At 35.4% G+C, this 59,155-nt stretch overlaps 3 protein-coding genes across 6 annotated transcripts in view; 1 reads left to right on the top strand and 2 right to left on the bottom strand.

Moving 5' to 3' along the window:
• The first annotated feature begins 22,284 nt into the window (after window positions 1–22,284).
• Window positions 22,285–29,514, top strand: LOC132034355 (mitochondrial thiamine diphosphate carrier 2-like). The gene is made up of 8 exons (XM_059424679.1): window positions 22,285–22,532; window positions 22,987–23,128; window positions 23,991–24,107; window positions 24,826–24,937; window positions 25,204–25,331; window positions 26,193–26,345; window positions 27,727–27,867; window positions 28,991–29,514. Exons 2-8 carry the CDS (start codon window positions 23,012–23,014, stop codon window positions 29,207–29,209), a joined length of 987 nt encoding a protein of 328 aa, XP_059280662.1. The 5' UTR covers window positions 22,285–22,532; window positions 22,987–23,011; the 3' UTR covers window positions 29,210–29,514.
• Window positions 29,515–29,960: 446 nt separating this feature from the next.
• LOC132034354 (uncharacterized) lies at window positions 29,961–34,126 on the bottom strand. Of its 2 annotated transcripts, none has more exons than XM_059424678.1 (3): window positions 33,812–34,126; window positions 31,412–31,540; window positions 29,961–30,454 (listed from the first exon to the last, which is right to left on the bottom strand). In XM_059424678.1, exons 1-3 carry the CDS (start codon window positions 33,951–33,953, stop codon window positions 30,180–30,182), a joined length of 546 nt encoding a protein of 181 aa, XP_059280661.1. In that variant the 5' UTR covers window positions 33,954–34,126; the 3' UTR covers window positions 29,961–30,179. The 2 variants fall into 2 exon arrangements, with proteins under 2 accessions (XP_059280661.1, XP_059280660.1); XM_059424677.1 differs by having other exon boundaries at window positions 29,961–30,461; window positions 31,416–31,540; window positions 33,812–34,121.
• Window positions 34,127–53,902: 19,776 nt separating this feature from the next.
• Window positions 53,903–59,155, bottom strand: part of LOC132034353 (uncharacterized) — a 5,612-nt gene continuing 359 nt past the window's right edge. Inside the window, exons 2-4 of one of the 3 annotated variants that reach the window (XM_059424675.1) lie at window positions 58,156–58,340; window positions 56,950–57,796; window positions 53,903–56,088 (exon numbers count right to left, since the gene is read on the bottom strand). In XM_059424675.1, the coding sequence (XP_059280658.1) occupies window positions 54,334–56,088; window positions 56,950–57,771 (2,577 nt within the window). In that variant the 5' untranslated portion in view covers window positions 57,772–57,796; window positions 58,156–58,340 and the 3' untranslated portion in view covers window positions 53,903–54,333. The remainder of the gene's footprint in view (window positions 56,089–56,949; window positions 57,797–58,155; window positions 58,341–59,155) is intronic. The other 2 variants (XM_059424674.1, XM_059424676.1) reach the window with 2 other exon arrangements.

The following is a 59,155-nucleotide window of genomic DNA, read 5'->3' as shown; positions in this document are numbered from 1 at the left end:
TGATTTCTGTTGGGTTATACAGACCCTTATACGGACCGTATAAAGTTATACGGACCGTATAAGTGGTCGTATAACGCCACTTTCCTGAAATTATTTTCGTCGTTTCGTTTGATCTTCAATCCTTATGGAACCTTCTTAACAATTGTTTAACACTTCATTACCAACTTAAGGGGCATTATAAATTTTCCTCAAGATATCATTAGATCCACGTTAGCTCGGTACTTGTAAACCTCTTTCAAAACACGACTTATACTTGACATTCTTCAACGACTTTCTTCTCTTGCCTCAAATGTCTTTGGAATCTTAATGAGAACCGTTAAGTAACCTTCTTACTTGTAAGGACATCGCATACATATCACTCTGTGTTAGTCTATCCCTCACATGATGACATGAAATTTTTCCGAGATGTGACATCTGCTTAACCATAGCCTACTTATACAGCTATCCCAATCAATCAGCTAAGGGTATATATGAACACCTTCCTTTCAACAATTCCAAACCATTTCCATAATGTATGAATGTATGAATGCAGAAATGGGTGTAAATATGGTAAATCAATGCACTAAAATAACGATGAAGGTACAAGAAGTCATAATGCCATAAGTCATATCAAGACTTAGATAAATCGACTCAACTATAAGCATGATCAATCAATGAAATCAAGTGCAAATAAAAGTGCAAGTCACAATGCTATAAGCCCTTCCAGAACTTTAGATAAGTCATCTCAACTATGGAATGAATCATTCAAACCATCTCAGTCAACATAAAGAGTCTATATCCCTCTTGACTTCCAAATATAACAAGTACACCTTACTACTAACTCTTGTATCATCAAGGTGCTCAATTTTCTTATATATCATCATCAAGAACAAGTCATAATTTAATATCAATATACATATGGAATGAGAATGCATGCCGAGTATAATAACACCATCAACCGTAATTCATGCGTCAAGTTTTCATCTGCGTAATATGAGAAGTTTATATCACAATTCAAGTCTAAACTCATTATCCTTCCTTTCTCCGATGGTATGTGTCACAATAAAAGAAAATTAGGTACAACACATATCACAACACAACCATTCAGGTAGTAAGTCTAATCACAATAACAAGGCAGCAAGCCACCTTCAACAACAATCAAGCTAATAGAATTCCATCCCGAATCGCCACAGTATGAATACAACTATACCTTCACAATGCGTAAATAACGGCGACAAGCCCACATAATCAGAAGTCATACCAACCTAGGTAATATCCAACCAAACACCATATCTGAAGACCTAATCATGCTTTCTCCCGTCAATTCTACACAACATATATGTTTCACTAATCAAATTCTAACTAAAGAAAGCTGTAACCTACCTTGAATGCAAAACAAGAGCCACAAACTTCTCCGCACGAGGCTTCTATTTCTGAAGTGCCTCAGAACGGTCAAAGTCTAGGAATATGATACTAAGTAAGCGATAAACCTTCTATTCAAACAAGAGCAACAATTTGGGGAAGAAGACCCAATTAGTTCTATCCTTTCCAGTTGGTTAATTAATCCTTAGGACCATAATCATTCTAATTCTAGTTTCGATCATCATATTGAACCAGTTAATGGGTTCTCTAATCGATTTAACCCTCCGTTTTTAGGCCAACGATTCCATTTTTATGAGAACCCTAGGTTACAATTCAACAATTTCACCATTTAATATCAAATTATCATCCCTAGGAAGTGATTCTATAAACTCCTAGATGAAATATTATCAATAACCCATTCATTATTCTAGGGTTTTATAAACTTAGGTATTCTAACCTTTCAATTCTTCATTAACAAACTTTTAATGATGCTAGAAGTTATCATGATTGAAGAACAAATAAAATTAATGGTGGAAAGTTAGCTTGATGAAGCAGTCATGACCTAGCCTTAGAAAATTCGCCTCAAGGGTTCTTGGGAACTGTTCTTGGAGTTATGTGAGGAGTGGGGTCGAAATAAGGTATATAAGTAGGTTTTCTGATTTAATGAGGACCGCTGCAGCGAGAACTACTTTCGCTACAGCGGACCCTTGGAAGTTCAACCTTTCACTGCAGCGAGACACCTTCTCGCTACTGCGGCTTCGTTGTAGCGGGAATCCTTCTGCTGTAGCGACGCCCCTTAGGCAGTGAGTACGAAAATTTTACTAACTTTTCACCCAACTTCTCACAATCAAATTGAGGTCCTAGTAACACAAGTTAATTATGTAAACAATGTAAAAATATGCTACGGACTCATCCGTGGCCTCGAAAATCCCAACGGAGGTCAGAATTATTAAGTTAACCCCCAAATGAACACACAACAAGTTCAAACAAAACAAATAATTAACCGAATCAAGTTTTAAACCTTTAATTTATACTTTTTGAGTCATTTTTGCAGTGAATTTTAGATACTGATTACTTGGCTAATAATTTTGTTGAATTTGAAACGCTCTCTCTTCAACGGTAAAAAGTTTTCACCGTTAACTCCCATCTTCACCGACTGCCCTCCCGGCAGTGCTGTACAGCGAAGGTAAGCCCCGCCCCTCCTCTTACCATCTCTCCCTCTCTCTCTTTCGCCCTCTCTTTCTCTCCATGTCCTTATCTTCTATTATTGCTGGTTGGAGTACAATGTCTTTGGCGCCTGTCTCCGTTAATTTCTGCTCCTGTGTCTTTCGCTCTGCGTGTGTGTGAGCGCTTGCGATTGTGGCCAGTCACAGGTCTGGCGGAACCAATACTTTCTGGCGAAGATTCAGTCATGCGCCGAGTCTATTTTTGGATGCGTCCCGGTATCCCCAATATCCCTCCGACAGTGTTTAAGTTCTATCTTTCTACCCCGTTCATTTCCTATAGTTGATTTCTACTCTTGCAGTTGTTTTTAGAAATTAGCTATGTAGTCTCGTAGTACATCGCTATCCGTACTATTTACCGGCTCTCTGCTTGCTTTCTTGACTAACTTCATACTATTTCTTGCTTCTCAATTAGGTATTATTATAGTGTTGAAATTGTTTATTCCATCCTTCTTGCTTGTATTTGTTTTACATATTTTTATCCATTTTTGTTGTTGACCTGGTATTTGGAGTTTTTTAATTCTTATTTTTGTCTGTAAGTTGGTTTTTTGTCTGCGTTCTTTTGATTTGATTATTTTCATAACATGTGTTAATGGCTTCGGGGTGCGATGATAGTTTAAAGTCGTGTCCTCAATTAGGGGTGGGGGTGAGCGTGAGAGGTAGGGGTGAAAAGGGTGCCAATGGTACTTCCAGGTTGAGAGTTGGGTCTTGGAACATAGGGACTTTGACAGGGAAGTCAATCGAGTTAGTGAAGATTCTTAAGAAGCGGAAGATCAATATAGCTTGTGTCTAAGAGACTAAATGGGTAGGAACCAAGGTAAGGATGTCGACGGATTTAAGTTGTGGTTCTCGGGGAAATCGAGGAGTAGAAATGGAGTAGGCATTTTAGTAGACAGTGACCTAAGGGACTAAGTGGTGGAAGTTAGGAGGGTGAATGATAGAGTGATGGCCATTAAGATAGTTTTAGGGGAGATAACTCTTAACGTAATTAGTGCCTATGCGTCGCAAGCTGGTTTGGATGAGGAGAACAAAAAGCATTTTTGGGAGGACTTGGACGAGGTTGTAAGAGGTATCCGTTGTACCGATAAACTTTTGATAGAAGGAGATTTAAATGGTCACATAGGGTCTTTATCAAACGGTTATGATGATGTACATGGCGGCTTCGGATTTGGGGATAGGAATGAAGGAGGAGTCGCACTTTTAGACTTCGCTAATGCTTTTGAGTTGGTCATAGCTAACTCAAGTTTTCAAAAGAGAGAGGAGCATTTGGTGGCCTTCCATAGTGCGATGGCTAAGACTCAGATAGATTACTTGCTTCTTAGGAAGGGTGATAGAGTTTTGTGTAAGGACTGCAAGGTTATCCTGAGCGAGAATCTTTCAACCCAACTTAGGCTTATGGTTATGGATTTGGAGGTCAAAAGGAAGAAGAAGGGGAGAGTTAGATATGACCAGTCGAGGATTAGATGGGGCGGTATAACTGGGGCCAAATCCCAGGAGATTGGGATGAAGTTAATTGGTATAGGGGCTTGGTGGAGTAGTGGAGATGCCGATAGTATATAGGCTAGAATAGCTGGCTACATCAGGGAAGGAACTAGAGAGGTGTTAGGGGTCTCGAGGGTTTGCACTATTAGGCATAAAGGGGATTGGTGGTGGAATAAGGAGGTCCAAGGAAAATTTAAAGCCAAGAAGACTGCATATACGACATTTGTGGAAATCATAGATAAGGAGGAGAAGAAGACGAGTCGAGAGACGTATAAGGCGGTGAGAAAAGAAGCGAAGCTAGTAGTCACGACAACTAAAACGGCAGCTTTTGAGCACCAGTATGCAGAGCTCGGGTGCAAAGGAGCGAATAGAAAGTTTTATAGGCTTGCCAAGGCGAGAGAGAGGAGGGCCCATGACCTGGACCAAGTGAAGTGCATTAAGGATGAGAATGGCAAAGTTTTGGTGGCAGAGGCACATATTAGACGGAGATGGCAAGAGTACTTCCATAAGCTTTTGAATGACGGAGGGGACAGGGATATCATGGTAGAGGAGTTAGAGCAGTCTGAGATGCATAGATATTTCGGGTATTGTAGGTGCATAAAGGCTGCAGAGGTTCAGGGGGTTATTCATAAGATGAGAAGTGGTAGAGCGACAGGACCAAACGAGATTCTGGTGGACTTTTGGAAGACCGCAGGAGAGGCAGGTATGAAATGGCTGACTGGATTATTTAATGTCATATTTAGGACGGCTAAAATGCCGGAGGAGTGGAGGTGGAGTACTATGGTGCCGTTGTACAAGAACAAAGGTAATATTTAGAGTTGCAATAACTACAGGGGTATCGAGGTTTTAAGCCACACTATGAAAGTTTGGGAGACGGTGGTCGAATTACGGATGAGGAAGAGTGCGTCTTTCTCTGAGAATCAATTTGGATTCATCTCTGGGCATTCGACTACGAAAGTCATCCATCTTGTAAAGAGATTGTTGAAGCAATATACGGACGAAGAGGGGCTCGCACATAGTGTTTATCGATCTAGAAAAGGCATATGATAAAGTTCCTAGGGAGGTTCTGTAGAGATGCTTGGAGTCTAGAGGTGTACCTATGGCCTATATTAGGGTTATCCAGGACATGTACTCTGGAGCCAAAACTCGGGTTAGGACAGTGGAAGGTGACTCGGAGCAGTTCCCAGTCAAGATGGGGTTGCATCAAGGATCAGCCCTTAGCCCATTCCTATTTGCCTTCGTGATGGACAAATTGACTCAGCATATTCAAGGGGAGGTGCTGTGGTGTATGTTATTCGCAGATGACATAGTCTTGATTGACGAGATGCATAGTGGAGTTAATGCTAGGCTGGAAGTGTGGAGAGAGGCCTTAGAGTCAAAAGGATTCAAGTTAAGCTAAATGAAGACAGAGTATCTGGAGTGTAAGTTTAGCAATGTGATGTCTGAAGCAGAGGTAGAAGTGAATATTGAGGCACTAGTCATTCCTAAGAGGGATAGCTTCAAGTATCATGGGTCCAAAATCCAAGGAGATGGGAAGATTGATGTTGACATAGCACGCCGTATTGGGGCTGGGTGGGAAAAATAGAGGCTCGCTTCCGCGGTACTGTGTGATAAGAAAGTGTCGCCAAGGCTTAAAGGTAAGTTTTATAGAGTTGTGGTGCGACCGGCACTTTTATATAGGGAAGAGTGTTGGCCAGTCAAGAATGCCCACGTTCAGAAGATAAATGTGGCGGAGATGAGGATGCTTAGATGGACGTGTGGGCATACTAGAAGGGATATGATTAAAAATGAAGTTATATGGGATAAGGTGGGAGTGGCCCCTGTGGCGGACAAGATGAGGGAAACAAGGCTGAGATGGTTCGGTCATGTGTAGAGGAGGTGCGAAGATACACCAGTGAGGAGGTGTGAGAGGTTGGCTATAGCAGGAGTTAGGAAAGGTCGAGGTAGGCCGAAGAAGAATTGGGGGGAGGTGATTAGACAAGACATGACAGCACTCCAGCTGATTGAGGACATGACCTTAGATAGGAAGGTGTGGAAGTCGAGGATTAAGGTAAATGGTTAGTAGACACTAGAGTGTTATCTTTCTTTTAGTCGTATGTTTTAGGGTAGTCATGTAGTTTTTTTTTCGCTAATGTGTATTGATATATGTTACTGCATTTTTTACTTTTTCTATTTTTGCCGTTCTTTTTTCTTTCCTTAAGTGTTTGCATCGGTTACATTTCTTTTGAGCCGAGGGTCTATCAGAAACAACCTCTCTATTCTAAAGATAGAGATAAGGTCTGCGTATAACTAACCCTCCACAGACCCCACTTGAGGGATTACACTGGGTATGTTGTTGTTGTTGAGTCATTATTAGCTTGTACCTAGCCTCGGGAAGATACTAGTGAGGGTAAAAGGGTAAAAGTCTCCATAATGATCGAGCGGGTCATTACACCTGGAGGCATCACAATAAATTACATAGCCCCTGACCCTGATGGTAGAGTCAAAATAGAAGCTGAAGTCAATCTCACTTTAAACTCTTAAAAGCTCTTTTCAAAGGCTTCAGACCATTGAAATTTAGCAACCTTCGAAAGTCAATTTCGTCAATGGTGCAACTATAGATAAGACCACAAACTTCCAGTAGTGACTTTCCAAACCTAAGAATGCCACAGATTTAAGCCAGAAGTCACACTTGGAAAGTTTCGCATAAAGTTTATTCTCCTAAAGTGTTTGCAAGGTTATTCTCAAATGACCTGCATGCTCCTCACGACTCTTCGAGTATACCAGGATATCATCAATAAAGACAATAATGAAATGATCAAGAAAAAGTTTGAACGCATGATTCATTAAGTCCATAAATGCAGCAGGTGTACTAGCAGGCCAAAGGACACCCGCAAAAATTCAAAATTTCCATAACGAGTACGAAAAGCCATTTTTAGGATACCCTGTTCCATTATTTTCGGCTGATAGTACCTAGACCTCAAGTCAATCTTAGAAAAGAACTTAGCACTTTGAATCTGAACAAACAGGTCATCTATCCTAGAAAACAAATACTTATTTTTAATGGTCACCATATTCAATTAATGGTAATCAACACATATCCTAAAAGAACCATCCTTCTTTCTGACAAATAGGATCGGATCACCCCAAGGTGAGGTACTTTGTCCAATAAAACCTTTATCCAAAAAATCCTTCAGTTGGTCCTCAATTCTCGTACCTCTACTGGAGCCCGATGATAAAGTGGAATAGAGATTAGTAGATTATCGGAAATAATATCGATCCTAAAATCAATAACCCTGCAGGTGGAACACCTCGAAGTTCTTGGGGAAATACTTCGGGGAATTCATTAACTATATAAACAGTCTAAAATTTAGGTACTATGGCTTGAATGTCGTTGACAGCAACTAGATGGTAAATTCACCCATTCGAGATCATTTTACGAGCCCTAAGATAAGAAATAAACCTACGTCGAGGCTTAGCATTTCACTTTTCCACACAATAACTGGTTCGTTAGAGAAGTCAAATCAGACTAACTTATATCAGCAATCTATATTTCCATAACAGGAAGATAGCCAGTCTCCCCATAATCACATCAAAATCTGCCATCTCTAATTCAAACAAGTTTGTGGTAGTCTCACCATCTTTAACTATGATTACACAATTTCTATAAACATTGGAAGCAATAACGCGGACACCAGCAGGGATATTCACAGAAAAGGGTTCTAAAAATTGTTTGGGCTCCACCCTAAAATCATGAGCAAAATATGGTGTCACATAAGAAAGATTCTAACCCGGATCGATCAACGAATACGCATCAAGAGACAAATACTTAGAATACCTATGACCATAGCCTCCGAGAATTCATCCCCCTCACTACGAGTTAAACCGTAAAGCCGAGCCTCACCCTCATTTGCGGTGTCAGCAACCGCTTTACTCTTCTATTACTATGAGCATTAGGGTACTTTTAGCATTACCCACAGGTGGGTTCTTTGTTGCAACAAGAACTGATGATATATTTCTCTGTCCAAAAGAGTTAGCCAAGTCACTTATACTCTTCCTACACTCCCTCTGGATATGACCCCTTATACCACAGTAATGGCAAACACGATCTTCCCATCCAGACGACTGTCGATCTCCACTTTGAAAATACTTATTTTGATTGTAGTTTTTCTGTCCCTATCCGCCTTGGGAACACTCACATTAGACTGAGCAATAGATTGCACAGGTGCAAAATACCGTTTCTGTCGCTCTCCATCATATGCACCACTGAAACCACCCGCAGATCGGGCCTTCTTACTCTATCTTCCTTCTAACCTCTCTTCGTCTCTCCAATTCTTTTTTTTTTCAGCGAACCAAACTAAGGATGAAAATGTAGAAGTAAAATACTTATCAGCAGCATATGTAAATTTAATATGTGGCACTAAAGCACACACAAGCATGCTCAACTTATGCTTCTCAATCGGAATCATGTAAATCGTATAACTTGCCAAACAAGTAAATTTTAGACTATACTCACGAACATATGTTAGACTATACTCACGAACATACATGGTGTCTTACTCGATTTTCTCAAACTTAGCATGTGAGAAAACCTCTTAATCATACGTAAACCTCTTTATATGCATGTCTCATTGAATTTCGTACTTAAGTCCGAGCCGTAGCATTGGTGCAGTGGCCGGCCTCCCATAACTCGAACCAAGCATGAGCAACATCTTTAAGTTGATATGCCACAAACTCCAGAGCTTTAGAACCATAGGCATACATATATCCCTAAAAGCCTTTAAAGTTTCATCCATAAAGTATTAAGGATCATCTTATACACGCGAACCATAGACCTCTGGTAGATTTAGCCCCAAAAAGTGTTTAAGTCTCTCTCCACCTACAAGTGTCGAATCTGCACCCCCACGCTGATGTTGGAATGCCACAATGGTGGTAAGAATCTAGATCGCATTCTACATCGATCCAATATCAGCCACGTCTGCAGTAAAAGCAGCTGGAATATGTGGAAGTGGTAGTGTTTCTTGGTTTCCATTACCATTTTCAACCCTAGCACTGACCTCACTAGTGACACAGTTAGTGATCCTAACGGCTCGACAAAATTATGAAGAACCAGTGTAACGGCCCGTTCGACCGTTATGCGTGTTTTGACCATTTTACCCTCGTAGACCTAGATCCCAAGATTATTGGGTGATTCTAGTGAAGATTGGAAAAATTAGAACCCTTAAGTGAAAACGTTTGACCAATAGTTGACTTTTGGGTAAAAGGACCTTTTTCAAAATTTTGGTCGATTCTGTGAGGTCCGAAGGGTCGTTTATGACGTGGTGAGGTATTTAGTTCAGTTCCCGAGGCTTCCGGGTGTTTTAGGTACTTGGTTGAAAACTTTTTTTTTGGACATTTGGCAGTTGACCGAGTCAAGGTGACCTCCATTACGAATTCTGAGGTCACGGATGGGTTCGTAACATGTTTTTACTTGTGTTTACATGTTTGGTTTGTATCTGAAAGGTCTCGGATGGATGTTGGGATTTTGGGTTGAAACTTGGTAAAACTAGATTTTATTCTGGTGTTCCGTTTCTGCGAAAGTGTCATCGCCCCTGTGAAACCGTCCAAGGATTCTGCTCGGCGGAGCGCATGCCGACTCATTTAATCGATGTTCGCCCGGCAACGAGTATCCGCCGAGGGCTGAAGCGAGTCTTCCTCCGCTCCAGCGATGATCGCTGAATCAAAAACCTTATTTCATTCCCAACTTCGAATCATTTACCCCATTCACTAAAAATCCTAATCCTAAAGAGTGTTTGGCCGATTTCTGAAGGAGTTGTTGGTGGAATCACTATGGGGTAAGTCTTCTACTTTATCGTAGAAATTAAGCTTGCTTAATTAGTATCCATGGTGGTTAAAGAACTCCATGGGGAAGATGGGTTATGAAACCTAGGTTATTGATCTTAACTCCCTTTCAATACATTTGAGTATTGTTGGTTTAATTACTATTTTCTACTATATAATCATTGGGATTAATAGATTCTAGGGTTGAATCTTCCTTTGCTTCAAGAAATGAAATCAAGAAATTAGGGTTCTTTCAAATTTGGGGATTTTGGTGTAATTAGTGAAATTGGAGGACTAGTTGTGGTTAGAATTCCATGAAAATAAGGATAATGACTAATAAAACTTTGGGAATTGTAATTTCACACTTAATTTTCAGTTTTGCCCTTGAGACTCGTTAGGGGCATTTTGGGGATTTGGGTAACCTTCGCCCCAATTCTTTTCCGAATAATTGAATATTCTATGGTCGTTTACTTACTTAGAGTTTGGTAATTGTTAGACTACGATCGTTCTGAGGCGCTTCAAAAAGGGAAAGCCCAGGTGGAATAGACTAGTTCTTCAATTGAGGTAGGTTACGACTTATTTTAGTTAGAATTTGATTAGTGAATCGCATTTATGCATAGAATTTATGGAGAAAGCATGTTAGGTCTTCAAACATGATGTTGGGATAGATATACAATTAGGTTGGTATGATTTACGATTATGTGAGCTCATCGCCATTATTTTACGCATTGTTGACATGTGGTGTATTTGTGTATCTGATTTGGGAGTGGGATGTGATAGATTCATTATGGTGATTGAAACTCGATGTCGATTCCATTTCCATATTGTTGTGACTTATGCAACTCTTGATGTGGCTTATGGTATTTGTGACCTCCATAGCATTTTCATTGGCATTGATTGCATTTGATTTACCATTCTTGCATTCATACATGTTGGAAATGATGTGGGAGTGATTTGATGAAAGAAATGTGAAAATGATTTGATGAAAGAAATGTGAAATCAATTTGATGAATTATGGGATCGGGTTGCGCAACGCAACGGATATATATATATATATATATATATATATATATATATATATATATATATATATATATATATATATGGGATTGAGTTGTACGCCCTAACAAGATAGCATGGACGCTACGGGTCCCGGTATCGGGGACCTGTCGAGATGTCGATATTCTGTCCAAAGCATGTGTGTACATAGTGAGTACTGGCCATTGCATTGCATGATGTCCATCTCATTGCATTGCGTATATCATCATCTATTCTCCATTGTTGTGGTTGTGTTGGATATGTTTTAAGAGCTATCGAGACTTGATAGACTTGTGCTTTAGGAGCTTCACCTTAAGCTATGATCTGATTGTGTGATATTCTGTAACCTTGAGTGGTTATTATGTGCATATCTGTTTAGCTTGTTTATTCTATGCCTTACATGCGTAAACTAATCTTAGTCGGCCTATAATGCTTACCGGTACGTGTGTGTACTGATGCTACTCTTGGTGCACTTTTTTTTAGTGCAGAGTTTGAAGCAGGACCTCCATCGAGACCCCGTTTCTAGCCTTGAGGCTATCTTGCTGAGATTCTGAGGGTGAGCCACCTGTCAGCCTGCAGCCCTGGATTCTTATCTTTTATTGTCTACTATTCTATCCACTAGACAATGTTTCTTTATATTTCAGATTGATGTATTATTCCTAGACTTGATTTTGGATTAGCTGCTCTTGTGCTAGTGACTTGACATCCTTGGGTTTGTATTTGACTTATCATTCCACACATTCCGTATTTATGATATGATTAAGACTTATTAATGTTTGTTCATATAATATATGTCCATTCTTAAATAGATTAAGTAATTTGATTAAGGGGATGGTTCGCCCACCGGGGGGGTTAGTGTGGGTGCCATCATGACCACGTAGTTGGGTCGTGATAAGTTGGTATCAGAGCCCTAGGTTCACCAATCTCACCAGTACAAGAACATGTCTAGTAGAGTCTTGCAGATCGGTACGGAGACATCTGTACTTATCTTCGAAAGGCTACGAGACACTAGCAAAACTCCATTCTTTCTTTCCTTTCGTGCTACGTGATTCTAATTGGTATCTAGTTAATTCAAATTGGTATATGATTTCTCCTTCTATTCTTTCACATATAGTGAGGACTTGTGCTAGAGCGACAATTGATGAGGCACCAGTGTCGGCCCGCTGGGGCCGCGACATGTGGTAGGGCCCAGGCTAGAGGTCGTGGACGTGGCAGAGGTAAAGGGGCAAGACTAGGGCAAGGCAAGGGGCAAATGGGGCGGGGTCGGTCGCCCCGCTAGATTCGTATTTCTCGAGCCACCAGCGAGTCATAATGAGAAGGAGGAATTGGGACCGCACTCCGGTCACTCGATATTATTGCTACTCAAGCTTTGTCCGTCGCTTTGCTTCGTGTGTTCGAACGCCGCTTGGGTTGACTCGGGGCGGCCGGTGTGTTACCTGGGCCACACCGAGACGGTCGTAGGGCGAGATTAGCCGAGTAGGTAGATTCCGTAGAGGTTTCATGCTCCGTGGCACACCGCTGCGGCGTGGGTTCGTGTATGGACGAGATTTCGGGACCCAACCTTTTCCCTAGGCCCGTGGCAGGCCCGGTGATGACCGGTGAGAAGCATGACTTGTTTTGGAGGTTCACCATGATAAAGCCTCCTGTCTTCTACGGCACCCAACAGGAGAATGCCTAGGAGTTTATCATCGACTGTCATGAGAGGCTCACATAAAGGGGCGGTAGAGAGCCACGGGGTTGATTCTCATCGCTTATAATATCCTACACTAGTCTAAACCCTTTAAATAACATCAGTAAAAACCAAAAATCATACCTTTATTTCCCAAAGTCTCCAACAATCTTGTATTTCAATTTTTAAGAATCTATAAGTTTGAAGGATGAACTAGTGTTAATAGATGTTATATTGGTGAAACAATAAATATGGTTTGAATAGGAACTCACCTTGGATGATGGACGAAACTTGAGGAAGTTGGGTTCTTAAGAGCTCTCCTTTCTAGAGCATTTTTTTTATTTGGTGTGTGAGGTATGACATAGGACTTTTAAAACGTCATTCTCCGTAGCGCGTAAACAAGGTTGGAAGCTGGCCCAACCACATAGAGAATGCATACCGGAAAAGTGAATATTACTCCGGATGCGAGGTCGAGTACTTGAAGCTTGGTCGAGCAGACGAGGTAGTGTACAACAAAATGGGCATAACTCCTAAAACAGAGCTTCGACTGAGTTGGCACATATATGGTTGAAAAGGTATTTCAAAGGGATACAACTTTCATGTTTTAAGTTTTCTCAAACTCCCAACGAATTTTCACGTAAACTAGCCAGAAGTCAGGATTATCGTAAACTTAGTCGATTCTATCGAATCCTATACACCTCACTATTTGTTTTGATCTTAAAACAACTATTTCTACTGAAAGTCATCCCGATAGGACTCCATATGGCTAAAATATCACATTAATACTCATTTAACACATTCATACCAAACCCAAATCTACACAGTGTTACAGATAGTCTTTCCGTCAATTGCTGCAAGGCCTTCTAGCAAACAATTCAGGAGGTAAACTTGGTAGTGACATCTTATAAAAATCAGATGTTTCTTTTGTAGGGTTAAAACCTTTAGCCCATAGAAAAATTCAAAACTGGTACTCCTCGTCATGATGATGCAAGTAGTTAATAGATTTTGTACCTGCTAACACAAAATCTTCATATTGCTCCAGCCTTAATAATATGTGTCAATGGGCCAGCCACCCTATCAAACAGTGACCTTTAACTTCAAACTTATTTGGTAGCAACTTGCAAAGTTTAGGCATCTCCGGTTGTACATATTAGAACTTCATCACTAAAGCTTGTTGTAATCCCTCCTCTACCATAAATTGATTTATTTCATCAGTTGTAAATTTAAGAGTTGGTTCACTATGACTGATTCGAGTAGTTTCAATTGAGTTTTTGCTAGATTTTGGATTGTTTGATTTAAATTAAGTTGTAGGGCATATAAGGCTTGTTTTCTAGGGGTAGGTTTTGCCTCTTCTACAACCATAGGTTGGGGAGAGATCGTTGCTGCCATGGCATCTTCATATTTCCACCATGGTTGTCAAGAGGGGGGAGAGAGCGTTAGGGTTTTAAACAACTTCAATTAAGTTTCTTTGACCTTAATTTCTTTCTTACTAATTAAGTATGATTAGGTATTGGTTTTAGGTACTTCATAGGAAAAAATAAGTATGATTTTATGTAACTCCATTAAGATCATGTCCTGTTATAGGCTTAACCAAAATCAAAATTAAGCTTAGCTGCAAGTACCGAATAATGAACATTCCCTCTAGGATTCAAGTTGTTAACATTTTTAAAAACTGAAACTTTAATGTCTATTTCAGTTTCCTGCATCCAAATTCCAAATATCCGCCTAACGAACAAAACATTTTGCGTGCCAATACTAAAGAGTAAAATAACATAGATAAAGGATAGAATTCATAATACAAATATGTCCATATTGATAATCCAAAACTGAGAACAATCCAATAAAACTGTCTCCTACACAAGCAATTACAACCATTGGAAAAATAGAAAAGTAAAGCTAATGTATATGGTAGTACTGAATGGACTTCTTTAGCTGCGTATTGTGTTATTTCTCATGTTGACATCGTTTTTGCAAGTCAAGTTTATCCTATACTTTCTACCAGCCTCATCACTTTGTTAGGCAGCTCTTGTATGGTAACATAAACAATTTTAATTTGCTCCTTAAACTCTATTCTTCCTTAGCCCATTTTTTTTCTTCTATAAGCATGTGAGTTAGAGTCATACTCCATGGCTTGTTCATGATGCCAGTGGCATAAAACCTTTTGTAAACTATTATTAGTACTATGATTCACTTCTTTCAAGTCATTGAACACAGTTGCTTCCATCTTCACAATTGAATTTCCTGGAGCTTGAAAAGTTTACCTATTTGATGTAGGCACTTGCTTAGTTTGATCTCCAAGGATAGTTTGATCTCTTGCATGTATTGAGTAATGAATTGGTACCATATTCTTGTGTTCTCCTCCAGTGGAATTTGATTTCGATCTATCATTATGACGGGTTGTGTGGCCGGCGTTGGTGGAGCTGTACGGGGAACATGATTTTCTTGTAGGCGCGTTTTGATTCTTTCTCATTAGGAGACACAATATTGTTCTTTACATTATGACGCTTAGCATAACCAATGAAATGGAAGTTTCAAGACCAATACTTTATTTGCATAACTTGAAGGTGTACCTCGAGTCTAGCATGAATAACTGTGCGCTCAAAGCCATCCCTGATTATCATGAGCTGGTACAACAAAATTAGCTTCCAAGACGCTTATTACACCGCGACCATCGTTCCCAACAGCATTCCACACCCTTCAGAAAGGTTAATGAGCATGTTCTTATGATAAATATCGAAACCTTGAATATCAATGTGATGTTTTGTATCTTTCCAAAAACCAATAGTTACTGTTGTTGCTCCCAAATGCACATACACGCGTACGTGGTCGTACAAGTAATATAGTGATTTTAGAAATCTGATGTTGCACCGACAGAGACTTATAATTAGTTATCAACTAAATTATACTAACTATCGATCAAAGGATTAAACTCGCAAGTCATGTTTCTAAACTAATTAAAGTAAACAGAAACAAATAGTGAACTTCAACCAAGACAGAACGGTTTTTATGTTATCAATGAGATGAATGTTTCAGGGTTGTTGTTAGTTCACCAATCATATTGAGTTGTCAAACTATTTCTTCTTAATCAAAATTATCAATGATTGCTATTTAACCAGATTATTAACTCTCGTAGTATTCTACCGAATTACTATTCACCTATTCAAAATAGTTTGCTGCCTATATTTCTATGGAATTGATATGTTAAGAACGCAATTCGTTGCCGGTATTTAATTGAATGCGATGCCTAGGTATAATCTTGTTCTCCCCACAAATTGTAGCCCTAGTCTAGGGATAATCAGGTCATACTCTATTTACTTCTTCTCTAATCTAACAACAACTTTTCCAAGCTTGTATATTAGACAGTCGATAGAACTTAACTCATAATAAACAATCAAGTAATTATGCACAGAATCAATAACTCGTATTAAGATAGAAAGAATCGTCAAACATCAATATTTATGGTTTACCACAACCATAGAACGCAAAGTTAGCTCCACGTAGACATGGAAGAAAAACCACAATTCATGCAAAGAAACATAAAAAGTAGTAGTAAGGAGAAGAATAGGTAAAACAAAATAACTTCGGCCTCCTAGGCGGCTCCACCTCTCTCTAGGTTCAAAGTTCTAAACTCACGGTCACAAGTTGTCCGAAATGATGTAAAAATCGTGTCTTATGGAATATTTGTAGATGTAGGAAAAAGCCCAAATAAAATAACTGAGTCCAAACGAGTTGGGAATAATTTAAAGTTCAAAACTTGTTTCAGTGCTTGGCACTAACTAAGGCAAACAAATGTCTCATCGTCGTTTTCGCCGAATATGTCACGACCTAATTATAGGTCACGAGCTGTGCACCCTGGCTAACCTACCGAGCGCCTCTCATCATACTTTCATAATCATACCTAGATGAGATACATGGCTAACTCATAATTACCATGCATCAATAACACCATTTCCATCGGACTAAGGCACCATTTTATATAAACATTATCAACTATGCCCATATATACACAAGCCGACAAGGCTATCAAAATGATATACAAAATATGAGCCGACAAAGCTGAGAGATATCTAGCTATACACATCTGTCTACGAGCCTCTACGAAGAGTATGTACTATCATAAAGACTGGACAGGACAGGACCCCACCATGCCCATATATGTACACAAAAGAATAGTACCAACTACTGCAACTCCGGATCAAATGGAGCTCTTCTAGGCAATCTGGCGAGAAGCAGCCTAAGGGTCTAGTCTGTCTCCCTATCTACCTGCGGACATGAACACAACGTCCATAAATAAAATGACATCAGTACGAACAATGTACTGAGTATGTAAGGCATGAATAATAACATGATAGAAGTATGAATAATAACATAAGATGAATGAATCATTTATACCTCATAATACTTCTTAAGACGTTCATCATGCTTACTCCACCTTTCTCTAAAGAAAACATTCCATACATGTACATATAATGATACCATACCCAACCATATAGGTTCGGTGTCATCCATACCCGGCCATAACAAGGCTCAGTGTTGTCTGCACCCAACTGCAGTGGTGTGCGCACAATAGATATCATACCCGGCCATATAAGCTTAGTGTCACAACATAGCTACATACATTTATGACATACATAAGTATCCGAGAGAAACATTACAACACTATCGGGGTGACATAAAGTCGGTAAACCCCCGATTTCTATTATGGAATCACCATCATCATCATCATTATCATCATCACTATGAAGAGCTTTTACCAAAACTATCTCAAGAATATTGAAAGCCATGAACTTCTAGCATTTCTAGGAATAGAACATTGTGAATATCTTAGATGGCATCTCTAGAATTGAACTCATCATCGTAATCGTTATCATTATCAACACAAGGAACATTGTCACAATATCATAAGAAGCTTAAGAAGTATGAACTTCTAGCATTTATAGGAATAGGAATATTGTGGATATCACATATATGTTCACAATAAGGAAACCATTCCTTTAGAAAGAAGGGTTATCCTTACATACCTTTTCGTCTTCTTAACTATTTAACGTTCTCCTCCAAAGTCCGCAAAATCTACATTCAAGAGGATTCGCGCTAAGGTTAACTCTTGAAAACACTTCTAAGTTCAAACTAGTGCAATTAACGAACTAATGAAATTTGGGCAGCATTTTTCCTATTTTGTCAACTTCCACCATATCACAAAACAACTCCCAAACTACAATAATAGCATTCATAATACCATATTCAAGAAGTTACGTTCAATTCGATTTCAAATTTATCCAAAGTCCCCTTTACAAGCTCATCTCATGGTCATCTTCTTCACTTCAACATTTATGACTTCTCCACTTTAATTCTTTTCCTTTCCAAGGGTCGTTAAACCTTTATATCAACTCAATCATGTAAATAATAGGAATATCATACCTTCTAATAAAAGAAATTCACCTTCCCCAACTCTTTTCAAGACCAAGTTTATCACAACTTTGAAGAGAAGCCAGAACAATCACCTTCCATGGATTCTCTTTGGGTTTTGATGTTGATTTTCTCTCTTGATGATATGGAAAGGTTTGGAGTGTTATGGAACCTTCAAGAACTCCCAAGAACTATCTAGAAGTGTGGGGAAATAAATATGGGAGGTTGGAATGAAAATGAGGTCTCTTGGGATTTAAAAAGGTGGCAAATCGCCCTCCCCGCCCCACTTTGCGGTGAGTATGCGGCCGCATACTCCCTCCACAACATAGGGGTGGTGCTGGGCAGAGATCTCACCCAAAATGGGGAGTTCGCGTCCAATATGCGGTCCAGCATACTGAGTTTGCGGCCGCATATTGCTCATTTTTTTCCGGTTTCGTGAAAATGCGTTCTTTTCGATTCGTTTGACTTCCAATCCTTATGGAACCTTCTTGGCACTTGTGTAATACTTCAATAACCATATAAGAGACCTTATAGCTCCCCTCAAGGCATTGCTAAATAATGCATAACTCAAATGATACGAAATCTTCCCAAAACATGACTCAAATTTCAATTCCTTTGACAAGCTCACTTCCGTCGCTACATATGACTCTGAAACCTTAAGGCACATACTTGGAATTATTAGTTAACATCCTTAACCTTATAAGAGCTTCATATGCACTTTAGGCTTGCGTTAGTCTACTCATAATGCGAACGACACGAAATTTCCAAGATGTAACAGAATACATAGCAATTATACACATATTGCTCTCCAAGTACGTTTTTATTCTTTTTCTCTCCTTTTGTTCTTTGTTTGTTTCTTTCTTGGGTATCTTCATAATGGGAGACAAAACCAAGGAGTGTATCCCATGTCTCTCCTGTTATTTTTCTCTTTCTTTTTCTTCCCTTTTTTATTTAATTTTGCTTCAAAATTCTTCATCTTCACACCGCTTTATTCTTACACATTAAAATATAATAATACGCACAGATCAATCAGTAGTACTCAAAAGACGATTAAAAGTACTAGAATTTGAGGCAACAATAACTAAATATATTGATCGAACATCACCAGCCATAGAAGATTCATAACCAATGAATTGTGGTTTGTATGTAATCTCCTCAGATAGCATCATATCATTTACCAAACATATTTCCCCATCAAAATTAGTCGAAATCCAGGAGCAAGCCTCAGATACAAAATCAAAGCATAACTCCTTAAAGAATGTTGATAAGTTAGAAAATCGACTGACGTCCGGATGTTATTTTTTCTCGAAAATTGATGGACGTCTTTTGGTTTTTAAAGCGCAAAACTGCAGTTGAAGAGTATAAATAGAAATAATGGAAGTATATGATCAAAGAGCATGAGTGGTTTAGTGGTAGGATTGTTCAATGCCGTGGTATATACTTGGGTTTAGTTCCTAGTTGCTACATTTCATTTTGGTGACTTTTTTTTTTTTTAATAATTTCTAAAAATCGAGGGATTCAGTCGATTTTTTATACGAGATTTTCAATAAAAATAGATATTTGTATATTTATATAACCGACGGACATCCCACGGTTTTAACCGAGACAATACTTAGATTTTCTTCTACCTAGCCATTATTTCTCAATATTGTGAAGTCTGTCGGTTTTTTCTTGATTTTGCCCTATAACCGACGGACATCCGTCGGTTTTGACCCTCAATTTTCGATATGTTTTTAGTAGTGCTTCTAATTGAACTCGTACTTGATACATATATCAAACAAATGACATACAAAATTTGTCATTCTATCTATATACCGTTTAATCATTTATACATGATTAATCAACATATGCTGTTAAATATACAAATGCATGAGATATAACTTTATCTGGCTTAAAACTCCGATTGGCTTAATCTTATACTCCTCGATATATAGATCCACACATCATTGGTAAAGAATGTTCACAATAATATTTTAATTAACACAAGTAAGAAAACCCTTATTAGAACAAATTGAGAAATCTAAATGCATCGTGATATAATTTTTTGACTTTCACCGCTCATGAAACTTTTTATCTCATTTTCCACAGTTTTTAAAGGCCAACGAGAAACGTGACAAATTTCATTTGAATTCTCTTATTCCATTAGACTGATGTTGTTGCCATTATGATTAGTAAAAAGGAGACAGTAATGGGCCTAATGGCATATGCCTAAAGGACCATTTTATTTACTTTTTTAGGAGTTGCAGTATAGATATTTGCAACTTAATCTGATTCAAATTTGAGTTGCAGTATAGATATTTGCAACTTAATCTGATTCAAATTTTCTTTTCTCAGCCTACTTAATTTGCTGAAAAAGAATCTTGCACCATTTGGTATTTGTTTCATTGGTTGGCATTAGTTCTTGCAAAAACTAGCTTTTTTTTTTTTTGGTCTGTAGGATTGTGCTTTCTTTATTGTTTATTTAAAGGGTCTCCATTTGGCTGTTTCTCAACTTCAAAACTATCACTGGAAGTACAAAAATTATCTTGTTTTCATGATTTCCATCAGTGGATGAACCGTTAGAGGTCAAAGGAAAAACAATATTAAATATCAATAATTTTTCTGAACAAAATGTTACTCTTTACTTGTTCATTTTTTACTTTGCACACTCGTTAAGAAATAATAAATGAAGAACATAATTTATCAATGTACCCATATTAATTGGTGTATATTTTTATTGGATTTGAAAAATGATTTGAAGTGAGTATTTAATACTATGGGTAAAATAGGAAAAAAGAAATTGTCTTCTCTTAATATGTTAAAAGTGACAAGTAAAAATGAAAATCTATTTTTAGAATACTGGATAAGTAAAAGTGAACGAGGAAATGATGTATTGCAAAAACTTTTTAATGCAAAAACAATTTTTAAAAGGTAGTCCAAAAGCGTAGATATTTTCCCTCATTAATTGGTCGCCATTCTCCCAAAAAAGTTTTAAAAATGACAACAAGCCACAACAAAAAGAAGAGGAAAAGGGAGAATAGCTATTTCAATCCTTGGATTATTATTTTATTTTCATTTTTGTCCTAGTAATATTTGATTAAACTCATTAAAACTTCATTTAATCCGATTATTTAATTTTAGTCCCTAAAACAACCATTGTCAAAAATTAATGGAGACATAATGCAAAAATTGAAGAAAAAAAATCAAACACAAGGGTGCCATCATTTTATTTTCATTTTTGTCCTAGTAATATTTGATTAAACTCATTAAAACTTCATTTAATCCTATTATTTGATTTTAGTCCCTAAAACAGCCGCTGTAAAAAATTAATGGAGACATAATGCAAAAATTGAAGGAAAAAAAATCAAACACAAGGGTGCCATCAAAGTTGTCAAAGAAACATATTCTCCAAAACATTGAGATGCGGTGTTAATGACGCTTAAAAGTGTTCTCAAAACCATGTTCAATTCTCATCAAGCCACCTGAACCAAGAAAAATAATACTGTAGTCTCCTATATAGTATCATTAAAGATGATCGATATAGCTATATTAATTAGCTACAATGTTATCACAATATATCATTACTAGCATGATAAAATAAGCAATGTATCTTTTCTGTGTATCAGGACTTTACCTTATCATCACTAATATTATGAAATGATTTTCTAATTAAATGTTTCTTATACCATTTACGGTAAGCTTCAATGGAAGGCCATAGAGCATAGTAAACATTGGGAGTTATAGGAAAGGAGGAGTTGCTTCTTTGGAAGCTTTCATGGCTAGTTGGCTACCATGTTGAATTTCTTTAAATATTTAACCTCGTTGATTTTAAGGGCTAATATTGCACGTTTAAATTAATTAAAATTAAAGGTGTGTTTAATATAAAAGAGTTTTTTGTTTTACCAAAAATGTTTTTGAAATATTCTTTTTTAAAACTTATTTTCTTCTACTTTGTAAGTAAACAACGAAAATATTATTCCTAAAACATTTATATAGGAGTATAATTTAGACGAAAGGTATGGTGAAGGTTATATAAGGATGTCAATGGTAGAGATGGAGGCGATGAGGTAGGGATAAGGGATGTAGTGTGTCTGGTGAGGAAGAAACAATCGGTGTAAAATGACACTTATAAAACTTATTTTTCTTATATCAGAAAAATTATTATTTTTTTTTTTTAAGATTTTTTTTTTTTTTACATTGACCAGTCAAGCATAAAAAATTAATTTCCCCCATGTTAGACTCCTAAATTGACTGAATCAAATAATACAAGGACCTAAATAGGAATAATAAAAGTTAAAAAAGAGAGAATATTTTCTTTCTCATCTCCCTCCTTTTTCCTTTGCTTTCCTTTTATTCATCAAAACAGCACCGCCATTAATTCCAACTTTTAGCCTCCTTTTGCCCCCACCAACCCGGGAAAACTTCTTCTTTCTTCTTCATTCCTAGAAGTTTCCCGGGTCGACCCGTATTCCTATTTGCACCCCTCTTTCAATTTTGCTGGTATATATAATAAATATATATATTTAGTGGTTGCATTAATATCCCTTTTTTGAATTTGAGTTATTGAAATCTTCAATGATGACTCTTCTCTTCAGGTATTATTATTATTCCGTTATATAAATGGTTACCTCTTTTCACATATATCACCTATGTCTTTATTAATTTCATTAAGACCCACTTGGTTCCATTACTAAATATTTTGTCTTTTTAAGGTAAATAAAATAGGTGTTTGGTTAATTTAGACATTTTTGTAATTTCTTTAACCCTATTCCATGTTCTTTTTCTATGTACATGTCAGTATATTCTTGTTTTGGGTTATATTTTCTTTGAAAGTTTTATATTTTTATATACATGTGGATGTTATGGAATATGTAAATGACCCATATTGCTATTTGTGAACCTGTCTTTAGTTTTGGTGGCTTTTGGGTTTCTGATAAGTTAAATTGGGGATTTTTGTAGAGTTTGAAACTTTTGGGGTTTCAGTAGAGCTAAAATGAGGAGTTTTCTTGAAGTTTGAACACAAGGGTGTGGTTTCTTTTTGGTTTGCAGATAGTTGTTGTGGTCATTGGGGGAGATGGAAGAACCGGGGCAGCTTAAAAGAGCTTTTATAGATGCTACTGCTGGTGCGATTTCTGGTGGTATATCCAGGACTGTAACATCACCTCTCGATGTTATTAAAATCAGATTCCAGGTATATACATTCTTCTATCTGTTTAATGCGTCGAACTCCAACTAGTTTGGGATCGATTTGCTGTAGTAGTAGTAGTTGTTGTTGTTATTGTGTGCTTGGCATTTATATAAATACTGGTAATAGCATAATATTGCCTGAAAACATAATCAGCTTTATGATCAAAATGACCAATAGTTATAAAAGGATGAGTCGTCTTTCAAACATTGTTATGAATTGGATATTTCTGACTGCTTTCGTTATTAGTCATTGTTGTACAGTAAAATTGGTTCAGCCCATTAGAACTAGTCCTGTAGGCCGTAGATTAACCTTTTCAGGTTCTTTCAAAAGTGTTATCCTTGTTATCTCGGTGATGCTTTGACTTCTCTATGAAAGGCAGCCAGGAGCAACAGCTTGAGATTTTCAAATTTGCAAACTTTAGTTTCATTACTTCAGAAATGTGTTATTGCAGAGATAAACTACTTTTCTCAGCCTTGGCCTGATCATTTGTTGAACCTCTGTTTCTTGCTGTCGGATGATTTGCGTTCATGTGCAATAGAGAACCCTCAAACATTCCACTAATTAAGCTCAGGGCTTACACTTTTACAAGTAGAGGCCATAAGCAGCAAAAACCCTTAATTAGTTTATAAAACTCTCGTCCAGTTTCAAAATCATATTCTTCCACAAATTCCCCTCTGTAAAAGAATAGTTGGTATTTAGTCTCTATGGTGCTGAATCCAGCTTTCTCATGCTCCTTTGGCAGTTTTTCTTTGCTTCTTCATTTTCATCAGACCTCTTTATTGTGTTAACATTAAAGTTGCCTTGCTCTTCTCTGTATATCAAGTATGATAGCTAATGTTTTTTATATATACTAATCTTTTTACAGGTTCAACTGGAACCCACTACTCAGTGGGCCTTGCTTGGGAGAACTGTATATGGCAATTCAAAATATACAGGGATGCTGCAAGCCAGTAAAGATATACTCAGAGAAGAAGGTTTACCGGTATAGTTCCTATCATAGTAATCGATCTCCATAGGAGACAATATGAGCAGAGGACCGGACTGCCTAAATTTTGCTGAAAAGAACTATTGAGGACTTTTAGGAGCCTAATAATTATTTGATGCATGTGTTAATCAGAGTTTTTGACACTTGGATATTTTTTTAATTATGCTTCGTCAGATTATTTATTTTGCGCTCAAATAAATTTGAAAATTTACTCCCTTTTGTTGCTTGAAAAGTATTTACTTATATACTTGATTTACTATACATGTTGCTCTCGTCATTTTTCTACTCAGTGGATGAAAACTTTTTCGGTGTTATCAAACCCTGGTACGAGTAATGGTGCAATGTGTGTGTGTGTGGGGGGGGGGGGGTGTCTAATATTTTGAGTTCAAGCTTGTGGCTCCTTCCTTCCTAAGAAATTCTATCTCATTAATTGATGCACTTTATAGCAAACTCGCACTAAATTACCCAAAAAAGGCCGCTGGTGGGTTACTGTATCTGTTGCGACCATGTTCTATATTTATGGCGTTAATCCATGTGTTGTGTCCAACAGTTATGCTCTTCTTGTCTTCACATATTTAAGTTTACTTATTTGTATATGGGGAGCAGGGGCAAGAAACATTTCTACTTATTAGTGTTAATGATTTTGATGATGGTATCTTCTGAAATTATGCACAGTTTAATCATATTTATTCTGTTTTCCTTGCTCACATGACAGGGATTTTGGCGGGGTAATGTTCCTGCTTTACTGATGGTTATGCCATATACTGCAATACAATTTGCAGTGTTGCACAAATTGAAAACTTTTGCTAGTGGCTCTTCAAAGTCAGGTCTGTATCGGTGTCTGACCTGCTCGGGTAGATTAGTTAGATTTTATTCATAGTTCTCCCCTTTACTCCTCTGTCACAAGTTGTACAGCTTTTGAACCATGTGTGCTTTAGAATCTGACTATATATCAAGTTATATCTAGTCTAAGATCAGTTCGGACATTTGATTTACATATTTAGCTGTTCAAAGATGCCTTTAAGTAAGCTATTTTGTGCTTCCCTCAAGTAAGCATCAATGTCTGATGGCTTGATTCTTTTCTATGATGCAGAGGATCATGTTAACTTGAGCCCTTATCTTTCTTACATCAGTGGAGCATTAGCAGGCTGTGCTGCTACCGTTGGTTCTTACCCGTTTGATCTTTTGAGAACCATTTTAGCTTCTCAAGGAGAGCCAAAGGTACATGTCACTTATCTATGATATGTGTGATGTTGTACAACCTTTGTTGCATGTGATGCAAACTGTGCTCAGACATGTGGAACCAGGTCTCTTGCAATGCAAATCATGTTTGTATTGGGTAAATTTGACAAACTTGTATCTATAGAAAGGGATAAGATTGACAAATTCACCTTCACCGTTAGTTACATGCATTGATTGGTCTCTGTCATGTCAAAGAAACAACCGAATAAAAATCTAGTCTTGGGTAGACAGTGTCGATTGTAGTCCTCGGTTGTCAAGGCATGCATGTGGGAGAAAATTCACAAACTTGCCGTCCATCTGAATGCTTTTGACACTGTTATTGGACGCTTGAATATACAGAATCCATTATGCAATAACTACTTTACTTGATGTAAAAGAATGCAGTGTCATTGCCTTCATTTTTTCCCATACACTTGTTGTAGTGATTACAGTTTAACATGATGTTCATCCTACTTGAAATTAGTATTGATTGTAGTGATTACAGTTTAACATGATGTTCATCCTACTTGAAATTAGTATTGAGTTTGCACTTTAGCCATTTGGTTGGGGAAATTGCTTATTCATTCATCATTTGATTTAACTTGATGGGTTTACAAGAAATTGGATGGCTAGATCATAGATGATAAAGTTGTCATCACAAATTCATGTTAGTGTTTTTTTTCTTTTTTTCTTTTTCCGAATGAAAAAGTCAAGTGAGATATAAGCATACCAACTCCAATTCTGTTGTATTACAATTTATAAGCATACCAACTCCAATTCTGTTGTGTTACAATTTGTATACTGTTTCTGCAGTCATGTTAACTAGGTTTCACGGGACTTATGTGGTATGCTAACTAACAGGTTTATCCAAACATGAGGGCTGCATTTGTTGATATATTCAGAACTCGTGGCATTCGAGGAGTGTATTCTGGATTGACACCTACTCTTGTTGAGATTGTTCCTTATGCTGGTTTGCAATTTGGAACTTATGATACATTCAAACGCTGGATGATGGTAAACCCTTACTCTTTCAGTCTCTCACTTGCCATGTTTGATTCTGTTGACTAGGGGTGTCAAATGGACGGGTTGGGCCGAATTTTGGTTGGGTCAAAATGGGTTGAGTTAATACCCAAAAAGTACTTGGGCTGAAATGGGTTGGGCTGAAATGGACTAAAAAGCGGGTCATAATCCAACCCGCCCAATTCTTACTAAGTTTAATTTCTTTGTTTGTTCTTTTATAATTTTTTTGGTACCTAAGAAAAACTATTTTCTTTCTTTATTATGGTTAATTATATAACTTATAAAATTACAAAATTTATCTGTTGGAAAATATTTTGACAAGATTTCTCATGGGTCAATTTGGGCTGCGTATCAGCCCAACCTTTTATGGGCTGAAATGAGTTGTGGGCTGAAATAGACTAAGTTAATAATTGAGTGGGTCAATGATCAACCCAAACTTGGGGGGTTGGGCGGGTCATGTTTTCATGGGCTGATTTTGCCACCGCTATTGTTGACAGTAGTTTGGACCATCGAGGATAATTTACTGAAGTGGTTGTATACTGCTCTGTTGGATTTTTTTCTTGGGAGAATCGTTCTAGATGAGACCACTTTAAAGGAAACCGTTCTAAATTCATAGAAGACATTTATGTGCATGAGCTTTAAATTATGAGACGTTTTTACCTGTGAAACTAAATACACAGAAAAAGGTTCTCCATATGTCCTTAAAAAAATCCAGATTTGATGTCCATAGGTTAAGCTAGGCTTATATCAAAGCTACTTAATGCTAGACTTCAAAAAAAGTTATGATGAACCAGAAGAGACAATTAAGTTCATGGAAAGTATTATGATATAGAAAGTTTATGATTTTCTAAACGTGCATAAATTTATCTATAGTTTCATTTTACCGAAATCCAGTTACTTTGAAGAGTCAACTACCCAAGTTTTGGGTCATATGAAGTGGTATATGCATTTTGTAGGCACCAATTGGGCATGACATCAATGTTAGATGAATCCAATTCCGGACTATGGAAGTCCTATCCCTGAATCATTTTAGTTCAGGAAATCTGAGGATTAAAGTGACTGATTTTATTTAGCCATGTGTTCTTGGATTATTTAGCTTGATAAGAACTTTAACCACCTTAGCAGTTTGTGCATTTTACACTGGTTGAAAAATCTGACATTCTAAATTCGCAGCACTATTCTGGAGATTGCTGAGACATGTATTTATGTGTCAAAAGCTTACACAGAGTTTAGTGTAACAGTTCAAGTTTCATTTGATTATTAACTTCTTATTTTTGTACAGTGGGAATATGCTTTTGCTACCATCTTTGCTAAAGTTAAATGTAGCAAGTGTTCTCAATTTGGTCTCTCACAATATGGATTTATATTTTTATAGGCCTGGAATCTTAGATCTTATAATGCTATCCATGGTGATGAACATCTGTCAAGCTTCCAACTTTTTATCTGCGGTTTAGCTGCTGGGACATGTGCGAAAGCCGTCTGTCATCCTCTCGATGTTGTAAAGAAGAGGTTCCAGGTAGAGTTCACTTGCAGTTGAATCCGGATACGAAAAATAAATTAAGTTTACTACTCGCTCCCGTCCCATTTTATGTGATGGTGTTTGACCGGGCACAAAGTTTAAGAAATAAAGGAAGACCTTTGAAACTTGTGGTCTAAAACAAACCATAGAAATTTGTGTGGCTCTAGAAATCATTTCATTAAGGGTAAAAAAGTAAATTTAAAGTTGAATTATTACTAAATATAGAAAGGTGTCATTTTTTTGGGACCGACTAAAAAGGAAAGAGTGATCATATAAATTGGGACGGAGGGAGTAATATTTTAAGAACAGCCTGTACAGGTCTGCTTTTATCCCTAAGCGGGCTTCTAAGTGCTCTTTGGTTTAAAACAAATACAGGAAATGCATAAAAAGACGAACAATAGTTATTTTGTTCTCCAGGTCCAGTGTTTGATTTCCAGAAAAAAAAAAAAGCAATGGGTGGTTGAAAAAAAGAGGGTATTTTTTGGAACCATTTTCTATCCTCTTAATTGTTCTTTTTATTTAAAGATTTTCAGCTATTCCCAAATATGTGGGGCAAACAACATCTTTTATTGGTTCAATTGTCTTTTTGTTGTCATTAACTTGTTTTTGAGAGTTATTGTTTCAAATGCACATTGTTCCCCAAAACCCAATGAAATTTAAGTCCAAACGTCTGTCTGAACAGTGATTTTGAATCGGAAACCAGTAAAAGGTCCAGTTTCTCCAAATTCCTCCTTCGAGTGCCTGAAAATTAGAATTCTATCTATAGACGCCTGGATTTGGAACCTCCAGACTTCATATGCAATACGAGCCTCCTCCGTTTTTCTTCTTGTATCAATTTTCCGGTTTGTATTAGTTTTCAAAATGACCTGCGATCTCGCTATTTCTACACTCACATGCCTTTTCATAAATATGATTAAAAGAATATTTATCATCATTACACGATGCTTGTGCGGTGCAAGATGCGTGCAACTATAGTGACTTTATCTGTGATCAACTTTTTTTTTTTTTTTTTTTGGAATGTCTCGTGGCATTGTTAAAAGGAAAGAGATAATGAAATCATATGCAAGTGAATGTCCATTGGTTGTGACTACAGTTAATGCTGCAACCATATACCTTGCAGATTGAAGGACTACAAAGACATCCAAGGTATGGAGCTCGACTGGAGCCTCGTGCCTATAGGAATATGTATGATGGCCTCCGGAGGATCTTGATCGAGGAGGGTTGGGCCGGACTTTACAAAGGGATTGTCCCCTCAATTGTTAAAGCTGCACCTGCAGGTGCTGTAACATTTGTTGCTTACGAGTATACATCAGACTGGTTAGAGTCCACATTGACTTGAAACTGCAGAGCAGTCTTTCTTACTTCCTCCTCCTTGGCGGTGGCAACTGGAGAGGGCTGATAATTTTGAGCTTTTGTTTATTTTTTGTCATTCTTTTTCTCCCTGTATTTTAAGAAGCCCCAAATGAAGTAAAGAATGGGGCAGTGTTTGTATTGTGTTCAAATTGACCGGCTAGTTTCAGGCCATAAGTTTACACATCTTGTAAGAAAGGGAGTATTATAGGTTTCATTCGGTTGGATGGCTCTCTTTTTGTCTGTACAAGACGCTGAGCTCCCTTTATGGTGATCAGACTTTTTCATGCCTTTTGACTGATAGGTTTCATGGAAGCTCTTGGTGCTATTTTAGCCTTGTTTTTTTTTCCTTGTTCTTTTTCTCTTTTGGGTCCCTTCCCATTAGATGTGTTTTAACTGATCTGCTCGATAAGGCAAAGGTAAAATGGTTGGAGCTGATCATTGAGAGTCTTCCTAAGATTAATTTCTTAATTAGACTAGGCTAGTTAGTAGTGGCTTAAATAATTTCGACTAGCGCCTTGTCAACTATCCAAATGCATGAGTGTTCAGCTATAAAGCACAAGTCTATCGACTTCTGCAAAGCTCCAGATATATCGATTTCGTTATTTTCATGTAGGAGCAGGAAAAAAAAGAGTTTTAGTTAGATGTTGCAAAGTCAAGGAATAACATCATCTAGTTGTCTGTAGAATTAAGCTTCTCAAAACAGAAACAAAAAAAAAAAAAAAAAAAAAAAATTCCTCTTCAGGTGCAACAAATATCATCAGTATCACTCATTTTCTAAAAGTTACCATGGCTACTGTATTCATTTTTTCTCCAGGACCATGATGGTAGGTCATTATTACAACAGACGAACTTACAGCTGCAAAATTGTGATAAAATTGATGCAAAACCACCTCAGGGTAAGTGTAAACTCACTCATTCTTTGAACTATCCATGGCTATAAAATATGATAGAAACACTTAAGCGTTCCTCTTTTTACTAGTGTCTTCCGGAGGTAATGATACGAACTGCAGAATTCTCTGAACCTGAGCAGCATCAACTCGAAACCGCTCAGCAATTCCGTTGATATCCATAGGACCTTTGTGATCATCGGATCTGCCTTGATGCAGGAGTATAATTTCTCTTATCTGTGCCACATTCAGTGTCCCTGTAGGAGCAGGCCTTTCCTCATATCTGCTGGACTCTGGTGTTATATTCCTTAGCTTAGGTAAGGGTCTATCATACTTCTCCACCACTGATGCCTGTCAAAGTAGCCAGGAATTAACAACTTATTATCCTGATACGTGTTCTTGTAGCTATCACTACGGTCGAATCTATGTCAACTGAAACATTTAGTCAGGCAGGATCTCTATTCCATTTGCGCCAAGAGTGAACGCCATTGTTGAGACTAAACCTACTATGAAGGAAAGAATATCCGACAAGAATTGTTTAACTACAAATTATGACATTATTTTCTCAGGAAGATTGACCCCCATCTGAAGATTCAGAAATAGGAGCATGAAGTGCACAGCCATGGTGATCATACATCAATGTACCTACCTCAAGCAACTTTAAGACTTTTTAGATCAGGCTCAAACAACTTAAGACTTAAAAAAAGACTTCTATAGGTTTGCAAAATCTCAATAGATTAGTGTAGATTGAATTCTCGATGTCTGGAATAGATCATCTGATTATATTCATTGCCTCACCCTTATTGCCAAAAAAAGTAACAGGTATTAACTGAAAGCATAGATTAGTTAGTGCTAATTAAAACTCCAGACTTGCACAGTTCAAACTACTCCTTACTTGCACATAAAGATGTGAGATGAGGATAGGAAACTCAAAAAAGACAGAAAGAGATTTCATGTGAGCTATTAAAACGTCTCAATAAGAAAAGCATTTCTTCTAATACTTCGTCCTGGATTTCTGTGCTACACTACCAAATGGCACAAGAAAATTTAGAATATACTTCCTATAAGGGTAGGACAAGATTGGCCCCTCTAAAAGTCTAAATCACTCTCATCCCTTCCTTTTATAGAAGGTGGCACTTGAGAAATTACACACATGAACCAAAAGCTTTATGCAACTATTACAATAGTGATTGACAAAAGTAATCGCCTAATTTAAGAAATAACCATTGTGTATCTCAAAAGTGACAAGAGTCAATAGGGCACACGTTCAAACTGAAAGTTAATATGCAAACAAATGAAACTCACCTCACCCATCTCTAGTTTTCCACCAGGCTTAGCTTGAATTCTACCAACCATTTGACTAAGCATTGCATCGAACTTGGGATCTCTCTCTTCGAAGGTGTTTTTAACAGCAACCTTTGGGCTGCTCTCTTAAGAAGCAGAAGCAAATAGTCATTTATCAAATAAGTAATTTATGAAATCCTACAAACACTCTTGCAATGGAAACTAATGAAGCTAGTTTATTTCCTGGGCAGATAGAAAAATAAACAAGTGAAAGATATTAACCATTCTTCAAGCACAAAAGGCACCTAAACAGATGACATCACTGTTCAATTCAAGACTCGTAATTTGTTGTGCGATATGATTAGAATTCACTCTATATCAAATTTATAGACCCGTTTCACTGATCGAGACTCAAATTGACTTAATTAGATACAATTTCATTTGTTCCCAATTCACAAGTACAAACACATACATATTACAATGCTAGATACAAATGGACAGGATTAAGGGTCTTTCTTTTATCAGCGGATTAAAGATCTGTTTCTCACTGACAGTTATCTTCGAACAGAAGAAAATTACCCAGAAAAATCCCAAATGTGGCCTTAAGTTGTTCACACAACTTGCATTGAGAGATTACTCAGAAGCATAAAAAAAAAAATATATATAAACATAGTCCAATTACTCATACAGCAACTCGGTACAATATACATGTGCTCCTGAGCACACATGCATACCCAAAATACTATTCACCATTCTAGCTATACACCAGTTCTACCTATCCTAACCTAATGCGCAGGATTATTTAATTAAGCAATCAAGCTCTAATTATCACTGCCCTATGTGAGCCTTGCATGTCCCAAGCCGGTAAATGAGGAGGGTCGCAATAAGTTTGCCGTCAAATTATGGCCTATTAGTTAATAAAGTGGGTGCAAACCTTGACGACCAAGGTTCAAATCCCAATGGACAAAAAAACCTAGGTGAATTATTTTCATTTTAGTACGTCTTAGTGGACAAAGTTACCAGGTACCTGTGCTGGTGAGAGATAGCAGGTACCTGAGGAATAGCTGAGGGGCGTGCAAGCTAACCCTAGACACTAGGTGTTAAAGAAAATGTTTGTGGTCCAATTATGAAACATCAAAAATCCATATAAATGACCCCAACTATTTTGGTATAGATGTGTAGTTGATCGATTTGATTGATATTTGATAATGATGCACTAGTTATGTTCTTGAGGAAATTACAACTGAATCGACAAGTGAGCATAAGAATATGATAAGAATATTGGCTTCCTTAATGAAAAAACATTTCCTCCTGCTACTTCCTTATTCTTTCAGTATCTTATTTTCACCTTCAAAATGGTGGTCAATTCATGCAATAAACAACTCAGTTTTTGCAGATCCCTTCAAACGGAAACTAAAAAAGAGGGACAACCACACATTTCCTTTTTATGGTAGTGTTTCATGAACTTGCAGTAGGTTGAAGGCAAGCGTAAAGCTACTAAACTTACGATTTAGAAATGATACCGGTGCAAATGGAACAAAAATGATAGTGAGGACTTATAGAGCTAACCAGGGGCGAAGGGAGGAAGGGCCAAGGGGGTTCATCCAAACCCCCTTCGGCGGAAAATTACATTGTTTATTTTTTTTATGGTAAAGGAAAATTACCTTGTTTATATATGATTAAAATTATTTTTTATGTATATATAGTAGGCCTTCAATCCCCTTTGGCTTTTTCGTATGTTTACTTTTTTATATTTGAACGCCCTTAGTGAAAATCCTGGCTCTGCCACTGGTCAGCTAACCCGAACTAACCCGAACTAACGTACTTGTACTTGAGGTTATGGTAGTGAAATTCATTAACAAGGTTACACTGTACTGTTTTCCCCCAATCAGAGTCATGTTTTCCCTTCAATTTCATTTCCTAACTCAATCATTTGCCACATATACTCCCTTCATCTAAAAAAGAATCACCTACTTTTTGGAGAGTGAAAACATTTTTTTTTTCTTTCACTATAATTAAAATGATATTTTTTTGAAACTGTGCTATCCGGGCCAGTTCGCGTACAGCTAGACTAATTCCACCAGCACTGGTACCGATTAACTCTGTCCACCGCCTCAGATTGGGCAGAACTTACCTAATGTTTTTGCGTCTGTTGAACTTTGAACCTGAGACCTCAACCCATTTCATTGACCACTGGGTCACACCATTTTTTAAAATCTCTTTTTCTACAAAAAGTTTGAAATTTATCCTGTAGTAGTTTTTAAAAATGTAAATTTTATTTCAACACTGCCAATCTTTTTCTACAAAGAATTAAAATTACCTGCAGCATGAATAAGACCCAAGTTCTAAAATTACAAAGAATAAAAATAGAAGTAAATGAATAGATAATCTAGAATTAGAGAATGAAAAGGGCATACCGGGAACTGGACCAACATTTTCGACAGGGGTTTTATTCACCACCGGTGGTTTCCGGTCAATGGGTTTCTTCAGTTGCGACGACGACGTACCAACACTAGAACTTCCGATCCTTCCAGTTGCTCGACGAAATGCCTGACCCATTTGATCCCCTTTATACACACAAAAATGTTATTATTATTATGTATGTATGTAGGACTGTATGTATGTTGAACCCAAAATAATAAAATGACAAATTCGTATTAAGTTTCGTTTTATGCTCTTTTATTGATTGGAGAGGTTATTAATTAGAGAAATAGCCCCACTGAGAAAGAGACAGAAAGTAAGGTGAGAGTATTTATAGTTGGGATTTGGGATTGCGTTGAATACAACATCCACGTAAGAGGGGTTTACAGTGACCACGTCTCTATTGTGTGGCGAGTCTAGTTAAGAACTTGAAACTGTTACCATTCGAACCTTCCATCTGTATATACACGAAAATATTTATTTATTTATATTCCATGCTTATTTCATTGACCTAGAAAAGACTTACGATAAAGTGTCAAGAGAGGTTCTATGGAGATGCTTGGAGGATAAAGGTGTACCTGTGGCGTACGTTAGAGCGATCAAGGATATGTATGATGGAGCCAAGACCAAGGTAAGGACAGTAGAAGGAGACTCGGAGCACTTTTTAGTTCTGATGGGTTTGCATAAGGGATCAGCTCTTAGCCCGTTTTTATTTGCCTTGGTGATGGATGGATTGCCGCGACAAATTCAAGGTGAGGTGTCATGGTGTATGTTGTTCGCGGATGACATAGTCTTGATTGACGAAACTCGCAGCGGAGTTAACGCTAAGTTGGAGGGTTGGAGACAGACGCTGGAGTCTAAAGGATTCAAGTTGAGTAGGACCAAGACAGAGTACTTGGAGTGTAGGTTAGTGGCGTATCACATGAGGCTGACGTGGAAGTGAGGCTTGGTGCCCAGGTCATCCAAAAGAAAAGATGTTTCAAGTATCTTAGGTATTATACAAGGAAATGGGGATATCAACGATGATGTCACACATCGTATTGGTGCAAGGTGGATGAAATGGAGGCTCGCTTTCGGAGTGTTGCGTGACAAGAAAGTGCCACCAAAACTTAAAGGCAAGTTCTACAAAGTGGTGGTTAGACCGACTTTGTTGTACGGGGCGGATTGTTGGCCAATCAAGAACTCTCACGTTCAGAAGATGAAAGTCCCAGACATGAGAATGTTGCAGTGGATGTGTGGGCATGCTAGGAGAGATAGGATAGAAATGAAGATATCCGGGACAAGGTGGGAGTGGCATCGGTTGAGGACAAAATGCGGGAAGCAAGGCTGAGATAGTTTGGGCATGTGAAGAGGAGAGACACATATGCCCCAGTGCGGAGGTGTGAAAGGTTGGCTATGGACGGTTTCAGGAGAGGTAGAGGTAGGCCAAAGAAGTATTGGGGAGAGGTGATTAGACAGGACATGGCGCAGTTTCAGCTTACCGAGGACATGATCTTAGATAGGAGGTTATGGAGGACTCAGATTAGGATAGAAGGTTAGTAGGTAGTCTCGCTTATTCTTTCGTACTAGTAGTCGTAGTCTTGCTCTATCGTTTATTACCCTTTGATTTCTGCTTATATTTATTGGGTCTTGTCTTTCTAAACTATTTTATCATGACTTTCTTGCTTTTGTTATTTCTCATTTTCATAATGCTTTGATATGCTTGTCCTTATCTGACTTTTTTTGTCTTGTTTTCTGTTGAGCCGAAAGTCTTTCAGAAACAGCCTCCCTACCTTCTAAGGTGCGGGTAAGGTCTGCGTACACTTTACCCTCCTCAAATCCCGCATTGTGGGAATCCACTGGATATGTTGTTATTGTTATCCATGCTTATATTGGATTATTATTACACTAATTATACAGGGCAATTCGCATGGTTGCCCCTATTTTGGGTGGTCTTTAATTTTTGCCCATCAAATTGATGGTATTTAATTTTTACCCTTCGCCTAAAAAAGTGATCGAAAATATTTCGAGGTTTTGAATTCGAATCTCAGCTCAGTAACAAAAAGAAACGCAAGGTAAAAGTTTCATAAAATTATGCCCTAAGGCATAATTTCAACTACAGAAGTTATGCCTTAAGGCAGAACTTTCGCGAAACCTTGCCTTGCAATTTTTTTTTTTAACTGGGCTAGCATTTGAACCCAAAACCTCGGATATTTTCGACAACTTTTTTGGGCGAAGGGAAAAAATTAAAGACCAGTAATTTGAGAGAGGGGGGGAATTAAAGACCAACACCTTTGAAGGGTAATCCGCGCAAAAAAAAAAAAGATTATACAAGAGCAAATTTATGCTTAAATTTTGGGTCACGTGAATCCGTGTTCTTTCCATAAAAATAGATATTTCTAAAATTGATCTAATATTACTTGATGGCACCAATGCTATAAAAAGAATTAATGATGCACTTGGTTAAAAACTTAGTTATCTACTAAAAAGAATAAGGATCAATATCCACTTAATGTATTTTTTTTCTTTTTTCCTTTAATAATGCACTCATGTTCTAGAAATTCTAAATTCGACTAATGCAACGCAATCAACTGATAAATAACAAATAATAAGTTACCCAAGTGATAAAAGTATAGGTAAAAGGGACACTAATGTTACATTAAATAAAAAAAATAGAAAGGATTGGTTATGAACATTAGATGTGATTGAATTTCTATAGTTCAATAAAAAATTTAGACACATGTTTACTCTAAATTATACTCCTTTTGTCCCAATTTATGTGATACTCTTTCTTTTTATTCAATCAAAAATAGAATGATACTTTTTTATATTTAGTAAAAATATAACTTTAAACTTCTCATATTAAATTTAAAGCCACACGAAGTTTTAAAAATCTTTATTTCATTTTTAGAGACTATGCTTAGTTAAACACCTTCACATAATTTGGGACAGAATATTAATTATATCATAATTAAGTGATAAGTTTAAGTTAGAATATATATATCAATCAATTCATAATACATGAATGATAAAATTTTATGTAGAAAACACATGTTATGTATATATTAATTTGGTGCCATACATAAGTTAAATATTTTCTTTCTTTGTATGGTTGGAATTTTCTTTATTTGTGTAAGGCACATAATAAAAAATGTCACTTTTCATTATGATTTATAACTACCTTGTTATAAAATAATAAAGCAAGCGAGAACAATATTGTAGACAAAGAGAGAAGAGAGGAGATATCTTTATTTCTCTTGTTCGGGATTCCTTTACAATGAAGGAGAACCTCTATATTTATAGGGAAAAAGTGACTTGATCCTAAAGTCTCTAACCCTAATATTTCTCCTAAAGATAGACGTCCATCATAATAAATATTTATAACACTCCCCCTTGGATGTCTATTTGATAGATAATGTACCTCGTTAAAACCTTACTAGAAAAAATCCAGTGGGAAAAAATCTAGTGAAGGAAAAAGAATACACATTTCTAATAATACGCTATTTGGTTGCCTCACTAAAAACCTTACAAGGAAAAACCCAGTGGGACAAAAACCTTGAAAGGGAAAAAGAGTACAACGCATATTAACTCCTCCTGATGAGAACTTCAATCCAAAAACTTGAATCTTCACATCTTCACTCGAAAGTTGCAGTTGCTCACCACATTGGTGGATATATATATATATGAATCCAAATCTGCCGAATCACTCATGTTATGATCTTCTACATCCTGGGTATAAATCAGCCATATCATCACTCTAACAATTTGTTGCACATTGATATGACCATTCTTTTGGAGCTCGTTTGTGAAGAACAACTTTGGTAAAATGAGCTTTGTCCTTTCATGAATCCACTCTTTAGTTGGACTATGTATATTCTTTGCATCTTCAGTCTTTGAATAGAGTTACATCGGCATATAATATTGTTGAAATCACTCCAAGTGCGTTCCTGACTTGCTTAATAAACATATCTTTATATGATTTGACTGTCATGTAAAACAACATCGTATGACCATAATCCCTCATAATCATAGCAAAATATATATAAATGCATTAATTGCATAAAGATATGGCACTTCAGGACCAAAAAATTCTGCAAGTTTCTCATTTCAACTTCTTTTAGCAGATAATCTATTTCTTTTGAAAACTCTTCAAGAGTTTTAATAATTCTCAAGTCATCAACTTGCACTAACAATATGACATATTTTGATTTCCACAAAGACGTAGGGATAAATAGACCCTTAGTCATTAAACATTCATTAAGGTGATTAAATCACATTCACCTTACTTGATTTAATCCATATAAGAATAATGAACAAAACTTCTAGAACTTGTATATGCTTCAGGCATTCAAAATTCTTCAGGAATTTTCATATAATTTTGTCAAGTAATTCATATAGGCTGTGACCACATCTATTTCTATTTAAATGATGTGACATCTTCTAGTGTCAGGACAGCAGGTCCAATAAGCTTTACACTTACCAAGATGCATCACTTCATTTGATAATAATTTCTGCGTTAGCATGCTTTAATAGACGTAGGATTTAGATCCTCACAATCTTTTACAATATTGCGCTATATTGTACCAAAGATATCGTCGACGATATATTATCTTGTATCGGTTTGCAATAGGACATAACTGATTGAGATCTCATCACTTCCATTATTTTTAGGTACCTAACCTCTCATGAGGTTTCATGAAGTGTTATGTCGTAGGCTCTTCAAGAGCACATTTCCTCCTTATAATGATCATTGATCATTTGCTCCTCTTTCTTTTCAATGATTATTGCATTTGGAACCGATTAGTCTACCACGCTTCATGCATGTTGTAGACTCTGTCCTTCAGGAACATGAACTTAATAGGAGCATTTTGCAGCTGAAATTTGAAACTAGTTTTGGGTCAGCAAATGCTTCTAGCATTTAACTTGAATTACTTTTTGAATGAGGATTATACTAATGATAATTCACAATATATTTCCAAGCTACTTATTCTCTCCCCCTTAGGTTTGAAAAACTAACATATATCTCATCTTCTTTGGGGAAATCCATCTTTGTGCATCATAGTAGACTAATTAATCATATACCCCACAAAAAAACTGTTAAATGAAAATATTTGGTTTCTAACCCCGAACCAATTGTGAGCGGAGAATTTATCATAATTTATTGGTCTGGAGCATACAAGTGATGTTGTATACAATATATCATATCTCAGACCAGCATATGAAGCTTTGTTCTCATAAGCAATGGTTTAGCTATTTATCGGAGGCATTTGATGCCAAAACCAGCTTGATATAAACCAACATTATCAAGATGGATTGTCTTGATTACACAATCTGAAAATTGTGCTCTCAACTCAATTATTTTGAGCAAGTAATTTGCATATGTCAAACTGCGGACTGACAATAAACGCACGTGTGACCGTCTTATCAATGCATCTATTTAAGACATCACATAACAGGTGAACAGGCCCATATTCACCTTTTATGCTTTTTCAGAATTTGGGGAATTCAATCCCAACATTAACCAATATAATCAAATTATCATGAGAACAAGCAACACAAATAAATTCTTGAATCTTCTAGTTCTTCAATATGAATACTCAATCTGCACATCATATTTGAAACAAGATGGCCAAATTGCTCATGCCAATCGATAAAATTATTTATAATAGTAAACTTCAAGTTTACTATGCCATGTACTATTTATTTTAGTAAACTTCTGATTTACTATAACATGAATTCTTTTTTGTATCAATAAGCTTCTAGTTTATCGTGACATGTGATTTCATAATGCTTATATTTGTGTAGTACAATTTGGAGAATAACGAGGGTAACCATTTACATACATATTTCTTACCCACCAGGATTTTGAAAATATTTAATCCTCCCATCATTTATAGCTTTAATATGATAGCCATTTATCTTAGTAAACTTCGGGTTAACTACAACTTGTGTTTCGATCATAACAATTTTGTATATTACAATCTAGAACAAATTACATAATACTATATAAGCTCTTCAAGAGCTTGTAATTTATTCTCCATAATCAAATATTGTTTGGAACTACTAGTGCCATAATCTTCTAGATAAATAGTTAGCTCTATTGGAACCCTTAATTGATTTTGTACTATCAAATATTACCCTGACATCATTTCTATGGTAAATATCTCCTTCAGGGAGAATAACCATTAACATTTGAATATTTTGTGTCAAGGAGGCAACCATATAATTATTTCTTTCTTCAGGAAATTTTTGTATGAATTGTTATTTCCTTCTGGAAAATCAGCAAGTAAATACATTAATATGGTTATAGTAGAAAGTATTCTACAAAATTGTATCCCTTTTGCCTTAGAATGATAAATAATAAAAGTATCTAAGATGATTTGACGTACGACAGGTACGTGCAACAATGACCTTCATACCACAAAATAACATTTATATCCTTGGTTATTTTATCTCTTCAGGATTTGTGTTGTGGTATTTTTTCATTCACTTCGGGAAATAAAACTTGGTCATTTAGAAGAGCTTTATCCTAATTTTCAATATCTCATTATTTCTCAACCACAAGAAAACACCGCTTCAATATATTTCTCAAACCTATTTTTGCTTGTCAAAAGTCATACCAATACTTCTAGACCACCAAAATACATATAGAACCATTCCTTAGTGTTACATCTCAACACTTTAAGAAAATTACAACAAATTAAATATAAACATTTCCTTCATTATTTTGCCACCTTAAATAACTAAAACCGAAGCTTTCAGAAAAATAAGGAAAACCTTTGCATGCATTACAAAGTCACAACAGATTTTGAGGAGAAAATTTCATTATTTTACTACTTTAGAAGTAAATTTCAAAGTTAAACCTTTTAGAGAGTAAAGTTCAAAGCCTTACTATTGCGGGAGTAAATCTCAAAGATTTACCACTTTGGGATTATATACACAAATGGATTAAGTTTCAACAACACATGAAATATAACCACATCAACTCCAATTATCTCTTTGAAGTTCATCACTCACATAAATCACATAAATATGGTGGGAGGAAATAATTTAAAATTTCATATCAACACCAAGCAAAAATTCTATGTAATCAAATCTTCAAATCACTTCTTCGTCTAAGAGTCGAGAGGTGATAATGTTAAATAATAGGAATATGTTTCAATGTAAATTTTTTTATTTCTTTTTAATCAAATAAAAGATTAAACAAGTTTACATGTTCACCCAAAAAATGTTCAACACTTCAGAGAGTATTACTATTTACCACACAATTAGGAGACATTCTAAGTTAGAAGTACTTAAAACCATTAAAAAAAATTCTCTTCAGTAACTATATTTTTTTTCCCGAAACTAGACAATACAATAATATTGTTTGAAGTAAATGATGGCAAGAAGAGAACCAAATATTAATTTTGAAACGAATAAATTAATAATTGTCTTATTTAATTTGCTTCATGATATTCATTATATTGATGCATAGATCTCTGTGATATACCCTTTGGAATGTCTCTACAAAAAAAGATAGAACCCAAATGTTAAACTGTTTACCGGATTTTAATTTTGCCAAACTCAGATTCATGACTGGACAAACATTATATATATAAATCACGAAGCAGTACTAGATCCAATACTTTAGCATGCCCTGTATCTAAGAATATATAAGGCAAAAGTCATAGACAGCCCCCCAAATTTTGCCACATTTTCCTTCGCACCTAAATCGAGGATTTGTCTATTACGGTACCTAAACCATTCAAATTTGATCCCATTGGGTACCTTTTTCACAATAATCGGCAAAATTAGGAGAGTGTATTACACTCTCCATGACGCGACAACTTTGTCAAATGAAAACATGACACGTGGTGGTGGGGGGGGGGGGGGGTCCATAATTATAATTAAAAAAATAAATTATACAACCCCCTCCAAACTTCATCGCTTCGCCCCCCACCCCAATCGGCCGTCCCCCCCCCCCCCCCCCCAACCACCAACCACCGTCCCCACCCCACCAATAATTTATTCCCCTTTTCTTCTCTTATTTAGGTCTATCAATGTCTTTAAATAAGTTAACCAATGAAAGGTGAGATAAAAAAAGTCATAGTAATGGTAAATCCCCATTTTTTCCGGTGAATAAGATGGTAATGTTACTTTTAAGATCTAAAAAGGATAAAGAAAATGGTTGTAAGAAATAACATTCAATTCACAAATTAATTTTATATAAATAATTAAAAGAAATGAAATGTTATAATGAAGAAGAAGAAGAACATAAAAAAAAAAAAAAAAAAAAGGAAGAAGAAGAATAAGAAAAGATGAGAACGTACAGTGGAGTGGCGAAAGGGAAGGGTGTACAGTGGAGTGGGCAAAAGAGAAGGGGTGGGGTGGGGTCAGGGGACAGACGCGCGGGGGGTGAGTTATTTTTTATTTATTTATCTATTAAATTTATTTAAAAGAAGTAAAAATTTAATCAAGAAAAAAAATTTAAGGAAAAAAAGGGCTGTCCACGCGTCCAACAAAAATTAGACCTAATTGCTGCGTCATGTAGGCGCCACGTAGGCAAAAGGTACCCAATAGGATTGAATTTGGACTGGTTTAGATATCCAATAGGTACAACTCTCGGTTTAGATACCCCAAAAGAAAATGTGACAAAGTTTAGGGGGCTATCTATAACTTTATATAAACAAATAAGTATGACAGTATCTTAATCATACTAATAATAGTATCTTAATCATACTAATAATAGTATATTGTTTTTCAGAGAGGACGGGATATTTATGATTTATCAACCATTAGCATATGTCAGTTATGCTAAGAAAATTAAGTGAAGAGAACTTACTTCACATCAAAACTTTTCCATGTCAGAGCTTCGTTAAGAGAAAGACTAAACCCGATTAAGTTAGATTTACTACTTCAGGAGTAAATTTCAAGATTTTCTTACTTTCAGTAAATTTCAAAATTTTACTACTTCAGGAGTAGAACATAAAATATTCAGAATATTTCTTTTCAATTGTTTTACCTCTTCTGGAGGTGAGTCGTGATAATTTCACAACCAAGTGCAAGTCCGTATTTATAAACTTTACTAAATATTGTCATATTCACTTTAGGGGACTGATTTCTTCAGGGATGGAACATAATCATCTGAACGTGCCTTAACCACATCAAATAATGATCGCTTATAAGGTATAACCTCTTCTAAGATATCGCTACTTCAGGAGCAAATCGAGGCATGAATATAATATAGAGATTTTTCTCTAACATATCTTCAATTATAACCACAAACTATAAGGCTATGTAAAGTCATCACTTCCGGTGATCATGGATATAAATAAAATTAGTGATAATTACACTTGAGTAATATCAATGCCACTGCTGGTGGTCCTTATAAAGACAAGTACCAAAATAACTACTGGATACTAATACATAAACATAGCATATAACCTTAATTAGTCAAATAAAATTGTTAAACCAAAAACAGAGAGCAAAAGGCTCAAATCTCTTTACCTGACATCGCAACCACAATATATCGTTGGCCAATATTTACTAAACCCAGACTTCTTGAAAAATAGTAAACATACCTTAGTCGCACACTTGAATTGTTCACCTCCCTAAAGAAGTTTTACCTTTCCCACTTGATTTTCGGTAAGCCACGGGTGGCACCATCAAGCTTTTGAAGACAGTATAGTATTAATGTGGACTCAACTCCAGAAAAATATCAGAGACTCGTGCTGATAATGTATTATAAAATAATAAAACAATCAAGAACAATATTGTAGACAAAGAGAGAAGATAGGAGATATCTTTATTTCTCTTGTTCAGAATTCGTTTACAATGAAGGAGAACCTCTATATTTATAGGGAAAAAGTGACTTGATCCCAAAGTCACTAACCCTAATATTTCTCGTAAAGATAGACATCCATCATAATAAATAATATTTATAACATACCTCATGAAAAAGTGACTTGATCTCAAAGTCACTAACCCTAATATTTCTCGTAAAGATAGACATCCATCATAATAAATAATATTTATAACATACCTCATGTTATACATCGATAAGGATTTACACTGAAGGTCTACCAAATTAAAGATAAATACAAGATGATTTATTAACCATAAGGATAAATAAATGACCTCATTACCATATATTATAAATGACAATATAATGGGTTTTGTAGTCCATGGTTAGTTCTCAACTCTCTTGTTGGGAAGCTTGCTAACCAAATGCTTTGCACTTTCAATTTTGTCCTTGTACTTGATACATATTACATCATATGCCAAAGTGTGTTTTAAATAAATCAAGAAATTTACAAATCTATTTTGATAATACATAGTCCCACAAATTAACTTGTTGCATGTGGATATGTACTTTTTCTATCCCACACTTTTACCCCTACTTTATTTATTTGTTACTTAGATTGTCACATTCACCTAGGTAAATATAACAAATTTTGAAATCCTTTAAAATGCTTCAAAAGTTGTCTAAAATGGTGATATCATATCTAACAAAAATAATTGTGACAAACATGAGAAAATACAATAATTTTAAGGCATTGCACAAAGAGATGCTCCCTAGATTCATCGTTGTTGAAAAAGTACTAGATAGTATTTTTCGTTTTGGGTAAATTTTAAAATTACTATTAAATTTCCCATGCTCTTGTTTATTAATGATCTTTAATTTGTATTTTGAAAATATAAATTTATGTATGATAATTTAACACAATTTTACAAAATTATTAGTTATGTCGTCGAATTCAGACATGATTAGTTTATTTAAATTTAGTCGATCCTTACTTACTTGAGATTGATAGCTTAAGGTTATTATGACATGAATTTACACAATAATATTCTACTAACACTAAAAAGAAAATGCATTTTTTTGAAAGGAAAAGAAAAATTAAATTAAGAAAAACATTTTTTCTTTGATATTATTGATATATTTTTTATGAGTTAATTAGAAATAGCATCTATTAAAATAAGTTAAGAGTCAATTTTTTTTAATTTTTAATTTTATCTTTATTTTCAGTTAAGTTCGCTAAGTCTCTCAATGAAAGAATAAATATAGTGTATATAAATATATTTAGAACTAGGCTTTAATCATCGTATTTTACTAGCATAAGCCGACGAGATTACGAACAGCTAATTAATATATACCAAAACATATATTTTTATCTTAAGCTAAAAATTATATGTTAACAAATTCATAAAATACTAAAATGTCTTTTCAATGTACAATTATAGTTAGTTTGAAATTGTTTTACATACTTCAAATTATGTTAATTTACAAAACATTAAGTTACATGTGCCTCTTTAATAGTTGTTTCCTACGATACTTGCTTCGTCATAAATAATTCTTTCAGTAAGTTATCCAATTGTGCGATCAACTTAAATAATTAATAGTACATAATTAAGAAGCAACCATATAAAGGAGTTGTGCCAGAAAAGAACGCAACACAAATTATTTTTTTCTAATTAAATTTTTTATGAATACTCTTTACCTTGACCTGGAGCTCAGGCTCAGCACGAGCTTTCAGGAACTAGTTAGTATAAGAAAGAGTATGACTAAAAATTTGGTATAGTAAAAGAGCATTTGGACCATTTCCCCAAATATAAATTGTTCTTTTTTCTTTTTCTTTTTTCCAGTTTTCTCACCTCTTTCCCACTTGAATTCTGGTGTAATAGTGATAGTAATAAATTATACTCTCTCACTTTTGATGTGTTTGTCTGGTTTTGACTTGGCTGAAAATTTAAAAAGTAAAGAAGACTTGCAAATCTTGTGGTTGTTAATTAAATATATGTAGAATGTGGCAAAATGTCCTTTAATCTTATTGTCTTAAACATGCCATGTGAAACGTTGAAATTAAAGAGTTGTCAAAAAACGAAAGAGACATTTATTTTGAAACAGGCTAAAAAGGAAAGTAAAACAAACAAATTGAAACAAAGCGAGTAAGTATTTCCTTCTCAAATAAGTGGAAAAGAAAAATAACAAAAGGAATTTATTGCGTGAAGTAAATCTCTCAATGCCAATTAGAGAGCATCGAAACAGGCTGTTAAAGTATAAATACCTTGTTCATAACGGCAGATGTATATTTCTTAAATTTGTCAATGTGTGAATAACATTCATCAATCGCTCAAAGAGAAGAAGAAAGTTGATAATGTTACAAACTCTCTCACCGCAATGACTATAAAAAGGTTTACACAAGCAGCCAATAGCCTTCACATATATAACAAAATAGTTGAAAGTGTAAAAAGATAGGAATAGTATAATATACATATATAGTCTGAAACTTAGAAATACGAGATCTATGACAAATTATAACAGTGAGATTCTTTAAAACCATAGTTTTTTTTGTTATCAAAACATGTTATATATAATTAGCGAGTAAAAAAGCCCTTTTTCCTTGGGAAAAATCAATTGGACTATAGGGTATTAAAAATGGTGCATGTTATTGTATTACAAAACAAGAACCAGTGTTTTAAATAATGATGTGCAGATTTGAAATGGAAAAAACTAAAATTTCTATATTTAAATAAAAGTTAGGCACGAGTCCTCTAAATTATACTCCTGATTTTTTTTTTTATTCAGTTCAAAAAAGAATGACATCTTTCTATATTTAGAAAAAATTTAAATTAAACTTCTCATTTTACATTTATAATCACACAAATATCTACTTATGACTTATTTTGGACTACAAATTTCAATAGTCTTCCTTTCATTTTTAGACTATGAGCCAGTCAATACCTTTACATAAATTGAGAGGGAGTATTAATTATACCATAATTAAGTGATAAATCTAAGTTAAAATATATGTCAATAAATTCATTATACATAAGCGATAAATTTTATGAAAAGGCAAGCAAGAAATTATTTCTCGTCTAGAAATATCCAAATTTTGATGTTCGCTTGTGCAGGCCCCTTTCAATTCCTTTGAGTCGGTCTAGCGACCGTAGTCTCCAGGCGGAGTGTTTCACGTGTTAGTTGGGCCCTTGATCAGAGTAAACTAAGGGTGAACACTCATCGTTTACGGCATGAGAAAACACATGTTACGTATTTATTGTCTGGTGTCACTATCATATACGAGTAAATAATTTCTTGGTATAGTTGGAAATTTCATGTTTCTTTATTTGTTTTTTCTAGCCTCATATGTGTTCATAAAACACTTTCTGTTAGTTATATATTTGGCATAACACATAAACGGGCCCTCAAATTTTGCGTTAGCTGGCAAGTATGTCCTCCAGCTTTGGGTGTGCACAAGTAGGCACCTCAACTTGTATAAAGTTGAACAAGTAAACACTAATGCTGATGTGGCACTGACATGGCACCGATGTGGCACATTAAATTTTAGGTGTCTAGATGATCATTTTGTAAGTTGGAGTGTTCAACTAACAAAGTAAAGGCAAGTTGAGGTGCCTACTTGTGCACACGCAAAGTTGGAGGTCATACTTGTCAGCTGAGGTCAAGTTTGACGGTCTAATTATATATTATGCCTATATTTTTAGTGTAAATTCAGACATCTGTTCCTACCTATCAAAATTTTAAGGGAAAAGGTGCAAATATATCCCTTAACTTTGTAATTTAGAGTAGATATACCCTCGTTAAAAAAATGGTGCATATACACTTGCCGTTGCACAAATACTGCAAATATACCCTTTTCGCTGAGAGATTTTTTTTTTTTTTGAAAAATCATTTAGCTTGTTTTTTAATTACAAAAATGTCACGTGGCTTTAAAGTAGACTTATTTTGTTAAAACCACGTGATAATTTTTTTTTCCTGGTAGGTCGGGTCTGGTCCATTAAAAAAAAATGGGTAGACTTATTTTTTTTAAAGCCAAGGAGATATTTTTTTAAACGAACGAGACAACCCACCAGGGAAAAATATTTTGCCTCGTGGCTTTCAAAAAATAAGTCTACTAAAACAAATGGGTAAACTTATTTTTTAAAGCCACATGACATTTTCTTAATTAAAAGATAAGCTAAATGATTTTTCAAAAAAATTCTAACAGCGAAAAGGGCATATTTACACTATTTGTAATGACAAAGGTATATTTGCACCATTTGTGTAACAGCAGGGGTATATATCCACTAATTTTTTTAACGAGAGGTATATCTGTTCTAGATTTAAAGTTGAGGGATATATTTACACCTTTGCCCAAATTTTAATCTAAAGTATAAGAGAGAATTTTTGAATATTTTGAAGTCAGAGAAAGAATGGTTTGTCTTCTCAAATATTAAAAGTGTTATTGGAGCAAGGGATTTGTGTAACGAAGGGATTGAGAAATTATATCATGGTTGTATTGTTGATCAGATTAGACCAAGACCTTTTTATCCTTCTGTTTTTGGTCAATGCCTTGCCAGACTATGACGACCAGCATATTCATACGACAATTTTTTTTAAACAATAAATCTAAAGAAAGTATAGCATATAAAAATATACATGATAAAATTTAAATGTGTTGTAATATGACATGACTAGTAAATTTGTTCGTGCGAGAAGATATGAATTTACATTTACAATTCAAATCGTGAAATGAAATCTAAAGAAACTAAAACCATAAAGAAAAAAGACAACCAACATATTATTGGGTATATTCTCTCAAATGTCTTCAAAATTCACCAACTTTTTTTCGTTTGCCAAGTGAAGTACATAACTATGCATCCACGTACAGCTAATTTTAATTTTTTTGCTTCTATTTCAAATACTTTCTTTTCTCCGTCTTATATTAACGTGCAACTAACTAGTTTTATAAGAGTATCAATAATCGAATGAAAGAACTCCTGAATCCAAAAGAAAAGAAACTACCAAAATATCTTTGAAGGTAAGGGGTGTAGACATTACACTTCTAATGAAACTTGTTAGGTTTAAGAAAATAATTGGCTTAATACCTAGATGGCCTCTTAAACTTGACATGTTTTGTAAGATAGACATACAAACTTACATAATGGCCACATAGGCACCTTTACTTATTTCAACTGTGTCTTTTAAACATACCAATCCTACGTGGCATATTGTGTGTTGTTTTGTCCATTATACGCGTCTTTTTAAAGTTGCTGAATCAGCTATTCTAACACTAAAAAGTGTTTCAAAACCCAAATTTACCCTCATCTCCCGCAATTTGATCTTCGCCATTGTTAAAAAAACCCCAACACAAAACTCTTTCCTCCATCCATAAATAGTACAATCGAGGATTGACTTTTAAAACCAAGCCCAGCTTTTATAAAAATATTCCAGATGTTTTTTTATATCCTTTGATCTTCATATTCCTTTGACAACAAATGAAGCAAATAAACGCCAAAGTATTATTCAGAAGCTTTGAAGCTATGATATAATAAACAGATCCAATTTTAAAATGTCAAAGTTAAGGTGAAGTATTCGAAGGATTTTAATTTTTTTTTCTTTCTAACTAGTAATCTTAAAATTTCGCATGGCTTTCCTACTAAATGATCACAAAATGCGGGGACAATTAACTGCAAAAAAAAATTCCATTGGAGAAGAAGACTAAAATCTATTAATTGATTGTTATAGGACATGTGAATTAGCAGAAGCAAGTAATGGAGAATGAGGGTAAAATTTAGTTCTTGTGGAGCGAAGAAGAAGATCAAAAAGGGATTCGAATTTAGAGTGGGTTGGTAGGGGATGCTTCTTTTGGTTTTTTTTCCTTATGACACGTGTCTCGATCTCATTCGCTCTTTGACACATCATCAGCAAGTAATGCTCACGCACTTGATTTTGCTGACGTGATTGTTCAAAAGACACACTTGAGATAAGTTAAGGTGCTTATCTGGTCACTATGTAAGTTTATATGTCTATTTTATAAAACAGGCCAAGTTTAAGAGGCCATCTAAGTATTAAGCCAAAATAATTTAATAGAATTCACGATACTTCAATGTAAGAAGTATAATTTAATAGGATTTATACTGAAGCTCTACTAAATAAAGATAAATATATGACGATTTATTAACGATAAGGATAAATAAATGACCTCATAGTATGAGAAAGAATATGACTTGCATATTTGGTATAGTAAAACAGCATTTTGACCCTTTCCCCAAATATAAATTGTTATTTCTTTTTTCAATTTTTTCACCTCTTTCCCACTTGAATTCTGGTGTAATAGCGATAGTAATAAATTACACTCTCTCACTTTTAATGTGCTTGTCTGGTTTTAACTTGGCGCGGAGTTTAAAAAAGTAAAGAGACTTTAAATCATGTGGTTGTTAACTAAAGATATTTAGAATGTGGCAAAATATCCTTTTATCTTGTGGTCTTAAACATGCCATGTGTAATGTTGAAATTAAAGAGTTGCCAAAAAACGAATGAGACATTTTGTTTGAAACAAACTACAAAGGAAAGTAAGAAAAACAAATTGAAACAGAGTGAACAAGTATTTCCTTTTCAAATAAGTGGAAAAGAAAAAATAACACAAGGAATTTATTGCGTGAAGTAAATTCTCACAATGCCAATTAGAGAGTATCAAAACAAACCGTTAAAGTATACATACCTCGTTCAAAACAATAGATGTATATTTCGTAAATAATTGTCAACGTGTGAATGACATTCGTCAATTGTCCCATGGGAAGAAAAAAGTTGATAATGTTACAAACTCTCTCACCTTCATGACTATAAAAAAGTTTACACAAGCACGCAATAGGATGATTCTACCTTCACATATATAACAAAATTTATAGCTGAATATATATATATATATATATATAACTTAAAAATACGAGATTTATTACAAATTATAACAATGAGGTTCTTTAAAACCATAATCTTTTGTTATCAAACCATGTTATATCTAATTAGCGAGTAAAGAAGCCCTTTTATCTTGAGAAAAATCAATTGGAGTATCGGGTATTAAACATGGTGCGTGTTATTGTATTAAAAAACAAGAATCAGTGTTTTAAATAATGATGTGCAGATTTGAAATGGAAAAATTAAAATTTCTAAATTTTAATAAAAGTTAGGCACGAGTCATATACTCGATGTTTACTCTAAATTATACTCCTTCGCTCTCAATTTATTTAGTTAAAAGCATAATGATACCTTTCTATATTTAGTAAGAATTTAAATTTAAACTTCTCATTTTACATTTATAGTCACATAAATATTTATGACTTATTTTGGACACAAATTTTAGGGAAAATTTCAGAAATATACAAGTTGGTCACTGACATTGCAAAAAATAGCTCAAAACTTACATTACAAAAAATAGCCCAAAATATACAAATATACACAAACATATACAGACATATACATACACTTATACCAACATATACAAACGTATAAGAAGGCAAAGAGAGAGAGAGAGAGAAAGCGAAAGAGAGTGAGAGAGAAAAGTTTGGGTCATTTTTTGTAAGAATTAAAAAAATGGGTCAATTTGGGTAGTAATGTTGCCCCAGTTAACATACAGTGTAATTTTCTCCAAATTTGTAAAAGTCTTCCTTTCATTTTTAGTCTCTGTGTCCAGTCAAACACCTTTACATAAATTGTGATGGAGTATTAATTATACCATAATTAAGTGATAAATTTAAGTTAAAACATATATCAATCAATTCATTATTCATAAGCGATAAATTTTATGAGAAGGCAAATAGTAAAATTATTCCTCATCAAGAAATATCCAAAATTTTGATGTCCGCTTGTGCGGGCCGGCCCTTGTCAATTCCTTTGAGTTGGTCTTGCGACCATACTCTTCAAGCAGAGTGTTTCACGTGTTAGTTGGGCTCCCGATCTGCATAAATCAAGGGTGAACAGTGAACACTCATTGTTTACAACATGAGAAAACACATGTCAAGTATTTATTGATTTGGTGTCGCTATCATACATGAGTAAATAATTTCTTTGTATACTTGGAAATTTCATGTTTGTTTATTTGTTTTTTCTAGCCCCATATGTGTTCATAAAAAACTTTCCATTAGTTATGTATTTAGTGTAAATTCAGACATCTGTTCCTCCATTTCTTCTTAACTAAAACTTATATACTACTACCTATCAAAATTTTAATCTAAAGTATAAAAGAGAATATTTAAAAAATTTGAAGTCAGAGAAAGAATGGTTTGTCTTCTCAAATATTAAAAACGTTATTGGAGTGAGAGAATTTGTGTAACGAAGGGATTGAGAAATTATATAATGGGTGTTTTGTTGATCGGATTAGGGCCTTTTTTTTACTTCTGTTTTTCGTCAACGCCTTGTCAGACTATGACGACCAGCACACTAAACTTTAAAAGTTTGATAAGACAATTTTTTTAACCAATCTAAATCTACTAGATAATTCTAAGCTGTACGAGCACGGACCCAACATAAAAAATGAGTTTAATAATAAAATTGTGAATGTATTATTATATAAATACAATTACAATTCAATCAATTTAAATAACATTTGTTATAGCCCTTTATTTTTAGGTAAAAACGAATGGGTTGAGCGCTGGTTTTGGCAAGCTTCCTACCTTAACGATTGGAGTGAAGGGTTCGAATCCATTAGTAACATGATTTCTTTTTCTTATTCCCCCCCTCTCGGGATGCAATAGAATTTTTTTTAATAAAAGTACAGACCAACTCTATCTTAATCCTTTTTAATGAAATATGTGCACGCACTTAGTGTTTTTTTGTGTTCAATCTAAATCCTCCTCCTTCTTTTAATTTCTTCTATTAATTTTCTCTAAGCTTAACTTTATTATTTTATGAACTTACTATGATTCAATACGGATACCCCCTATACTATGAAAATTCAACGCATGCACCCCATGTAAGGCATTTATGTAATTACGTATATTAAAATATAATTATTAAAATGTAAATTATAAATTATAAAAAAGATGCTTTTATATATTTATTTTTATGAAACTTAAGAGGTTAATATTTTTTTTAATATGTTTAATCTCGCATTTGATTAAAATAGAGGATAAACATTTTTGAAACATATATATTTCGAAACTTATTAATAAGAAATGTACGGAATTTACTTAATGAAACATACCAACTATCAATTATAATTTAGTACACTTTCAATATGTAATTTATTTGCGTTTTTACTCATAGACTTAAAAAATTTAAAAAGTTTATTAACACATTATTTATTGAAGAAAATAATGAAAAAAAAAAATCTTGAAGAGATTAGAACAAAGTAGAAAGAAAAAGTGATGCTCTTAAAAGTCAACTATGCCCTCATAGGCATGTTGACGATCCGAGTGGTAAACCCACTCTTATATATAGTTAAAAAACAAAGAGCAGTATATAAAGTGACAATATACATGATAAAATCCAAATGTATTGTTAATATGATATAACTAGTAAATTTTCCGGCGCTTTGCTTTTAAAAGATATGAATTTACATTTACAATTCAAATAAAAGAAACATGAAATGAAATATAACGAAACTAGAGCCATAAAGAAAAAAGACAGCTTTTTAAAGATATGAATTTACATTTACAATTCAAATAAAAGAAACGTGAAATGAAATATAACGAAACTAGAACCATAAAGAAAAAAGACAACCAACATATTATTGGGTATATTCTCTCAAATGTCTTCAAAATTCACCAACTTTTTTTCTTTTGCCAAGTGAAGTACATAATTGCGCATCCACGTACAGCTAATTTAAATTTTTTGCTTCTATTTCAAATACATTCTTTTCTCCGTGTTATATTAACGTGCAAACCAACTAGTATAGTTTTATAAGAGGTTCAATAATTGAACGAAGAAACTCCTGAATCCAAAAGAAAAGACGACTTCCAAAATATCAGGTAAGGGGTTGAGACTAATGAAACTTGTTAGGTTAAAGAAAACAATAATTTAATAGAATTCGTGATACTTCTACGTACGAAGTAAAATTGCAATCACTAGACCCTAACTCTAATCATGCAAAGTGATGCTTATTTATCAAAGAATCTTCAGAGATGGGATATATCATACGAAAGGAGATGGATATAGGTACTAGGCACTAACTATACCAACAAACCAAGCCCCTTGTACACACTACAGATTACAAAGAGGTACTATGTTGCTTTGTTCAACTCATCTTGAGGAGAGTTTATTAAAAGATTAGGAAAAACAAAACAAAAGAACCAACTGAAAATATAGAGGACAATGAAGTTGGAAAGAAGGGAGGGGGTGTAGAAGAGTGAAGTTTTAATGGCCTATGGACTAAATATAAGTAAAATCACTAAGATATCTACAATCTCAAAGGAGACAACATTAATCACATAATCACTATTCTGAAAAAAGGTGCATGAAATTTGCTGAGAATAATCTTTGCTCCTTCCAGTGAGCTGCAACTGCAATCAAATGAATGTAAACCTCTTCTTTTGAATCTGAAAAACAATATTTCTCTCCCTCTTGCTATTATTGAGTATCACAATTACCCGGAAGCATATACATTTTTTACTGGTGAATTTTTTTTATAAGGCAACGCTCTTTTACATCCATTCTGGTGTCACAGCTAGCAGTGAAATCCAGCATTTCAGGGATTGTTAACAGACATCAATGGCACATGCAGCAAGAGCACAGATATGAGTAACAAGACATTGAAGCACTTGTTTTAATCGTCTTGCCAATTTATGGACCTGAGATTATCATCCCACTCTCCTCGGGTGGATGCTGAATTTTTCCAAACATGTTGGTATCACCCCCCATAGACACAGCACCTTTATCTTCTTCCATTTGGGAAACCACTGTGCTATTGCTAAAGTCAGTAACCCTCATACCACCAGGGGTTTGTCGGGAACTCCTGGATGTCGACTTCTTTTTTGAAACACCTTCTTTACTCTTTTGCCGCGAATTCACAGTCAAGAAACCATTTGCCAGAGCTTCAAGTGCTCTTGTGGTTGGAGGCCGATTTCTAGTGCTATGCCTACGTGAGTTCAAGCTAGGTTGCTGTTGCTCCATACTAGCACTATGTGTCGATGTCTTCAACTCACCACAAACATCATCAGGACTCTTCATGTTACCACTTCGGTCTTCCGTCAATGCTGGCATCAGAATTTCAAATTCTGAATCAACGGGTACTTGAGGTTCATTGAGGTCAATCATTTCCCTAGTTTGAGGTTCCTCGTCAGGAAGCTTCGAGACATGACGATCAGCAGAAGCACACTCGGCACTTTGAGAAGGACTGCTCTTTGATGAGTTGCTTGATGACACCTTGTCCTCAGACGAAGCTATCGGAATGTTGTCATTGCTGCTAGAGGGGTGGCCCATCCCTTTTTCCATCAAAGAATTTACCAGGACACTTGCACGACTACAAGCCGTTAGTCTCCTACGCCGCTTGGCAACGGGAGCTACAAAGTCCACACTGTTTTCTTTCAATCTCTTAAACGAGTGGGCTTGTACCACTTTTCTTGGCTTCTTGGCTTCACACATGTTTTTGGTTTTCTTCGAATCATTCACAGGTACAGTAGAAGAAGCAAGAATGCCCTCATTTGAAGCTTCCTGAAACTTCTGGCTTGGAACATTGATTTTGTAACCCTCATCAGAGTGCATTTCTCCATTGGAGATTATCCTAGAGGAATTATTATGCTTCGTCTCAGCTTCAATAAGCACAGAAGTGCCAACAGAGTCTGATTCATCAGTAGACTCCTCTTCACTCTCTTCAGCGTGGTTTCCAGAAGACAATTTGTTTGAGATATCCACTGGAAGACTTCTCAACTCTCTCAATTTATAAGGTTTACCATCAGAGAGACTTGTATCTACAACCGTAAACTTCATAGCATCCGTATATCGGTTAGGAGGTTGAAGATAACAAGGGCGTTGTCTTGTTGGAAGATCATCTTGTTCTAACTTTGTCTCATCTGTCCAATCACTCTTGATACATCCACCTTCGGCATCAAGTTCTAGAAGCTTAGTATCTGAAGCAACTTTACCCAATACATCTGTAACAGAATCAAAATAGTGGTTCCCTTTTTCTAATCTCCTAGAGAACTTCTCAACACCAGGAACCAGAAAAACCAATGCATTCTTGGGATTAGCGGCGTAATTCAAGTTTTTAGGCTGCTCTGTTTGCCAGCCTCTTGCTAATAGACGGGGCCAAACAGCTTCCCAGAATAGATCATAGGATCGAGCCTTACTAAGTCGGTAATCTCCAGTTAGAAACTTAATTACTTCGTTAGTTGTAAGAGAGGAACAGTCTTTGCCAGCTGGGAGTTCTGAGCGTACAGCATGATTGGACCTTGAAGGTTCCGAGGCCATGCATGTAAGATCATATTTACCTTTGCCAATGCCAACTGCTTCAATGAGCATGTTTACCCCAATCATAGCCTTTAAAGAGAAGACATACTCTTCCAACAATATCTTTCCTTCCCCAAATGCCTTAGAGACCTGCCAAGCAATCAGATTAATTACAGAATTATAAGATATATAAGGCTTCACCCAACCTTAACAATGACAAGCAGAAAGGCACGAATACCAAATTAGAAATGAAACCTAACCTATTACAGTGTTACAAACAATGAAATTGTCACAAATTAACAATATTCTTTGAAGACATAATATTCTTCATGCAGTACCTCAACCTCAAAAAGCTGTCAGGCTCAAGAAGTAACACTGCCCAAAAACTTGCCATTGATGTCATTTTTACACTCATCACACTTATACAACCTCTAACTGAAGCATATCCACTTAATCAGACAGATAGATAACCACAGAAGTTTGCAATTTGAAGACCTTTATGGTATGAGGTTTCAAGTGCAAGTTCAGACAAAATCCATCCCCGTAATACTTTACACTGTGAGCAGCAGTGCATGTACATGTCCTGTTCATCAAGAAATCTCTTGTTTATTACCCAGAAGAACCTTTCTTTCTTTTTTTGAATAACCTGATAGCAACACTAACTCTTTTCCCTACATCTATAATAGATTTTTAGAATAATGCACAATTATTCCACATTATTAGAACTGATGCATGCACATACAAAGCCATCAGCTTGCCGATGATAGGATCATCATAGCTTTTCATAGGACGAGGGAATTTGAAAAAATCTAAAACCTAAAGTACCAATGTTGGATAATAAATACTAACACATACATTTTGAATGCAAATATTCTAGAAAATATTAAGCATCTAAATCAACTAGGTTGATGAACAAACCCAGAAAATGTTAAAAAGCCAGTGCTGACCAGGCAGAATTATGCATAAACATGAGAAAACACTGGATAAGGTAAATCTAGCTTGACTGAATACCTCCGCTAAAGCCTTTTGGTTTTCTTCTGAAATGCGGGGAAGTAGACGCGACATCAGCTCCTGTTGCCTCGATCCAGTGAACATCTTTTGTCCACACACACTCCTTCTGCTTCTCACTTTTCGACATTCTGACCATCTACGGTACACATCGGATCTATAAAACTTCCCATAATAAAACGACAAGATGTCACCAGTCCCTTTAGTTTCAACAAACCTCTTAACATGAACAAAATTCTTCTCAAAGATGTACAGACCTAGAACGAAACTTGCCTTTTCAGTACCAGTCCAAATATCTAAAACAGTGCCAGGGACTAAACAATATCGCAGGACCCTTATTTCCTGTAGTTCCTTTTCAGAAGATAAATTTGCTGATTCTCCTAGTGTCACCTTATTGTCCAAGAACGTGTCTGATGGCTCCATTTTTACTGCGATATTGTCCTTTTCTGAATGCATGTTGGCCAATCCGGTACTTTCAGGTTCTGAGGGTACACTATCATTGACTGCATTTATTGCTTCAACCAGATCTTCCAACTTTTCACGTTTCATGCTTCCAACTCCTGGATTGACCCACATTAGTGGTATGGCCAATCCCACCATGAAATCCCGGGAAATATCAGCTATGTTCTTCTGATCAGCTAGCATTTTAATATAAGAAGTGCAGTTTCCCTGCAGAGGCGGAATTTCAACCTGATACTGGTTCCCAATTCGAGGAGGTATCTCGGGCTCTCCAAGATAGCCACTCATATTAGAAGACTCCAAAGAAAGCAACTGATCCGCAGGCCCACCATCCATGTAATCCCCATTCCCTTCAAATGAATCCATCTGCAAGAGAAAGTGACTCGAGATTCTGTCATGAGATACAAGTATAAAGCTAAAAATTAACTTTTGTGAACATATTAAGTCCAAAGGTTTCTGATGGGACGGAATGAATAATCTACTCACAGTATAATGCTAAGGCAACAAACGGAACAATAAGAATGCTCGAAATAGCTCTTCCAAGTGTGAAAAAGCAAATATACTGAAGTGGTCAACTTAGTAGTTCCAAACAAAAAACAGAAAATACTTTCTGAACCTGTCTTATTACTTGTACAAAATGTACCTTTTGATTAAAGCACTTAGATAGTTCAATTTAAGAATGCAATTGGCTTGTAACAGTTAGAGTTGTGTGTAAAGCATAAAAGGGACTTTTAAAAGAAAACTACTCACTATAGATTGCAATGGAACACCAACACTTCACGATCTATATGATACCGAGCAGAGTCCTTCAAAAATTCCTTACACAAATACACAAAGAAGTAGCTAATTCAGAAACTCAGAGAGTTTGATTGTCATCTTTCGTCTTCATAGTTTTCTATTAACATTTCTCTGCCCCTTATCCGTCGATTTATTGCCTACAAAATCCAGATAGACTGAAGTATAAGTATAGAACTAACTAAATTAAACAAAAATTTGATGAATAACCAACTTAATTTAAGCAAAATGCCATTTAAATAAGGCAAAGCCAAGTCTAATAACCAAATGCAAGAAAACTTACAGAATGTCGATTAAAAGGAATAAAAAGCAAAACTTAAAACTTAATAATTTTTGGATTCAGTCAGTAATCATAGCAAAATTTGAACATTTAAATTAATATCCAAAAATTTAAATTAACAAAAAAGTCAGCAAGGGGCTCGAAAACATGAACACAATGACACATAACTCAACTTTCATATAAAATACACCAACAATAAAAAGAATTCTTTTGAAAGGAAAAATACATAATCAGAAAGGAAAAAAAAAAAATGAACAGAGTGATATGACTTATAACATCAAACCCCAGATCCATTTTTCTAACAAAAACCAACTCTAATATTAGTAAATGACACAAACACTTAAAATAAATCCTTAACATAACAAACCCAAATTCAATAACAGAAGAAAACAAGCAACACATTCAAAGCATTCTTATCAAAACCGTAACTTAGAAACAAACAAAAGAAACAATGTAGAAAAAGTAATAATCTTTATCAAGTCAAGAAAACTATCACCTTTACTTTGAAAAATTCCCAATGACGATCTTTAAATAAAATTAAAACATCATAACAAGTCTAAACTTAGCAAAAGAAAACACTACCCAAATCATGTTTTACAAGCAAAAAAAGGCATCTAAACACAAACATACATATAACATAAAACAAGAAAGCAAAATAATCCAACAAAAACTATT

Source organism: Lycium ferocissimum, chromosome 10 (assembly GCF_029784015.1).
Source record: "Lycium ferocissimum isolate CSIRO_LF1 chromosome 10, AGI_CSIRO_Lferr_CH_V1, whole genome shotgun sequence".
NCBI lineage: Eukaryota > Viridiplantae > Streptophyta > Magnoliopsida > Solanales > Solanaceae > Lycium > Lycium ferocissimum.
The sequence above is the reverse complement of the archived record's forward strand: the minus strand, read 5'-3'. Positions and strand labels throughout refer to the sequence as shown.

Coding starts and splice junctions, on each gene's coding strand:
- LOC132034355 (XM_059424679.1), top strand. CDS start 23,012: ATGGAAGAACCGGGGCAGCTTAAAAGAGCTTTTATAGATGCTACTGCT. Junction 23,129..23,990: donor TTATTAAAATCAGATTCCAG/GTATATACATTC, acceptor ATCTTTTTACAG/GTTCAACTGGAACCCACTAC. Junction 24,938..25,203: donor TAGTGGCTCTTCAAAGTCAG/GTCTGTATCGGT, acceptor TCTATGATGCAG/AGGATCATGTTAACTTGAGC.
- LOC132034354 (XM_059424677.1), bottom strand. CDS start 33,953: ATGGGTCAGGCATTTCGTCGAGCAACTGGAAGGATCGGAAGTTCTAGT. Junction 31,541..33,811: donor AAATGTTGGTCCAGTTCCCG/GTATGCCCTTTT, acceptor CTGCTTCTTAAG/AGAGCAGCCCAAAGGTTGCT. Junction 30,462..31,415: donor GAAAACTAGAGATGGGTGAG/GTGAGTTTCATT, acceptor CTACTTTGACAG/GCATCAGTGGTGGAGAAGTA.